This window comes from Homalodisca vitripennis, chromosome 6 (genome assembly GCF_021130785.1).
Source record: "Homalodisca vitripennis isolate AUS2020 chromosome 6, UT_GWSS_2.1, whole genome shotgun sequence".
NCBI lineage: Eukaryota > Metazoa > Arthropoda > Insecta > Hemiptera > Cicadellidae > Homalodisca > Homalodisca vitripennis.
The window spans coordinates 85,784,330-85,843,845 of NC_060212.1; the positions used below are offsets into that span (position 1 = coordinate 85,784,330).

General features: G+C 32.1%; 2 protein-coding genes across 4 annotated transcripts; one reads left to right on the forward strand and one right to left on the reverse strand.

The window, feature by feature from the left end:
* The first annotated feature begins 2,125 nt into the window (after nt 1-2,125).
* LOC124364503 (calpain-5-like) lies at nt 2,126-51,769 on the forward strand. 2 transcript variants are annotated; one of them, XM_046820043.1, is made up of 14 exons: nt 2,126-2,398; nt 7,847-8,077; nt 15,253-15,384; nt 21,814-22,010; nt 23,240-23,432; nt 35,220-35,341; nt 37,333-37,407; nt 41,367-41,513; nt 42,360-42,552; nt 44,012-44,131; nt 45,437-45,642; nt 46,702-46,826; nt 49,019-49,152; nt 51,456-51,769. In XM_046820043.1, the coding sequence occupies exons 2-14, from the start codon at nt 7,907-7,909 to the stop codon at nt 51,651-51,653; spliced, it is 2,013 nt and encodes a 670-aa protein (XP_046675999.1). In that variant the 5' UTR covers nt 2,126-2,398; nt 7,847-7,906; the 3' UTR covers nt 51,654-51,769. The 2 variants fall into 2 exon arrangements, with proteins under 2 accessions (XP_046675999.1, XP_046676000.1); XM_046820044.1 differs by having other exon boundaries at nt 2,384-2,499.
* LOC124364504 lies at nt 27,865-33,943 on the reverse strand. 2 transcript variants are annotated; one of them, XM_046820046.1, is made up of 6 exons: nt 33,321-33,929; nt 31,365-31,480; nt 29,717-29,991; nt 28,862-29,061; nt 28,419-28,648; nt 27,865-28,021 (listed from the first exon to the last, which is right to left on the reverse strand). In XM_046820046.1, exons 2-6 carry the CDS (start codon nt 31,434-31,436, stop codon nt 28,016-28,018), a joined length of 783 nt encoding a protein of 260 aa, XP_046676002.1. In that variant the 5' UTR covers nt 31,437-31,480; nt 33,321-33,929; the 3' UTR covers nt 27,865-28,015. The 2 variants fall into 2 exon arrangements, with proteins under 2 accessions (XP_046676002.1, XP_046676001.1); XM_046820045.1 differs by having other exon boundaries at nt 27,865-28,648; nt 33,321-33,943.
* Nucleotides 51,770-59,516: the final 7,747 nt, after the last annotated feature.

Sequence of the window (59,516 nt, forward strand, 5' to 3'; positions counted from 1 at the left end):
CTTAACGAAGGAACTTGACAACCACAGATGAAGAACACCTTTATGCACCAAAGTTCACGTACGAATGAAAATAGTATTTGGAAATGAATGGGAATTACTGTTACGAACGAAAATGACTGGTTAGTTAGGTTATAGGTTATATTAATTTAACCGATTAGTCGGTTATTTTGCTGCAACATGCAACCACTTAAATTTGTCTTAATTTTTGTACAAGTTAACTGATTGAGCAGAATCAGTCGATGCTTCTGATGGGTTATTTTAAATTAGTCTTAGGACTAAATTTTCTACAGACTAATTTTTCTATGAGTTCACTGATTTTACAGACTTAGTCATTACTTGAAATAGTCGGTGATTCTGATTGGCTATTTTAAATCTTATTTTAAATAATTAGTCTTAAGACTAAATTTGCTGTACGTTAACTGTGCAGACTTTTCTATACTTGAATTGGTAGTTTTTTCTAATCAGTTTTAGTTATACCAGTCTCGTACTTTAGCTATTTATTAAAGTAACATTTGTGATTCGTAATTAATATAAATTATAATATTACTATTTAAACGGTCATTATATTATAGCCTATTAGGTATTACATGATAATATAACGTTTCAAATTTATATAACTAAAATGAATAAAGAGAACTAATAATACGATTACAGCATTTCGTTTTCAAATCCGGTTTAGCCGGTTTGGGCCAGTTTGTTGTTAGTTTTAATTTCTTGACCACTATATTGCCCGCGCTGCGTTCCGTCTCAAGTTATATTTTTGTTCTATAAAAAATATAATAAGAAGTAAACCCTATCACTGTGCATTGTTTGCAACATGCCAGTGTAATTCAAATTGCTTTCTTCTGTGTATATTTATTTTCTAATCCAACCATTGTTTGTTCTTGAAGTCCGAAGTAATTTTATACCAATAATGAATCTATTATTATTTGTATAAATAATGGGTGTTTTATATTTATGACTTACTAATTTTATTTATACTAAATTAACTTGTACTATTATATTACCATTTTCTTTATATTTTATTTATAACATACTCATGTTGTTTTCTTCTAAGGTACTCTTGGTTGTGATTTGATTTGAAAATGTTAAAATCACATGAAATAAATATCAAGAATAATAATTTTATGGCCAGTTTTGATTTTCACTAATTTATTTATGCTCTATTGCAAACATTACCTACTTAACTCTAAATCGAAGGTCTTCCGTATCAAAGTATGACTTTCTTATAAGACATAAATAAAAAACTATGTAGGTGTTATATGATCAAGGTGTCTCGTGAATGGTAAGGTTCTGTTTAAATATAAAACAGGAAAATTCATTATATTAAAAATAAGTTAAGCAGAGCAGTAGCCAATTATTTAAGTGTAATGTTAATGTGTAAATTAAATCTGAAACCAGAATCAAAATGTATAATATTACTAAATAAATTCGGGTGGGGTAATTCAATTAATTCTTCAGATTAATTTGAAGTCTGCACAATTAAGTAAACCAGTCAATCTGGATTTAATTAAAAAACTAATCGGTTATTCATTTGACTAAATTGACCGATTGATGATAGAAATAACTGACTGGTTAGTAGGTTATAAAACCCGTTCGTTTATTCCATCACTACAAAATAGAAACTAGATTAAAGAGCTAATAGCAGAAAGCACACGGTCCTATTGTATGTATAGTAGCTGTTTATAAAATGTCTTTCCAACAACCAATAAAAAGAATTACCACTAGTTCTGCAGCAAACTTTAACTATAAAAAAGTAGTAATTGAAAATAATTACATAAAATGAGTGATTGAAAATAATATATATTATGTAACAATTGCTTGCTGTTATGATAATAAAATAAAAGTAACTATTTAATTGAACTTCGCGTACTTATGTATGTGGTCTTATACTGTGAAGCGGGTTTGACAGAGGTAGTGGTGGGGTGTAGAAACTATACATATAATATTTATATCTTCTGGTTAAAATTCTATCATGCTAATCATAAGTAATGAATATATGTCTACCATTCTTTATAATACATTAACATAATAATAAACTGTTAATTATTATGGCCCATTTTTGTGTTCGTTACTGTACTTTACACCTGTAATAATCTTTTACCAGACTGTACTTCTTCAGAACAGCTGATTTTGTTGGAACAATGAAAGCAGAAAAGTGGCAAAGCTGAAACTGTTTTGTAAACAAATAACAGCTGGACTTTAAAAGGTTGACTCACACCTAGGGCCAGGCCAACACAAATCAAATCACCACAACAAAGACGATGCTGCTAAGGTGCCAAGCTACGGGATCAAGTGAATGGCCTTCAGAGAAAATTTAAAGTGATCTTCTCGTGAGTCCAGAGGAAGAGTGGGAGCAAGTGAATTGTGATGATCTCATAGTCGGCAAACAAAGAAGGTATTTAATTTCTAAGAGTGCGTACAGTACTACTCGTCTTCATTTAATGTTTTTAATATAATACCACGGAAATTCGTCAAGGAGCTATTTTTGTGAACTAGGTAGGGGACATTGGGTATAATATTACTTTGCTTTTATTTTATTATTTGTAATGCTTGTGAGTTGTAAAGGAATTACTTCTGGATATTTTGTTTGTGTAGTTAATGACAATGTAATAAGCACCTTGCTAAATATTTTATTTGTAAATGAGATTATATTTGTAAATACGTCCTCTTTAATTAATACCTTTTTAAATAAGGCCATTTACTGAATAAATTTCTTTTAAAATAATTTCATGTACTAACTAAATATCTTTAGGTATTAAGTGATAAGGTTTAATCCTCTTAGGACCAAACAATTTTTCTGTAAGACTTTTTATGAGTGATTTTTAAGAAAATTTTATATGTGCGAAAACTACCAGACCAAAACACTAAAATACGTATCACTTAAAGATTAAGATTTTAGATGAAATTTTAAGGATTCTTTTAGAGATTATGTGGGTAGGGTACGATAAGCGGACCCGTTTTTTTATATCGAAGAACATAGTCATCGATACCTAATATTCGCATCTCAAATCCTAGACTATCAATCGATATAAAAGTACCTATAGTACTCAATAACAATCATATGTTTTTAAAAATAAAAATATGAACTTAATATTTACAGTGATCAAACAAATTATGATAACCAAAATTAAGAAAACTGAAGACGACCATATTTACTCCTCTCACAGTTACAGTTGTTTCTTTCCCACAAATTTCACATAATGGGTTTTTCGGTACGAGTCCAACTTGTTGAAGACACGAAAAAGCAACGTCGCAGCGTTGTATAGTTTTCTAAAATAGACTGGGTTTTTAATAATCAAAATTACTTATGTAAAATTGAAATATTATCCTATGTGTTTTATTTTAGAGTGTTTACAGGCTGTTGATATAGATTATTTAAGTTAATAGTTCAAAATAATTAATCAGTATCGATTGATTGTATCTATGGTTATGATTAAGTAATATCGTTTGCCAATTTCAATATAAAAAGCCGGATCTGCTTATCGTACCCTACCCCTAGTAGGCGTACCCTACCCCTAGTAGGCGTACCCTACCCCTAGTAGGGAGTATGTTATTAAGCACAAAAATGATATTTATACTAGGTATTTCATTTCATTTGATTTATTTTTACGGGCAAAACAACTTTTTACAGAGCGTAACAAATTTAGAACAAATACAGATATGAACAATAATAATATCAAAATAAATGACAATAAGTATAACAAAAATAAACCAATTGCAATAATAATAATAACCATAAATAACAAAGCATTAACTGTGAAAACAATAACAATAAATAAAAAGATAACAATAGACTTTATTTACACAATTCATAGGTTACGTTTCAAGGAAGGAAAAGTAGAGTAGAAGAAGTTGAGGTTAGAGGGTATGGTGTTCCCATGATGCTGGACTTGGACATCCAAAATAAGGGATGAAGTAAACGTCACTCACAGGTCTTTGACAGAGGACTCTCTGGAAATTTCACTACCTTATAATGAGTAGTCAAACAGGAGTGGAGTATGTTCTGGTATGTTCAAAAATAAAAACAGGTCAGTCAATGAGAACACCACTTCATCTAGATTACACTGGATGGCTCCTGGGTGAACCAGACAGAGCTATGTATAGGTGTTTCTGATGTCAGAAAGATTCAAAAATGTATTTTTTTTAACATCTTTGTCACTAACTTTTTTGGATGTCTTCAGATAGACGTTATCTCCACATTCCGGGCGTCGGGGTCTGTGATAGTGTCAGATTACAGGTGCTGCTCTAAGAAGATGGTGAAGTGGAGCTAATTTCAATATTCAAGCGGACAAGGTTTTTTTACCAATTCTGACAAACAATATAACAATTATAACTATTGAATTTTCCGGTTTGAATTTGACGGTAACTGGTGACCACGCTGCACTCCGAGTATGCTGCTATGTATAGCGCTAGTGCCATAGCATAATCCTGACCACAATCTGTCACTATTCTTGTAACTGTTCCTAGTATTCACTGAACTAATGTATATGCTCCACAAGACTTAGTTTATTAAAAGTTTTACTTATATAAACTATTTACACACTTTGTTTCTTACTCATGATATTTTTCGAAGCATGCACCAAAGCACATGCCAGGCTGACCTAGGCAAGTTGCACAGCACTACAGTGTTTTCTTGTTTCACTTGGTTTGGCAACAGGTGCGACAATTTTTTTGGTATTCTGTTAGCTGAAGTTCAGCCTTCACTTTTTTTGGGATTTTGTGAATGTCAAGTCATGCCCTATTCTTAGCTGGGCTCTAAACAGACCCATATAGGTGGCAAGAGTGATCGAATTAATTCAAGTTTAAATTCATTTTCCTGTGGTATTTGATGTGCAGATTATGCGCGTTTAGTAAATCATTTAAAGAATGTCAATGAAAACTTTTTTGTACCAGCGCACCACTATTTCATTCTGAAATTCGGTGCTTATATAGGTCACAACATGCCTGTCACACGACTTTCCTATCGTGATGCTATTCCCATACATCGCCACGGTCTCACCTTTCTATAGTTTGGCAGTCTGTATCTCATTTGGGACATTTTTTCTGTCGAGCTGCAAAGTCCCGGTGCAATACATATTCTGTGCAAGGAGCTTTGAGGCCAGTGAATAACTGTTGTAAAAGTTATCCATTAAAATGGAGTGGCCATTATGCAATTTTTCTTTTACCAAATGAAGTACAACCTTTTCCATATGATTTTTTCTCCCTACATCAGAATCTGAAGAACCAGCATACACATGAAATTTGAGTATCAATCCAGATTGTTCTGTAAGTGATTACAATTTCACACTGTACTTGTGACGTTTTCCTTTTATGTACTGGCGGAAATGTAGACGGCCTCGCCAGAGAATCATCACCTCATTTAATGAAAGCTCCCTATGTGGGTGGATAATACACATAATTCATTTTGTTATTGAAGTGGGTGACAACAAACTAGATTTTACCCATACTAGACTTTTCCTGGTGGTTTGGATTATGAAAGTGGAAACATTTTAAAATATTAAAAATCTATCCCTATATGTAAATCATGCATGTAAATTAAATAATTTATCAGTCTTCCAATAATCCTGGAGACGATTCAATCTAATAGTTCCAGTGTGACAAAATACAACAACTCAGCCATTGTTATATCTTTCCATTTGTTAATTCGAGAATGTGGGATCAGTTCTAGTATACTGAATACTTAATATACAACAACTGTATACTTGAATACAGCAACTAATTTAATTTTTTGTAAGTGTTCTCTAAGAACCTCAGCTGTTTTAATATTAGCACCTGTAGAGGAAGAGATTAGATTCACAGACTGTGGTAATTGCTAACATAATAATTAACCATGATTGGGAAGGTTGAATTATTATCCATTCTACACATCTGTTACAACTGTTGTTCCATACTTATATGCATTAAAATTAGTGGTGTGGTAGTTTCAGTAACTATTTTGTTTTTCGATTGTCTTAAAAATAATTTTGAATAGTCAATGTTTAACATAATACAAAAAATTCTACCCCGTCCCAGTTTTTAATTCTATACATTTTGGCTGTGCTTCCATAAGAAACTGGAAAAATAGTTTGTTACAAATATGTATATTGACACTGCAAAACAGTTGTAAACATCAATATTATTATACAAGTATTCCCTCTATAGTCTGTGTCTCCAGTAATCTGGCCAGTAGACAAAGGTAGTGTAAGAATGCCTGTGTCGTCTTTCAAGTCACTGCGTTTTGATGTGTGAGAGAGTGGGGAATAGCTATCTGTCATCATAGCAGTCAATTTGCGATCCCAGCTCATAACGACAGTGACTTTAACAGCATTGTTTTCCCGTTTTTGACTAGTGTACATACAATATAAGAAGTTTGTGAGATAATTTGGTGATAATTTTATTTTTTTTTTGCTTATTGTACCATTCATAATTTATGGTGGTTAGTATTTGTAGTGTGTTAAGTTGATAAATTTTGTACTATATAGTTAATGGTAGTGACACAGTGAGGTTCTACTGTACTGTGACTTTATTTGTGGTTTGAAATATTATCTGATACAGTAATTAGCATTTTTATTAGTTTACTTTAAAAATGCTGAAAAGTGAAAAACATAAAACTCTAAATTTAATTAAAAATGCAACTAGCGACAGAGTATGGCGTGGAACAGGAAAATATACACGATATCAAGAAAAACAAAGAAAAAGTTAAAGCGTTTTTGAAAGAAAATTATCTTTCGGTTAAATGGAAACTTTAAAAACTGGTGAGAATCCACATGTAGAAGAGTGTCTTTTTTGCCTGGGTTTTATAAGAAAGAAACATACACGCACCATTGTCAGGAGAGATGATACAAGAAAAAGCTAAATATTTTTATAAATAAATAACAAAAAAGATCATTTTCGAGCTAAATAATGTTGGTTAGAAAAATTCCAATAACATTATGGAATTCACCTGCTTACTTTTAGTGGTGAAAAACTATGTTATGATGAATCTGCAGTTGAACCTTAAAAACAAAAGTTTCTAAAAGTTGTCAGTGATTCGAAGCTTGGTAACCAAACCCGGTGTATAATGTCAATGAAAGTGGAGTTTTTTTGAAACTTTTACCTAAAAAACCACTTTTGCATGAAGCTGAAGCTAGTGCTCCAGGCTGGAAAGTTCCAAAAGAATTTTAAACCTTCTTGAACTCCTAAATTTTAAACCTAAATTGAAAACTTCAGTAGTTTATGTTTTACTATTACACATTTTGATAACTATATTTATTAATTCTAATTTCAAGTTGTTTCATCTAAACTTTAAGTTTGAATATTTTTATATTCATTCATAATTTTATTTTTTATGCAGCCTCAACTTTTGGTCAAGTTTAAATGTGATATTTTTCTTTTCTGATGTTGTTACATGTTACTTAATATGTGCATTATTATTTAAAACTGTAATAAGGTGACATCCAATTTAAAAACTATATTATTATGTATAGAAGATTTCACAATTATAAATATACTATTATGTAATTTTACCTAGAACTAAACAAGTGTGAATGGAAAAATGTTCATTTATAATGAATTTATACAGTCTAAAAGTTCTATGTTATGAATTAAGTAAGGTATGGTAAAAGTTTAAAGTGCATATAAGTTATAGTTTATATTTAATCATGTAACAGATCTTTATTGATTGGCTTGTTTGTCTGCTTGTTTGGAGACTGTTAAGGCCCACTTGGGGTCATCAGCTTACAAGAGTTGACAGATGCGTGTATGTTTAACAATGAACAAGCAGGTGTCTGCAGAAGTGTGAGGTGTTTGAGTATGAATAAGTGAGGAGTGTCGAGCGGCAGCCTGCTAAGTGGGTTATTGATCCTGAGTCTTTGTCCTGTTACAGATGGGGACAATGTGAGTACAACACTGCCTTCCTCGCCTTCTCCGGCCCAGTCCCCTCAACATGGGCAGAGTCAAGGATAGAGAATCGGCCTTCAAAAAACAGAACTACCAAGAGTTGCGGAAACATCACCTCGAGGAGAAAACGCTCTTCATTGATCCTACTTTTCCAGCTGTTGATTCGATAATTGGGACATCAAGTATTCCGCCGAACATACAATGGAAGAGGCCGTCTGTAAGTTTTAATATGTAACTCTTTGTAATCGAATTTGGCCAGCCAATACTTGAGTGGAGTGATAAATTGATAATCTAGAATCAGTTATAGTTACACTAATCTTGTTTTAGTTTTAGAATAATCATTAACCGTAGAACTACGGTTGCTATATGGTAATGTAGGAAAAATATGAGATTTTAGCTGACAAGTTTCATGGGATAATAGAATCTGAGAGTGACCTCCAGAAAACATATAAAACAATGTCAGGTTAGTTGTACCATTTATAACTCAAGAATGGCTGTACCAATGTATAGTGATCTCTGATTTGTTGGATACCTCTCCACTCCGAATAGCAGAACTGTTATAATATTATAAAAGTTCACTGGAAAAATCACTGGTAAATAGAAAAAGAAAAAAAGATTCTTATAAAATAGAAAAGATTGAAAGATCCTGCTAAATGCAATAACTGTTCTGTGTTAACATTGTTTTATGACAGCTCAACCATAATGTTTAATTATTTTAACCACTATTTTCAATTATTTTGTTTACATTTATAGTCTTGAAAGCATGGAGTAAACTTGATAATAACAACACTTCTTATATCAGCCTTTTCTGTAACCACTGTTGACAACAGAGAAAGAAAATGTCCAGATAATATACTTAAAAGTTTTAGTAAGAATATACTTTTAACTGTACATTTTAACAAGTATTAAGTATGCAGTGCTTGGTCAGTACTGTAATGCAGGTTCTAACATTTACTATAAATTTAAAGACTATTATAAAACCCATCTTAGTTGTCTTTTGACAGAAGTAGGCTTCTTAGACCAATGTATGCAACAATGGCACAAAAAATACTAAGACCTGAATAAATTACAATGACATAAATATACACTTTTTGATATATTTTCTTGATTGTGGTAACAAGGCAAACTCAACTTTGGCCTTGAAAATATAATTCACTCGAACCAGAAGTGCTCATATTTCTGCAAAGTCTATTGTCTTAAATTGTGTATGAAACAATGGTAAACTGCTAGTTCAATTGTAAAATCAAATAATTTGATAATATTATGCATATATTCCCCAAGTATTTTGTAGGACTTTCCCTTATTTGTTTTTATATTTCAATATTGCAAAGCACACCAAAACTATGTAAAAAGAGTAAAAACTAATAATTGGGCCCTTATAATTGGGCTTTATGTCTGTAAGGGCTACCTTTTGCGGGAATTTACATATTTAAAGTATATATTTTAGTAGTAATTATTGTTAGTTGTAAGTAATTATTGTTTATTTATGAACTGTTTTAATCATGTGTTATTTGTTTGATTTCATTTGAAATTGAGTTTGTATATTCCTGCAATAAAGAGAGTTTTCTATTCTATTCTATTCTAATATTTATAAAACAAAATTCTTGTTATGATTTTTATTTACTAAACTATAGAGACTATGGATAAAATAAATAAGCCTTTACAATACTTCTTATTCAAGTAAAAAGTTAAAAACAACCATATTGTTAACATCAACTGTTTGATAAAATTAACTTAATTTCCTTGTAAATTGTAAAGGGTAGAAAAAAATTGAATTAAAAAATAATTTTTTAATTGTTATGAAATGAAATCAATCCTAAACTGAACTGAGATGACTTGTTTACGTTTTGTCTGGAAACATAATAAACAAGTTGAATCTTCTCAATTTCTGCCGTGGGAAACTGTCCCACGGGCTTATCATTTCCAAGAAGACAACTGGTTTATCCAGCAGCCAAACCAACCGGGGCTGAACCAGAAAGAGTCTGTAATGTCATAGTGAAACATAAGTTGATTTTGCGTTGATGCCCCAATCAATGAGATATATATATTGTGGAGATATATATATTGTGGAGATATATATATATATATATATATATATATATATATATATATACACACACGTAAGCAAGCAGGTCTGAGAAGCTTATTTCGGTCAAAAAGTAAATAACTATGGCCATTGAAGTTTATTCCAGTATTGAGGTATTTCTGATGCCACTTTTGAGTTTATCTAAAAGGTTTACTTCAGTAAAAAGAAACAACTAATATGTGTTTTGAAAAATGTCTTTAAAGTCTGTAGCAACAGTTAGATAGTAACTTTGTCTTTAATATCTGCATTACACTAATGGTCAAGCACTGTACACTTGATATTTGTTAAAATTTACAGTTAAAAGTATAGTTTTACTAAAATTTCCTATTTAATAAATTATCTTGATAACCTCTATGCTCACCAGTGATTACATAGAAGGTTAAAATAAGAACTTTTACTTTTAAGCTTACTCAATGCTTTCATTACTATAAGCATAGAGACATTTAAAATGGAACTTAAGTTAATTTGACATATGATTGTGTTGTCACATTATAATGCTTTTTTTTGTTCTCTTAGGACAAGAAGCTTATAAATTGCACTTAGTCCTGTAAAAACCTTTGCTTTTTTATTTATTTATTTATTTACATTCTGTTGTACATTATCATAGAGATAAGAACAAGGGTCATGGAAGGCTAGTATCATAACTATTTTACGAGAAATAGGAATGATCTGTTGCTGATGAAGTGTAAATACACAAGCACGCAAAGTAGCTTTAGGTATCTGGGAATCAAATTGTACAATGCTTTACCTGAACATATAAAAATATTATCTACGGCCTAGGTTTGAAACCTCCATAAAAAACATGTTGCTTAAGAAGTTGTATATATAGTGTAAATGAATTTTACAATGCTAGTAATAGTATGCTTCTTTAACTAGTTTCACATTTATAACTTGTTGATGTTTGTTATACACTTTTGTAGTGTCCTGACAATAAATGATTTGATTTGATTTGATTAGTATGGAATATTTTGTCAAGTTAATATAAAAACTGTTTCACTGCTGACATTCATTGTTATTAGTCCACTCATAAAATTCTTTCAGTTGGTAAAACGGATGCTCCAGTAACCAGTTCTTCAGTCTTTGTACAAACTGCTGTTTTTTCAGTCTTTCTAAGGTGTTCTGGGAGGGCGTTCCATAACTTTGCTCCTGCGTAGGTAGGTTTCTTCTCTGTCATAGTGAGTCGGGTGTACTGGGAGTTGGTAGTTGGTGGCATGCCTAGTATTGTAATTGTGCACCGGTTCTTGCTGCTTCAGGTGACTTAATATGGAGAAAGGTGATAGTTTCAAGATGTAGAGATTGGACAACAGTGAGAAATTCTTAGATCTTTAAATGGATGCCTGCAGGATTCCCTTTGCTGGAGGTTGCTAAGAATTCTGATTGCTCTCTTCTGATGGACTACGAGACGTTGCATGTTATTCGCTGAGGTGCCTCCCCAGGCCAGCAATCCCATATCGAAGGTGACTTTCGTATAGGGCGTGGTAAGCAGTCTTGGCTGTTGCTGTGTCACATGTACTTTTTTATCCTGCGAATTACATATAATGCTGTGCTCAACTTTTTGCACAGAGAGTCTATGTGGTCTGTCCATGTAAGGCGGTTGTCAATTATTATGCCCAGGTACTTTGAAGTGTCTGTTAACTCCAGCACTGGTAGTCTCCCTGCAATTTCCTTGTGTCCTTCCTAGAACCAGCTGTTTAGTTTTATTTTCATTTACGACAAGGTCATTTCCATGACTATATTGAAAAGCCATATTCAGAGCAGTGTAAGCAGCTATTTCAAGTTGATCTGGTTCTTTTTTACCTAGTAGGAGCACTGTATCGTCTGCATACATCAGCGTTTGTCCGAGATTTTGCATGAAGCTAGGTAGGTCATTTGTGTATAAAGACCGGTCCTAATACAGAGCCTTGAGGTACACCACCGTGATGGGCTGTGGTACTGACTTTATTTGACGTGTTAAATTGTTTGAGGTGTGGTTTATTTCTACCATTTGGTTTCGTCCTGTCAGGTAACTTTTTATCCAGTCATGTGATTTTCCATTTATTCCAAAAGTCGTCAGTTTTTCTAAGAGATGTCCATGACTAAGGCAGTCAAATGCCTTACTGTAGTCAATTAGAATGGCAGTGGCTGTGTTACCTTCTTCCAATTGGTCTGTTAAAAAATTCCCACCAGGCTAATAAGAGCTGTTGTTGTTGATCTTCCAGTCAAAAACCCATGTTGGTGGGGTGTCAGAAGTTGATTAGTTATTATGTGATGGAGCAATCTGTTTAGTACCAATTTTTCAATAACTTTGGAGAAGGTGGGTATTAATGAAAATAGGGCGGTAGTTAGCTGCTTGTGTAGTGCATCCTTGCTTATATTTAGGGTACACTTTGGCTAGTTTAAGTGCTGTCGGGAATATTCCAGAATTAAAAGATTTATTTATTATGTTAATTAAAGGTCCAATTAGTTCTTCTTTACAAACTTTCAAAAGTTTTGTTGAGACATTATCATATCCAGCTGAGGTTTAGTTTTCAATGATTGGATAATTTGATCTATTTCTTTTCGGGTTGTGTGGTGCAGAGTGAAATTTGGTATGTCTGGGTTTGGGGCTGGTAGGATTTTGTGGTTTCTTGGCTGTTTACTGTTTAGTATAGTATCTTCAGCTACGTTTATGAAAAATTTATTGTAATCTGCAATTTTTGTGGGATCTCTTATGAGTTTTCCCTGTACGTCTAGTGCTGCGGGAAGGTGCTTTTTCCTCTTTTGGCTTTCTCTCTGAGTTTATAAACCTACCAGACTGCACTGGATTATATTATCTGCTGATGAAAATTGTTTTTATGTTATCTTGGCGTCTAAGATGTTTTAGTCGTAGGTCGTACTCTTTTTTTTAGAAGGGCTACATTTCTTTTGTCAGTTTCATCTCCTGTAGTGTTGTACAAATCTTGGGCTTCAGTGAATTGCCTCCTCAGATGAACTGCTATGGGGTCAGTTAAAGTTTGTATGGCCCGCTTGGTCCTCTTTTTCAATTTTATTATGGGACAAGTTGAATTTGATGGTAAAAGAAAGGGTACTGTTAAAGTTATTTGTATGATTCTTCTACATCATTCGTATGGAAGACTGATGTCCAGTCTTGCTGACGGAGCAAAGTTTTCAAGTTAAGCAGATTTCTGTTGCTCATGTTTCTGCGCTCAGTAGCAGGTGGGGGTAGGTATGTGTTTGTTTCCATTTAATGGTGCAGAGTTGACCAGTGTGATCCGAGATGGCCGTATTTATGACTTCAACGTGAATCTTTTCTGGTTCGAGGTTAGTACAAACACAGTCAATGGATGTCCTTGAAGTCGGCGTTATCCTTGTTGGTGGTATAAGTCAAGACAATGGATGTTGTGACTAGTCAGGATTTCATTCATTAAAGTGTAGTCATTCTTTTTGGTCAGGCTGTCAATGTTAATGTCACCCATTATTAATACTGGTTGGTTTCGTTGGTATGCTTTCCAGTACTTCAGCTAGAATTTCCAGGCTGGCTTCCAGGTTTCCATTTGTTCTGTAAACTCCAACAAGAAAGAGATGGGACCTACCAAGGGTAATCTTAGCAATAGCTATTTCGCATACCAATTCTGTACTGCAATTGTATGTGTTAATTATGTCAACATGACGGTTTTTAAAGATTCTTTTTGCAAATATAGCAGCTCCTCCCCTTTTGGTGGTGTTTCCTACAGTATTCGGCAGTGAGTATATACCCAATAAGTCTTGTATTTTGCAGTGATTCAATTTTTTGTCCATGTTCTGTTTAGGATCACGAAGTCTGGTTTTAATTCAAAAAGAAGGGTGTTTAGGGCGCTCTATTTTGTTGGATATCCTGTCGGTGTTTTGGTGTAGGAAAGTGGAGGGTTCTTTTCTTTTGTCTGTTCTTGTGCAGGTTGTACATTTTGTTGTAATGTCCAAACATGTTTGTGATTAATGGTTTGTTCAAGGAGATAATTTGGATTGTTTATGGGTTCTTTGATGCAATGAGGCATTTTTCTGAAAACTCTTGATTTGTATTTGAGATTCCCATTTTTCCCGGTGAGCAGGGGCTAAAAAAGAGTTGTTTACTTGATGTTCGTTGTTTGAATTGGATTCTTCCATTCTAGTTTCAGGAATAGATCTTTTGGTTGTAGATAAAGAGTATGATGGTGAAAAGTATACTTGGTCTTTGTAAATTTTGTCTATTATCTTATAATATTCAATATTTTCAGCAAAAAATCCCTCAAATGTTTCATTTTGTGCTTTAACTCTAGATGTGCAGGGTGGTGTCTTTATAGGTTGCTGAGGGGGTTTGTTCAGATTTTCAGCTTCATTTATTGAAGAGTTTTTGTTCTCTATGTACCATCACTTTCACTTGGATCATTTGAGAGTCTTCGTTATCACTTGCTGGAAGTGATGAGTGTGGTATTTAGTTTAGTCAGGTTCTGGTCATTTTTAGCTGCTCCTGTGAAGGTTGAAATGTTTTTTACATTTTTTTACTTGCATGGAGATGCTGAATTTATTTTTTAGTTTTCTTATTTTGACATTTCAGCCTGTTTATGACGTTGAGTGGAGTTGTATTTTCTTTCCTGTTTACTTAAATGCTCAGAAACAGTTTTTGTGTTTGTTTTTGGGGGGATTTCACCTCTTGTTTAAGTAGGTTGTACTTTTCCTTGAGTTGGACTATCTCTATCACCAGCGGGTGGACTGTGCTGTTGAAAATTGTGAAGAATCTGTTTGAGTAGCACTTTCCTTAAGATTTTTTTCTTCATTGTGGAAATATTCGTGTGAGTTTATTTTCCTTTTTAACATCAGTATTTCTGCTTCCGAAGTGACAGGATTGGGTTAAGGATGGGTTAGGTTAGGGAGTAGGGGCCACCTCCTATTGAGATCCACGAGGAAGAATTAGGGCACTACATCTCAAAGTCATGTCTCCCCGGAAGAAGGGAAGGCCAGCTCTGAACCAGCCTCTCCAGTCAAAGTAGGCAGGGGGTGGCACACCCTTGTTGAGACTAGCAAGAACCTCTGAGGTTACGGAACAAACTCCACCAACTCCAACAGTCATCTCCCACAGTTGACTAAACCTATTGAATTGCCCATGAACCCCAGAATCTCAACATTTGTGGTTAGTGATGTGCCGCTACTGGACATCCATAAGGTTGCCCAGATTCAAATTACACATCGGTTTTTGCTGTGTCCAGTGGTGGGTTCAACTGGAAGGTATAAACCAGCCAGAAGTGATCCCTGCTGGGTTAGAATAAATTCTTTAAAGATAGTTTTAAATTAAAAGATTTTCAAGTGCTACAGCTTACCACATTATTGTGCAGGAAATCTGTTCCGACCCACGGCTGTTTGTGGACATAGAGACATCACGCGTGGTTCGGCCAGGAGAGCTCAGCTGTAATTGGGTTGTATCAGCATGCGCAGTGTTGGCCGGCGTACGCGAACTGTGTAACAGGGTGAGTTTCTATGACCAAACACCACCTCTTATACACTGTTTCTGAATTTTGAGTCGCAAGCCTGAATTTGTAATTTTGTGAAGAAGCTTAAAGTCTGCATCTCTTCTCCACTTTTGACTGTTCACTTTACACCTATTTCTGAATATAATTACAGTTGGATTGAATTTTATTAATAGAGTTTTAAGATTTTGACCTGACAAATAAACAGTTTAATGAGTACAAAATAAAACCTTGAAAGTTATTTAAAATAGAGTACTTACATTTCGTATGAATTATGCAAGGTCAGTATACAGCAAATACTGTATTTATTTAGGAATAAAATACAAAACAAAACTGGAGAATTCACAGAACTGACAAGGAGAAATTATTGGAATGTAATATGTCATCTCTTTTGCTTGAATAAACAGGTTTGCTTAAATTAGTTCTACGTTTTATATCTTGGTATAAAAATTAATTAATCAGCTGTGACTTCTGACTTTTAAAATAGACACATTTAATTTGGCTGGGTATTGATTATTACACAGGCTTCTGGTTGTAGAGACTCTGTAAGGTGCTTACTCCTCATCTTGAAAATATTGTTTCTATTTCCAATTATTGCTTTAGTTACAAAAATGTAACTTTTTATGCTTTTTACAATAGTATAAATTCTTGGAATAAAAAAATTAAATCAATTTGTATCTGCATTAATTCTTAAAACTGATTATAAAATGTGTTAGAATGTTAACTGAAATAGAACTTAAGCAAACTAACATAAATTTTGTAAAGCTAATTACATGCTTAGGGAAAGTAAAGAAAGTTATGTTCACTGCTCTAGGGGTTAATATTTGTCAGCTGAACTGCCTCGAGTTGTGGGTTCTGGATCCTATTACTATTACACATGACATAACCTAATGGTGAACCATGAGATATATGAGGATATCTATAACCACAAAATAATATTTTTTATTCATTCAACAATAAAAGAGCCTGTTATGTATTTTTGAATTATTGCAAAAAGCATATGTGTTATATTTTAATGACCCATTCTTTGTTGACAATAGTGAAACATGTTTTAAAAAGTGCTATACATCAATTGATACTTGCAATTTTTTTACATTTTTTTGGGGCTATTATTTTATAAGATTAAGATGTCTTTTTTACACACAAGGTATTTGTTGCCTTTATTTTGTGTTCTTATTCACCATGAATAAAATCCTATAATATTGAAATACAGATTTATTCCTTTAATCTTTTTATAACTGACAGGACAAGAAGTTAGTTATTAGCCAATAGAACTTTTGATTCCACTTGCAGGAACTGTCTGAGAGTAGAAAAAAAATAGGAAATGACTGTTTAAATGGAGCAATCAGAGCAATCCAATTTGTTTGCGAGATTATCAGATGCGTTTAGGGTTATTTGAGAATTGAAGATCAAGACTTATTAGAGTCGTAGTTTGAAGGGTAACCTCCCACTTCATACATTCAGTGTAAAACAGAAGTATGATATCATGAATTGAAGTACAAATCAAAGGTTATGCTTTATTATTTCAAGTTCAATACTGACCGTCTGTCATCTGACCTGTTGAAATAAAAATTCTGAATAGAAATGAGTCTCTTAAAGAAATGCACACCAAAAATGAAATCGTGTTTTGTGTTATTCAAATTTTTAGTAATTTAATATTGTGTTAGTACTATTACCTCAATTTATGAAAATAATTTTTTTAGCCTCTCGCATATGGGTCCAGTTTTATAAATTCCAGTAGACCTTGGCTTAAGCCATTCCAATATAAAAATAATATTTAATTTTATTATTTTATGTTTGAAGGGACTATCTAGGTATCTCAAGTAAATGGAACATGTAGATGGATTCAAAAGTTGGCAAAAATTAAGTGTATTATTAATTATAAATTATTAATAATTATCCTTGGACAGATAAATATAGTAACAGGCAACAATATAGCCGTAATAGTTCATTCCTGGGGTTGTCATGTCACCGGCAATTCTTATATAGCCTTCAAATAACTAATATTAATAACGATTTAATAAGTGATATGAAATTATTATCCCCAAACTTTTAAAGTTATTATTTAAAATTATAGATTAAGTAAAAATATTCCAACATAGAAAATTAAAGCAATATAACTTACTAAACAAAAATTAATATGAGATATCAAATTTAGTGTATTATAAAATGCAAATCACTCAGTGGCATATATAGAAAATTGTTGTTGACCTTCTGGGTGGTTGGTTGTGAAGGTATAAAACAGCCTCAAAAAAGTGGGCTTGGGAATCTTTCCTCAGAAAATCATTGACCTTTGATATCTCATATGTGTTCTAGCTGAAAAGAAACTATTAGGTTTAAATTTAATGTTTATATTGCAAATTTTCAGTAGGGAGGCTAGGGTGCTCAAATATTAAGAATTAATGAGTCTACATTTATAATCTTTAATATATCAACTGTTTTGTTATAGTAATATCATAATTTTTCATCAGTCAATTATTCAGGACAATCCAGAAAGTACTTATTTTTTGTGATTTGTCTTTTTAAATGGGCATTAAAAAAAATTGTCATATTTTCTTCAAATTTCCATGATTAATGTTGTGTATATTGTCACACCCACATTGACTGTCATATCTCTTATCAATGTTGTAATGGATCTTTTCGAAGTAATATATCTTATCAGCTGCTACTCTAGAATAAAGTGTTCATAGTTCTGATTGTAGGATAATAGTTTTGGCATTTTCTAATTGTTTTGATTCATAAAATCCAATTGAAGAGAGAATATAGTTTACTTTCTGTTTATTAATGTCCATGATGGACATTTACAATATTTAAACTACCTAATAATATAAAAACAATTCAAAATTACATCAAATAAATTTGTACTTGTTCCTTTTTGTAAAATCTTTTTTATGAAATGGAATAGACAGTTTATTTTTGACATTGTCTTGTTTTGAGATGAAATAAATACTATACAAGGGTATAATAATAATATAGTTTATTATGCTAGTTGGCTGAGCATTAACTAAGCCTATTGCTCAGGGGGATGGCAACATTTCTTTTCTTTCTGTCTGTTAAGATAAAGTTGACCTAATGGCCTGAAATTTGACTCAGAACTTTTTTCTCTATTGGCAACATTGAGTTTGATGATGATGTATGTTCCTTCATGAGATGAGATTGAGTGTTAGCGAAATTTTAACTTTCAGCAGGATATCTCAAGAACAAATTGGTCTATAGACTTGAAATATTGTATAGTTTGCAATCATTAAGAGGACTATTCTTCTTATGACCTATAGAATTTCAATTTTGCATGAAACTTTATTTCTTCATAAGAAAGATTGAATTGATATTGTGCTTGTTCGTCCATGTTACCTGGCTGATCGTTAGTGAAGCCTGTAATGCAGAGATATCTCAAAGAAATTAATGGGATTGGTCTAATTCTTCTTCAGAATGTCTACCTGTCTATCTATCTGTCGGTTTGTCTTTTTTTTTGCAGGATGTCTTGAGAACGAATTGAGCCATGGACTTGGCATTTTGCATGTAACTTCATTTCCGCACAGGCTACATTGTATACCATGTATAATACTTGTATCTGTATGAGATTTTGCCAAGCATGAGCATAGTCTAACTGTCCGCAGGTTATCTTGAAAATTAGTTCATCTCTAGATGTTAAATTTTGCATAAATCTTAATTTCTACATAAACATGATTGAATTCGATGATGGTGCATGTCTTTCAATGGTATTTGACTAAACATCGTTCAAACCTACCTCTCAGTGGGCTGCTAAATTTATCTTTTGTTGATGTGGGGATTTGAAAGATTTCTTTTCTGTCTTATTGCCTGTCTGGCCATAGGATATGTTGAGAATTAAATGAGCTATAGATTTGAAACTTTGTTTTGCACTTTTCAAGCTTAAAAGTCTGTTACTCATTTTAATACGAGGGAAAATTTCGCAATTAAATTATAAAGAAAATATATCCTTATAAAAATTTATAATATTTATTACAAAATACATGAAACCATATAGTATCATGTCTATAAGATAGCAGAACTTAATTCTACTGTTTTAATTTTTTTCTTAATTTTCTTTTATACCAAAAATAAGTTATATCCCTAATTGATGTGTACTTTTATTTAATGCATTCTTATTTAAAAAAAAGAGATAAATGAATTATGTATATTAAAAGGTACACTATTTAGTTGCTGGCCACGCATATGAGACTCAATTTTTAATATGGGACAAAAATTAAAAACTATTTTATAAATAGGAACTAGTCTCAAATCCATAAAAATTTCACCTCAAAAACATTTTTGAAAAGATTTTTAGTATCTCAATGCTGATGAGTTGTAAAAAAATTACGATTAATTATCTGTCAATACTGATGGTGTGTAATTTATATTCCAAATGGAATTTATATACTGAATTTAATTGATAAACCATTAGTATTAACAGATAATTATAATTTTTAACAATTAATTAGTATTGAAACACTAACAATCTAAGTTTCTGAAGTGAAAAATGTATGAATTTAAGTTGAGTTCCTATTTATAATGGAGTATTAAACTTAAACTCCATTTTAGAAGCAAAGCATCAAATGTGTGGCTGGCAACTGATAGTGTTCCATCTTGAAATTACAAGTTGGGTTTGTTGAGTTATTAATACCCAGTAACCCAATCTGACTAGCTGTGCAATAATTTTGAAGAGTAACTGTACCCTTTTTAATTGTCATTGAACATCATCAAAATTTAAGTAGATGTGTACAATGTTGGATTTGCATAATGTCAAATTAGTGAAAAAAATAGAATTTGAACCTGATATAAATTTATTTCTTGAAATTGGGTTTATCATCAAGGGACTAGTGTCAGTGAGGAGTCTGCAAGGAGACATTGGCCTTCAGTGAGAGCAGAGACAAGTAGTGATAAACTTTATCGCTTGGGAACAATTTATGAAATGGTTTTTCAATTGAATAAAGTCTATAGTTCATAATTTCTTAAATAATGCGTTTTTGTTTCAATTATGGTACAATACATCTTAAAGATATAAAATAAAAAAGGTGAAATAATATTTACTACAATATAGCTAAAAACACAATTTACATGCTACAACTTTATTTTTATTTATTATTTGTTTTTAATATTGTTGTTTACTAATATAACAATTAAAACTATGAGAGTGTCTAGAACAAATGAAGAATTATAGAATATTAGGAATTAATGCTAACCTAACAATTTTGAACCATATTAAACCTACTGGTTTCCTTACCCAAATTGGTAAAATGTCTTTTTGTGGGTGTCTGTTCATCTCTTTGCTGACTTGTTAGTCCACTAGGAGACATTCTATCTAAAGTTTAGTCTCAGGCAGTCGGCTATTTTGGACAAATAACTGTGATAAGGATACCTAACTTGGTATACTCCAATTGTTGTGTATAATAGTATAGGAAGCAGTTTCTTCTTGTAAGTTAGTCATAAAGTGGGTGGATAAAATATAAGATTAAATGCTTCATTCCATATGGTTGTATAATAAATGGTTCATTCCTTATAGTTGTATAACATTCAAATTGAACGAGAGAGTAGACAATAGCAGTTAAGACATTGTAAGATTGGTTAATAATGTACAATGAGTAATTATAAAAGAATTAAGATCAATAGAGAACAGTTTAGATCATTAAAAGATATTTACTGGGTAATGATTAAAATTATTAATATTTATTATTTGGCGGTTTGTACAGAACAACGTTTATGACATAGAAAGTTCTAGAAGATAAAAACAAGAATCTAAATGCAATGTTTTGATAGATAGTATTTAATAGAAAGGAATTATAATAAATTGAAATAAGATTAGTTTTTAATGACTCAACATTTTAAATACGGTAAGGATCATTACTGAAAATGTATTATTTAAAATTATAAAATTCAGATGTGACACTTCCAGCTTCTGGCAGTGTAAAATATTTGCTATAGTAGAGTAGGTTTTAGTTTATATTATTTAGTACAAGACTATTTAATAGCAGTTGAAATAGTTTAGGGCATTCCTATGTCAAATCAATAAACTGGCCAGTTTATCCGGCGACCTTTTGGACCTATCTTCCGATTTAACGGCCGTCTCTCGTTGGTAAACAAATCACGTGGTCCCGTCTGTTTGTCTGCCATCCAGGTGTCTCCCTTAGATGCCTGAACATTTAGTTACACTGTAGAAGCCGTTCTGGATATAACGTCCAGCCGCTCATATTAGAACTCCATTTTAATTTAAAATTTTCTAAATAGATTTCTTATAAATGTAATTATATGTAATATATATATATATAATTTTTAGTGAAATTTGTAATAAATTTAAAACTGTTAGTAAACTTGTATGTTTTCAATTATGCTCTGATGTTCCAAATTGACCTTGAGGTTGAATTAATGGTATATTATAATTGTATCCGAGCTGAAGTGTGTTACCATTGCCAGGTGATACCAGACTACTGGGAACAGGAATGGTCAGACCGCTACTGTGGGATGTTCCACTTCCAGTTCTGGCGGTTTGGCGTGTGGACCGACGTTGTGGTCGATGATCTACTCCCCACCGTGGACAATGTACTGCTGACCACACAAGCAGGTGCACCTAATGAATTCTGGGCTGCATTGCTGGAGAAAGCCTATGCCAAGTATGTCACTGTACACCACAGAGTCAAATCTAACTGTTATTGCAATGTAAATAGAATTACACTTTCATAGTGAAACAAGTTTTTGGAGTAGGAAGCATCTTACTTTTCATTTATAAGTAAAAATTATGTCAAATCGCGGACCAGCACATTGAGTTATTAAAAGCGAGTACCGTTGCATTGGTTCTAACACTTGTAAATTGCTTCCTTTGTTTTGAAGACAGAGGTGAATGAAAGTTTCCAACCCTTTTTCAACATAAAAATGACATTAGGTTATATTAAAATTGGCTAGAGAATTACAAATATTAAATATCCATCTCTTTTACATGATGGTAAAGAGTAATTTTATAAATGTCATCAGTTATATATTTATTTATATGCCTTAGTTTGTGCTCAGATTTGAGAATTTTCTCTGACTCATGTTGAAGAAATTAACTATTTGTGATCGCTGAAATTGTTAAATTTAAAAAAGTGCTTGTGTTAGATTTTAATTGGATGTATAACATTTTACTGTTATTCGAGTAATGTGTTATTGTCTCAGGCTGTCACTTGCAGGTACCCAGCCCTTGCAAAATGTAGCAGTGTATAGATAAAATCACAAAAAATTACTAAGCCTGTTAAAATTATGTAATACTCTGAATATTTGCATTTTTCTACTAAAGTTGTACTACTGCTACTGATTGACCTGCCAAAGTGCCTGAAATAATATTACTTATATAATTTGAGTAAAATGTAAAATTCCTTATTTTTAAACAAAGTTGATGAATTTTTTGTTTAGGTCAGACATATTCACAAAGTATCTCAAAACATAAAACATTAATTAGAATTAATTATACTTATTGAACAAATGTTAAAATATTGAAAAATGCAATGTGCCTTGCAGTTGCTAAACACCACAACTCAGACATCTGTAACAATGAGATAGGAGAGAAAATAAATACAAAAAGGATACTTTACATAACAAAGCAAAACAATGGTTCAAAATTAGTACTTAAGTATGTTGAATATGTTTGTATAGAATATTATTAACATGACTAAACAAAAGCCACTAAACATATAATTCCAGATGTCAGACGTATTGTGTGTGGACATTTAAGCAAAAGGACCTTTGTCCAATGTATCGGATATCAGGTATTTAAGAACACTAATAAAATCTGATGTATGAAATATTAGAGTTAAGAGTGTTAAAAATATAATGCTTGATTAAGTTGATTTGAAAGTTTTTTGACCAGGTTACATGGGTCTTATGATGCCCTAAGGGAGGGGCACCTATGTGATGCACTGGTCGACTTCACCGGGGGCGTGTCAGAGGTGGTGGACCTTCAGGCTGAGGAGTTCTCAGAGAATGAGGACAAGCGCGCGACACTGCTGGAGACCCTACTACAAGAAGTTTCTGACCATTCCGTAATGTGCTTCACTGTCGTGGTGAGGGAACATTCTTATTGCTCTGTTTTCCAACTACAGTCTTATAGTAATGAATTAACCCTCTCCTGGTCGAATTACCGCAACACGCTTTTGGCGCTACTGGGCTGAATTAAATCGGCCGCTCTGCCGTGAGGGGACACTTATTCGCGTTTTTACTAAGTTAAGAACTTTATTTTAATAAAACTATTATGTATTGTACATCGTTACAAAGATGATTAAATCCTCTATATTAACGTTGTATTTGTTGTTGAATGCACAAATGCTTATATTTGCATAAGCATTTGTGCATTTAACAATATGATCAAAGAACGGATCCCCACCGACGAGTAAACTAAAATACTCAAGCTTAGACGCGCAAGGAGGGAGAAAGTGTGTCACGCCACTATCATCAGAGAAAATATTTGGTTCTATATAGTTTATTTGTGTAGACCAGACAGGCGGGACCCGAGTGGCGGTACCAGAGGCGCGAGGCAATAGCGGGACACGGGTGGCAGTGCCGGCGGCGCGAGGCAGCGCCGGAGCACATGGCGAGTCATCAGTGTCACTATCTTCTTGTTTAGAATGGTGAATTTCCTCATCACTAAATACATCGCTATTCGTGGAACTTTCATTGTCACTGAAACCATACCTTCATCATCCACTTCACTGTCAAAAACGCGATCAATTTCGCTATCACGCAAACACCTTGAACCTGCCATCTATGAAGTACAGAACCAAGTGTAAAGACTGCGAAAACAACTAACGAAATGATTTCAGTAAATAAGTGGTTATAAAAAGTCCCAAATAGTTCATCAAATTACGTAAGATAGCAGCACAAGTCAGAAAGAATTATACTACTAAACAACTAGATCACTGTCAATGAAGTAATCAATGAACCGTTTCGAACTATTAATCCTAGTTAGCATCCCTAGTCATACAACTATGAATAAACAAGGCAACAATGACACTGCCAATAGATATTTCCAGTATTAGTTCACCAAACAATCGTATGACAGCAGCACAAAGCAGAGGGCATTGATAAGGCAGTTGGAGGCGTTTGGACTTTAGCGCCAGGCACCCTGCCGAGGCATTTCGAGGCGTTTGCCCGGGAGAGGGTTAACTTCATGTTTTTTACAACATTTAAAGTAATTATTTTTTAATGGAAAAAAATCATTTATTTGGCCAGAATTGTGGAAGTAGGGACATTGTATAACTCTCAAATACACAGTTTATTTCATTATTGCCAGGATCTTAAGTGGATGGTGATCTATTTGTAACTGGAAGATTAGTTATAAATAAACAACAGTGGAAACACATATGTAATAACATATGAAGCAGGATGCTGTGACTCACTAACTGAGCAGATCATAGCGAATTTCTGGTGGCAATCTCGGAAGGATCCCTCCTCTACTCCATAACCGATCTGAGGTAGTCTTTCAGTATAATCAGGGAGCTTGCATAGTTTTCAGACATACTTAATATATTATGTCAATACAGGCCTCTAATTCATTACAACTTGACTATGTTTATATAGGTTCTGCGATGGTGTATATTCCCATATCTTGTATTACACATTCAAACCATGAAAAATGAACTTATCTTAATTGGTCACCCCCTCTTTTTATAGTTTTTCATTTGACAAAACGAACTGATTCTTTTCGGTTCATTACAAAAAATGTTAACTTAGAAGTTCTATTTTTAAAAGCTCGTACTTATGCAAACCAAGATACTCAACAAATCCAGAAATGTGTATACTTGAGAATAGGTGCATTTAGATGTATTAGCATTGATTAGCTGTTGATTGTCAAGCAATGGGAAATTATCTTTATAAGTTTAAATAAATTTGTAATTGTAGCAATGTTTTATCGCAGAAAATGTACATAAACAAAGTGTACCAACATATGCAAATGTAGATGTGCTCATTTTTATATTCAAGAAACCAGTAATATTATTAAGAAATAACAGCCTTCAGAACTTCTCCTCTGATATTCTGTAATGCAGTCCGTAATGGTATTAAAATTATTATTTATTAATGCAAACTATTTTCTACCTTCACAGAAGGACTTCAGCCATGGTAGCACCACATTACCTGAACCTAAACTTGCTTATCAGAATATTCAAATCCTAGACGTCAAATGCTGTCTTAAGCTAGAGCATAATGCTTCTTAAAGCTAAATATAATGCCAGTTTAATTCAGTGTATCAATAGAATAGAACCTTTTGTGTTTTTGTGTATGTATTTCCGAACATAAATCTGTTCTTCTCTGGAACAAAAAATAAAGTTGATTACTAGAAAACAATGATCTTTCCATAATGTATGCAACTAACTTGAATCTAATAATAAAGATTATGCCAGAGATTTTAAAATGAGGACTAACTATAATAATAGTATGATGTGATAAAAGTTGTCTGCAATGTCCTGATTTATAAACTAGTACTGCAAAGTATGTATTCATTTGCACAATCTTAATTCAATGCCACTTTTACATCCCTTCAGAACTTCTCATCTGTATAAAATATTCATATAGTTAACCCTTTGCACGCCAACGTACCTATATTACGGCCGTCGGCTACTCAACCGAAAATCGCCAACGGCCGTAATATAGGTACGTCACGTTTTTCGCCTGTAATTTTCTTATAGTTCATCTGATTGCCACAAAATTTTGACTAATCGATAGTTGATTAGTTGCTTTGCAACCACAAAGTAGTTAATTCCTTTATGGACTGTTTGTTTGGTCGTATTTGAGCTTCGCAGCTGTTGGATTGTTTGGTCGAGAGTGAGGTTACGTTCGTGTTGCTGTGCGTTGTTTACGTTTGTAGTTCTCTCATTACTTTTGTTGTTAGGGCATTTTTATTATGCCCCTTTCATTAGTTTCATTGATACTTTGGGATTATACCGACCACACCCAGACATGAATCGTTATTTGACATTTAGCTTCAACTGATTATAGATAAGTGTAGAACAATATTTCGTCGATATAAAACAGGAATTGTCTTATCGCAAACTCCTCCCCATCCTCAGACAGTTGACATTTAGCTTCTACTGATTACTAGATTAGCGTAGAACAATATTTCGTCAGTATAAAACAGGAATTGTCTTATCGCAAACCCCTCCCCATCCTCAGACAGAGGTCAAAGTCGAGCGGTCTAGTCGATAACGTGATTGCAGAGTCTCGCCGCCCGTTCGCTTTGTTGTACTTTCGTATTTTACCCCTACATTTCTCCAAACACAAAAATTCAACAAAAACAAACATTACCAAACAAAAACTAAACTCTTTATTGAAAAAACACACAAAACTTGTTTTTATTCTTGATCAAACTCCGCCACCCAAAATGCGAGTGCCTCCGGCCGAAGGTGCTTCCAAAGCTCGCGCTGATGTCAACGAAAGAAAAACATCCCTCGAGATAGTACCTATCAGTAAAATATAATTCTAGAGGGGCTGATCAGAAATATAAATTGAATTGTAATGGAAAGGCAATTATGTACCTTGCAAAAACTTAAATAATCATGTGATGCCGCGCGGCCTGCCGTAATCGGGATTCTCGAGAAAGATAAGATAACAGCAACCACAATACCGATCACAATACCTGGAAATGCTTGTTGATTGATGTAATGTTAGTTCTGTTACTCAAATACATCGTTTTAAAACGTTCTAAGTTCATTTAAAAAAGTTTAAGCGAATCTGACCTCATTAACAATTGATAATCTTTGTAAGTTTGTAATTTTGTAATTAAAGAGTTGCTTTTTCGTTCTATAACGTTTGTTTATGATATATCTATAAATTTAAATTTTTGTGTTCCTCATACTGGTGTGGTTGGTATAATCCCAAAGTACCGATTTGTATAGTGTCAAATATTGATTTGTGAATATAGTGTAACATTACATACAACGTCTATGCAACTTACAAAAACTGTGCCCGTGTCACATTTAGTGAAAAAAATCACAACTGGACTTCTATATAAGGTAGGCTTTTGAAATTTTGTAATTCGGTTAAGAGGTAGATATAGATTACTGGGATATAACAGGAAATCAGCCTAAATGTTTTTGGAAACCATTTATTTGTGCTAAAAAACATTTTTTTTTTAATTTTAATTTTCTTTTTTCTAAATTTTTATTTTTTTTATAAGTTTAAATTGCATTTATGCAACTACAATTTACCAACTGAACAAGGGAATTTTATACGCAAAACAATGGTAAAGAAATCATCAATATCTGTTAAAAAATAAGAAAGTTATGATAAATTTTGTGAAAGCTTGCAAAACTGCTGAAAATGCCCTTGGCGTTTCTGGGTAGTACTTTTGGAAAATAGGCTGGCGTGCAAAGGGTTAAAACAGTTTGAAACTGACTAGTCACCAATCACAAATTAGTCACAAATTCTAAGCTACTACTACAAGTGTGAGAATTATAAGCTACTATATAAGCGGGTTGTCGTAACAAATAATCAACATGCACATTTAACAAGAATCTTATACTTTATTAACAATTAGGAACTTTGTTTACATAAGTATGTAGTATTTAAATGGGCACTAGGTTTTCTGCTGGAGGCATCGAGACCACTGACTTCCTTTGAGGTCGAAGTCGAGCCAGGTAAAATCCAAACATAATTATTCCTAAGACATGGGAATTTATAATTAAATAGGCGTAAATCCCAAATGAGTCACAGTCAAAACCGCGGTCAGAACACAAGTGTTTGCTATAGACATAAAATAAAATCAACAGGTAAGTATCTTCTACAAATATACAAATAAAAAATAGAAAATACAATAGTGGAACTTTGTGAAATCTCACAGAGACTTCGACAAGTGCTACAATTGAAAAGATAGCATTGATAAGCCGAGATGGTATGTCAAAGAGTGTAGTTGTTTGTGAAGAAAACATATAAAGCAGTATCAAACAAATGTGGACAAATAAAGTAATCATTGTAGCTTTTTCATGCATTTTCTCTGATATAACTAGACACAGTAATCTGCCAGATATTAACAGCAGCCAAGACAAAAATAGAACCACCTTTCCCTCCAAGGAGTCCAACTGTAGTGCGATGATCTTGCTACGGAGGCAAAAGCGAATGGGTAGCAGAGGCAGTGCAGTGTCGTGAGTACCCGAGGTCAGCTCTGGAGGGTTCAGGAGCAGCACAGAGGGTCGGCCACCCACAACCTGGGCCTCGTAGCGGTGGTATGATGCTATGCAGTAGGCCAAGGTGACCAGTGACACGACCACACTTGTGGCTTGGAGATAATCTGCAACAAAACAATGTATAGTTAAACTCAGTGTGAAGATTGCTAGGAGCAGAAATAAAAAAACTGTTTTACCTAAAAGCATTCAAATGAAATAAATGTATTTCATAATTGAGCAAGCATTGTAGGTCATTGTCCACAAAAAAATTCAAATAACAACCTAGAATCAATCCTTGTAGTGGTCCAATGAAGTGTGTATGAATATTTATGTCACACCTGTTCTTAAGTCGGTTGGTATTTTAAGAAGCATGAAATGTATTTGTAGAATAGCTTGAGGAGCACACTGCAGAAAAGCTTGAAGGAAGATATAGCTGTGTTCATCTTTAGACAAAACTGTATCGTACTCCATAAGGATTTCTTTTGAAGGTTTTTGGGCTTGAAGTGCTTGTACGATCCAGAAGAGGCGCTTCAGCAAACTAGAAAAAGAACAACAATTATTATAAATTCAGTTCAGTATGCATTTCATTTATCAGATATCAAGTAGTGTCAAATAATGTTTTTAAACTTATAAAGTAACAATATAAACTTAATTTAAAATTTTTGTTTGTTTTTTAATGCTATAAACATAAAGTATTTCAATGTAAACAATGATTAGTTTTTCCCACTGTGAGCATATATTATTTAAGCCAGTCATACTTACACTCTTGCAGTGTTTTTATAACATACATAATATAAACACCTCAGTGAAAATTGTTCTGAACCATAGTTACTCTCAGGTGATGAGAAACTCTCATATCTATGTTTTTCTACCTTCAAATTTAAATTATCTGATCTTTAGAGACCAATGAAAAATCCATACTGAATTTAATTGTTTTGGTATTTATTTTACCGAATTATAATAATAAATCTTGCTTTTAAACTTTTTATGTCTTTAAATTGTATTACAATACTATTGTAATACTATGGAAGTAACTTTAATTAATAAGGTTCATGTGTGTTTTACTATAAAATGATCAATGATCGTTTGTACTTTACTAGGTCTATTCCATGTTTTCCTTATTAAATATACTGTTTAGTATAGGAAGTTAAACAGTAAGTATACTGTTGATACAGTAGGTTATGTTACTGTACCTGAGTGAGATAAGTAGTGGGTAGAACACAAAGTAGATGGCAAGCCTGAGTGTCCACCAGGCTAGAGAGCCACACGAGATAGTCTGCGGGAACGGGAGGGGTTGGAGCACCAGGGTGAACACGACGGGAACATAGAGAAAGGCAAAGGTGAGGATGGCGAGTTGTTGTAGATCCTCAACAAAGGCCAACTGGAGAGCCAGAGAGCTATCGACCAGGAGAGATGCAAGATGCAGGAGGAAACTGAGAACACTGGGAACTAACGTGTACAGCCACACCTGCATAGTCAATAGAACAAGATTTACAAATGCTTCAAAACAATTTGATAACTGTAATGAAAAGTGTTAATCCTTCATTTTAGTTTTTTTTTTTTAAGAAGCAACAAATATTGCCTTGATTTTCCTAAGCTGCTATTTACACTTGTTGGATTGTTGCCCTAGATAATCTGTTGGGCACATTTTGTTTATAAGGGTTTATGCACTCACCCCTCCAGCTTGTGAACCATAGCTATTGCTGGGTAGATAGGAAATCGTTTGCTAAAAATTCAGTTAATGTAGGTCATTAAACTAATAGACTAACAAGACAGGCTGACAGAATTGTGCCAGCCTACTGAGTGACAGGCTTCAATTACCTAAATGGACATATGGCTCATTTGTGTCTGGACATATGGACATAACTATCATTGAACTCATCCTCGTCTATCTAGAAATGAATTTTCATTTACAAGTTTTGTGTTGAAATTTTTTTAAAGATATCCTGCGGATACTTATGTGTTACTATATCACATGTTAAAATATTGTGTGAATTTCTTTAGTGTGTTAACAAACTGATCCATATTACAATTTTCTGGTTGCTATGATAACCCATAAATCCCGTGTAAAAGTGTTTGTTAACGCTCAGCCAAATCCCGAGCACCATCTGCTAGTGCACCTATCGATGGTGCATTAATAGGAATGAAGCTTCATGCAAAATTTCAAGTCTTATCGAGATATTGTGCTGATAGACATACAATTTTTCCAGCCCCTCTAATGATAGGCTTCGCTACCACTCTGCCAATAAGAAACAATGGTTTATCCTTATAAAAGTGAATTATATAGAAATGGTTGATGAGCGAACAATCTTAAACCTATGTAAGAATAAATGTACAAGGTACCTCGCTAAAACCGAACCTAAATGGTACCATCGATTTTAGAGCAGTACGCGCACTAATGTAGGTCAACACATGCCAAAAGAAAAATTAAATCATTTTGTTTTGTTATTTTTTATTGCCTATATTTACTGAATAAAATTATTTAATTACAAAACCTTTGGCTTTGGTACATTTTGGATAACAAAATCCTAATTATCCATAAAATACGTAATAATAATACTCTGTCCTTAATTTTTATGCCTTAGTAATATACCTTAAAATGGAATTTTCTTAATTTTCCAACACCTTTTAAGAATAAGTAATTAACATTTCACTCTTTATAGTGTCATGCACACTCTGTCCTTGGTTGTTATAGTTAAATTTGAATAAACTTCCCAGTTTTAACATCTATTAGTGCATATAGTGTTTGCCTCCAAGACAGATAACCACCAACCAGGATTCCACTGCAAGAAACAATACTATTGATAGACATAAAGTCAAAAAGTAATAATGATATATTACCCATTGCTTTTTCCTAGGGAGGTCACAACAAAATATCTTATTAGCTCCTCTGTCTTCTAGTTCTTCTTCCATTGCAGGTTATCAGGAGTAGTGTGTGGAGTTTCAGCACTAGAGTCCTAAGTATAAAATAAAAAAAAATTATGGTTGCCTGTAAAGTCGGTTTTACGGGCGAAGATTTTACGTGACAACGTCTTTTTCTCGGTAGAATATTTATTGATATGAATATTATTAAATTGCACAATAGGAACAAGGAATTGAATGAAAATAAGAATTGCACAAATTTTAACTATAGAAATATATTTTGTTTACTAAAACATTGTACATAATTTGAAATTAATTAAAATTTGTTATTGTAAATGGTAAAGTTGAATAAAACATTTACTAAAATTGGAATTTGAAATTCTTGCTAAACACAGTTAAATTCTAACTCCGCGCGTGGTGATTGGTCGGTTTAGTTCGTTTGTTTGGTCGCACTGTTATGACAGGTTAGAGGTTATAATTTGTTATTTTAAATGTTTGACTAGCAATACGCGCTGTTTCTTCTCAATCGACTGAATTACGATTGATTGCAGAGTGATTTAAACTAATAATTTACTTAACACTATCAACATTTGTCAATAGTATGACATAAACTATAAACTCAGTTTCTCAACTTTTGTGTCAATCTAACAATTAATCAATCAATCATAGTTTACGATAATGAAATATCAGTGTACAATTATTTACCTTTATTGTTGTAGTTGTTGTAAATGACGAATCTAAGCACTCCACATTTTCACGAATAAACATAGTTATCTGCTTTATCCCGTGCGGCGGACCCACAGTTATCTGCTTTATCCCGTGCGGATCCCGTGCGGCGGACCCACTGGACGGCATCGTAACGTTACCGGGCGTTACACTTTTTCATGAGTGACTCCGAGCCGCAACCTAATTTAAGACGTTGTCACGTCAATAATTGAGGTGTTATTTAAAATAATTCAGTATAGTGAAAGTTATGTGCTATATATATATTTTATCATAGAAAGTCTATTCAGATAGTTCTGAGATTAGATTTTTGGTGACATACTAAAAATAGTAAAAATCACCTTTACATAATGATTTTGTCCATACGTAATCTTATTATTATGTGTATATGTATGGATCCATTCAATGGCATAATACTTTTGATATTAAAATATACAAAATTAAAACTTATTGCACATGTTCTTTGTAGGATTTATACATTCTAATTAAAAATGTAATGTTAATCATATAGTTGAAAACAGATGCTGGTATAAAATTGTGCTAATTACATCGTTTATGAATTTTGCAGCTATAACCTTTTTTGAATGACTGAATATTGTGACATTATATAGAATTGTTTCTTTCAAATTATTTCTGTGAATTGTGGTCAAAAACATTAATGTTATTTTTTTATAATTTCTTAGTTTTAGCCATAACTTTTGTAAAATGTATGCAATTGTAAAATTTCCTGCACAGACCATTGTGGTTTTAATCCAGTGGATATACCATTTATGGGTACTTTTTTGGTATAAAAGTTTGTTGTGTATTTATGGTTGTGTGTATATATAAAAATTATTATAAATCTTGCTAATTAATCCTCAGTTTTTCATTGAAATTTACAAAACCGGCAGTAATAAATTACGTTATATTTGGGTTAATTGTCCTGATTAATCATACATTTTAAATAATTTGTAAAAGCTTTTAATTGATAGTATAATATGTAAATGGTAAAAGATTTCAGTACAAGAACAATGTAAAATGTATCTTGACAGTCCCATTCACTCACTGCAAGGAACTTGTTAGCAATGGTAATAGAACAGTGCAATGGGACAATGGTTATAACTGTAATTTATCGTTTCTATTTCAAATATGTCAAAAGTTGTGACAAAATAGCCAAGTAATATATAATTAAAATGGAGTGAAAATGATGAGTAGCACAAATATTTAACTTACCCATTATAAGATATCCATTGTGGAGTCTAATGATAAGTTTACAGCCAGGCTGTCGTTAAAAGATATGGAAGCCAATGTCACTCTGTTATCTCATGTTTGCTTCTGTGATAACGGCCTTACCTATCAATCTGACTTGTAAGCCAAGTGGGCTTACCAGTCAGCTACTATATAACGTCAGGTCAGTTGTTGCTGGTGTATGTCTGTTACTTTAGGAAATTAAAGTAACAGACAGGCTTGTACAAACACTTTACAAAAACCTGATCAGAGTTTAAGTCTTTTACTGTTTAAAATCAATGACTTTTTTCAGAGGAATAGAGGTGGGGATACTTGATATAAATAAATAATAAACTATATAATTATATTTATACATTTGTTATGGCCTTGGCTAAAAGCATTGTTATGTTAAATAACTTCTCCACATTGACATGTACTAGTTACTATAAAACTGGTTTTTATCATTTTGCATAGTGTTTATAAATACAAAAAGTTTATATATGAAGCGTTTATAAATGAAAAGAAAATAAATTTGAATAAACATTTATGGAAATCTGAATAAAGTACTTAATGGATTTCATTTATTTATACATAATTAATGTTTCCAAATATTATATATGACATATAATATATTATATATGATATTATATGTTGTGTGTGTGTACACACACACACACACACACACGTTTCACTCTGTAGCTAGTTGCACAAGCCAGGAGCAACAAACAACTGACACCTCTGAACTGTGACATGTTTGGCGCTCCCTACTTTTGCAAGCTTATCTTTAAAGTGGTTGTGCTCTCTATTGTGTTGACGGATTTCATTAGAAAAAGTACTGTTGGACTTGCTATAATAATTGCAAAATAGTTTGTATCTTGTAAAATTTATTTGTATATCCTATGTAAAACAGCTTATGCCTATCAAAAGACAAAATTTTTGCTGTTACTGGCTTGTGCAAGCCTGCCATTAAAGTTGTCGTGTCTGCTTATGCATTGATGGATTTCATTTGAAAAAAGTACCGTTGGAATTGTAATGAAATTGTTCAGTTGGTGTCTAGTAAATGTTTTTATAACTATACTGTTTTTTTGTTATTTGACTTTAAAAATTATCAACACACTATTTTGTTAATATTAAAGAAAATAACTCAATTATTTAAAAACTTTATATTACCTATTAAGCATGCCAAATTTGCTTTCTTTAGATTATCTAGTTTTAAAAATAATAATATTATTATAAAAATACAAAATGGTAGCCTGCGGCTAAACGAGACATTTTTATATAACTTTTTTGTTTGACATGATGAGGTGTATTAGCCACAGAAGTTTGTGATATCCTTTTCTAAACACCCTGTGTGTTTGTGTTTAGTTTTTAAAATAAAAGTATATAATATCTGTTTAAGTATCTCTAAATTAATCTTAATCCTAGATTATTTTAAATCTGATGGAGAACCCCTGAAACTTCTTATTGTTTCGGGAATATTTTATTTACTCCAAAATATCCAGTCAGGTACTCAATAAAATATCAACACAAAAAAATTGTATTACAACATCCTGGTGTATAAAAATTACGTGATAAACCTAAATTTGAATAGTTTTTGTTGATTTATGACCTACAATATTACTAATATATTGTATGGGTTATATTTCACATGTGAAAATAAAATCACAGCTGCATGAACATTTTAAGCCATTATCACATATATTATATTTGATGTAGCAAGTCAGCAACTATAGCTGAAAAAAATATCTTTCTTATGTTTCAGGACAAAAATTTGAATTATTGAATTTCCAAACTATGACTACCAAACCTAGAGTCACGGATAAAAATATAAATTTTCCTCTTTTTTAAGGAAATTTATATTTTAATCCGAATTGTGTAAGACAAGGGCGGTGCAATGTGTTGCAGGCTCCAGTGTACACAGACATTGGCACCCGCACACCTCTAGGGCTCAACCGAGGCCACGCCTATCATGTGACGGCAGTCCGGCGCGTACCACTTGGCGAGACCAACCTCCGCACCCTCTTCAAGTAAGATACAATTTTGTTAGCTTATACAATGTCTGTGTTTCAAGCTTGTTCAGGTAGTCCCTTATCATGTAAACCAAAACAACAACTCATAATTTGTTTAGAATGAGTTACTTTTGTTTTTTGTTGTTTTTATCAGGGGTAATGACACTTAATGTTAGTAATGTTAGTTTTAATGAAATAAGTTTGCTTTTAACAACAAAACATTTAGACCTCTCTACGTTATAATTTACTTAAAACATAAATAGACTATAATTTGCTTTTTAAATTATTAATTTCAATTTACTTTAACTGCAAAATGTTAAATTAGCCAGAAAATTTGACAAAGTCAGAAGGTTGTTTGTTATGATTAAAAAGTGAAGAAAATCAAGAAAAACATTTCACTACAGTGAAAAACTATTCACATCCTTAAAGTAAATTAAGAAACAGATAAAAAAATCATAGCAAAAGCGTTAAATGTTTTATGATCATACCATATATGCAGTTTTTATGATCATACCATATATGCAGTTGGGCTAACCTTAATGCACACATTTGTTTATTATAGCAAAATATGGAAAGATGTGAAGGAAACAGGATTTTTCCAAGCATTTGCCATTGTTTATAGATAATTAACTCTATGTTTAGAAATTTGTAATCTGATCCATTCTTTATGTGAATAACTAATCTAACACATGAGTGCAATCTAGGTAAAAATAGACTAATTATACCAGAGTGTTGTGACACACTTAAGTCAGGAATCATAGCAACTATGTTGCGTGTCAACTCGTGCACATTACCTCCAAAATATTAATAAAAAAAAGCAAATTATTAATTATATGGAAAACTGACAGACCAGCCTCACAACACTGAGAAGTGAGAATTGGTGATTCCTTCCCTACATCTTTATTCTTAGAGATGAATTTAGACACAATTTTGTCTAGAGTTCTGTTGTTATTAGCTTAGTTTTTAGTATTTTTAATGAATTTTTAGTAAAGAGGTTTAGCTAACAAGTGTTTCTTATATCTATCTGAATGATAATAATTTCATCCAATTAAACCTTGACATCTTCAATAGTCTTAGTTGTCATTGACCAAATAGAATGGAGCTATTTTGTAACGAGCTCAATCCTAGAGTACAGGACAGTTGTAGGTCGCTCAAAACAGTTATCTGAGTCAAACAGTAAAAACATTGGGTATGATAGAAACTGCAGCAAAGTGGTTCAGGAAATTTCTGAACAACAAGAGACAACTAATGAAAGTTGCAGTTTACAACAACTTACTAATCTTATTCATGTAATGAGTAATCTCTATCTTTATTAGCCATTGACCTAACATGTCAAAATAAGCTTCATCAATTATTAAAATTGAATACAAATATATGTAAAAGAAGACCACAAATACATTATTTCCCAATTTTGTTTGTAAATAATGTAGAATAAAACAAGGTAGCCTTGAACCATTTTAGTTTTTTATTATACTGACATGTTTCAAGAGTAAGCCCATGATTACCATAACAGTAAATTAATCTAAAAATATAACAAAGAAATATAAATTAATATATACAAATTTAGAAAAGTTGGTAAAATATTCTTATACTTTCTATGAACTTTTCTTTTAATTTTTACACATCTTTCCAATATAGGATTTTTATTACTAGTTTGTGTAATATTCAATAAATTTTGAGGATCTTCCTTATAGTTTATTACAATTTGTAATTCTTCTTTAGCATTGATGTTTTCACCTTTTATTTCAAAATTTTAAATTTCCAAATTATTTTAAAGTTTTTTTTTATATAAATGATTTGATGCAATAAAATGTTCAGCAAAATTTGATATTGGTCCTATCTAATTCCAATATCCAATTATTTAAAACTAACCTATACAGTTCAATCCAATCCTATAGTAGAAAGTTCAATCCAAAAACTCAGTAATCCATCGAGTGTTTGGTCCTAATTAGTTCAGTTTAGCAGAACACTACTAATATTGTAAAGTACTGTATAATTATTGTTGACAGAGGCAGAGAGAAGGTGGCGATGGTACGACTGAGAGACCCGAGAGAGCAAGGGCGGCGGCCGGCAACAGCCCCAAGGTATGGAACAGTGTTAATTACATTAAATTTCTTTTGGAAATTAAGTGTTAAAGTTGATTTGACTTCAGAGTTTTTTAACACTTGCTATCGTTATGTAACAATTTTAGTAGTTTGTTAAATTTATTTTTGGTGCTTGTGTATACATTTATATACAAACATGTCTCTTGTTAAAATTTCAGTATGTATTTAAAGCTTACTATTTGTGATTTTTGTCTGAAGTATATTTAAAGAAACAGAAGTATTAAAAATTGTACCAGTTCCGGGTATTGGTATTTTCTTAAAGTTTTAACATTATTAAATTTCATTGAGAGGTGCATTTTAATGTTTGTATTGTAGTCCAAAAAAAAAAAAAATAGTAAATGATTTATAACTTTTCATGCAAATAGAAAATTACATAAAGAAACCATTTTAACCCTTAAAGCGCAGCATAGTAATATCTCCGAACCATCAAAATTGAGCTAACGGCAGCATACAGAAATATCAGTATTGTCGTATTTTAATTTATTTTGTACATTGAAATTCACGAAAGTGCCGCAAATGTGTAGGAATGCATATATTTATTGATTAATGACTGTTAGGAAGCAAACTGGAATGCATGTCAAACCAAAAATAAATCAATAACCAGTGCTATTATTTTGTTGTCATTTTGTATGACAATGCTTGGTGCGGCATGTTGGTTTTAGCCGTCCATGTGCCAAAAACAGCCATCAGTACCAGTAGAGCTTTTTTCAAAAATTATTTCTTCTTCCAAGAAAAAGAAAATGAATTAAACAATGGCAAAAACAGAACTTTTAAAAAATCTCTAAAAAATGTTTTCAGCACTTAGAGGTTTACATTTATATCCAGAAAAATAACAATTTTGAATGTGAAAACCACATATAGTGATTATTACCAGCGAGTAGTAACTGAATGTGGAAATTACTTCACACCAATTATTGGCAACATTTTACATGGGTGAAAATTCCTCCCTTTTGTTACTGCTTTCTTCTACAAGATGCAAGGGAACTAGTGCTATCAGAAAAGCAACATTTTGTATTCTGTTTCAATTATCAGTACCTCTGTCCACAGCTGTCTCAAAGTTGTTCAATAACTCAATTTCCAATGGAATTTTCCCATTGGCTTTAAAACTTTTAAAAATAGGCTCTATCTTTAAGAAAAGTCACAGAAAATCTCCATGAAAATGTTCATGAATTACTCGTTGGTTATTTTAATAAAAACTTAATTATTTTAAAATCTCAGTTTATATATCTTAAAGAATAGTTCAAATTTGGATGTAGTTGATGCTTTTCATGTACTTATCCATTGTAGTGATTCAAGAAGATAAAATGACTTTCTCTTTAATATTAGTAGAGCCTTTCACACCAATAGTTACCAACACTTTTTTAATAAGCTGGAGGAACTTGAGTACCGCTTAGAACACTGTAATCAATCAGTTCTTTTTATCACCTATGTTAATGATCACTTAAGTTACTGACCACAGTTTTTAGTTTACTAATGAAAATTATCTCTATAAATGCTGATTGTCTAAACCAAAAGCTTTTCTCAGTTTTAAATAATCTCAAAATTTGATTCCAAAACAATTCTTTATTTTTGATTCTAGCTAAAGTAAAGACAATGAATTCTAGTGTACAGAGGCCACATCTGGAGCTGCAGTTGTTTTGCTTAAAATTTCCATATTGAAATAAAATGTCTTCAATTTTCTTGGTTTTCATAACAATTTCATTTTTATTTGGATGTATCACATTGATATTTTGTGCATATCAGGGGATGCATATTTTTAAGGGTATTGATCAAGTTTCCTTGAAGAAAGTATGTTGCTAGTTTTATACTTTAGATATTTTTACACTCTTGTTGTTTATTGGCTGTTAGTTGTTTTGGCACTGCAATGGGTCTACATGGTTTAATTAAAATTCAAACCATTTATTGCTCGTAGACAAATTAATGTTTAGTACACATAGAAATAGACATGTATAGAACAAAACTTGATACATATTAGAGATGTAGTCTCGAAAAGTGTTTGATATAAATATACAATAATAAATCTTTTAACACTTTTTAATATATTTTATTTTGTACAATATACATTTTGAATTCAACGAATTCATCATCAGATACTTGTAGGTTAAGGTAAATGAAGTAAATAAATAATTGAAACCAAATTGTCATATGTTTTTAACTACCTTGGTGGTTAAATGTTTGTATTTAATTTTATATGTGATGTAAATTTATATAGTTTAAAAGTCTATCCAATAATGAATTTTTTGTTAGAAAATCTTTGTCATTTAATAATACATTAGAATTAATTTTGGCACTTTCGTAAATTTCAAAATTTTCTAAAGTTGACGATAGATGACTTTTTTTGCATGTGTGTAAAATTTTAAGATTGTTTTCGGTATTTGGTTTGTGTATGTATGGCTGGTGTTATTTAAATGGTCAGCATATTTTGAATTTGATGATGTCTTCATTGCTTTTATATGTTTATTAAATTTAATTTTGAAGGATCGGTTGGTTTGTCCAATAAAGTGGTTTTGACAATCATTGCAATATAATTTGTATAATCCACTATTCTTAAATTTTGATTTTGGTTTGTTGAATTACTTTTGTTTTTGAAAATAAGGCCAAGGTTGTTAGAAGTTTTGAAAGCCAGTTCATGTCCTTGTTTAATTGATAAATCCAAAGGACTAATTAAAATATTTTAAATCACAGCAGTGAAATCTAAGACGTCTACTTAAAAACATTGTATTTATAATTCATATGTACAGTAAAAGAAATAATCAGTGCTAGCAATAATCTCTTAAATATTCCTCTATTCGGTAATATATTTTGATGCTTACACATGTTTTAGTAAATTTTGAAAGCTGTTATTCGCTTGATGTTTCACGGAGACAAATAAACAACTTGGGTCCAAGGTATCAAATGGATTTTTAATGTTTAATCTGAACGAAGGTATTAAAAGATTACTTAAGTGCCTAGCCTCTAAACTGTCATTATGAACTGAAAAACTAGGCAGATAATTAAAAGTATAGTTGCATACTGACTATATAAAATAGAAAGTTAAGTCAGGTGCCTTTCAGCAGGAATACACTGCTGGAAACTATCACAACAACACAAACCACAAATTATTTAAACTCAACGTTTCTGTAATTTAAAGACCCTCTCCACTAAAAACTTTGAGGTGGTTCCTCAAAACAACCAACAGCCAATAAACAAGAGTGTAAAAATATCTAAAGTATAAAAGAATAATAATGCTAAATTTACCTCTATATATCAAAGGTTTAACATAAATGACCTCAATATATCAAATTTTAGCCCTTAATTTTACATACTCTACATAACGAAGTTTCAGTTTATTAGTGCAGCAAACCTAAGTATAGTACCGTTTTTTCATGTGAAATCTTGAAACCTCTACCATCTCCTTTGGTTTCTTTTGTCGCCAGTGGTTAATCACCAATTCACCTTCAGTTTGATTTGGATGTTACCATGATTGGAGCGGATTTAAGTTAACTAAGAGAACTGTGTGCGTTATTTTCAACTGTGATAGTATTTCATGTAAAAGTGCGATGGCATACAAATTGTATTTATTTAACTTTTTCAACTATTATTTTATGTTCTAATTTATACTGTAATATTGTATGTTTTCGTTAAAATTAATAAATTTTAATTTATCTACAATACTTGTTATAATTTCATACTAAACATTTCCTGTTAAAGTATTCATAATCAACCCTACATTATTAGTGTACTTGTGGACCTCTTTATATTAAAGATTGCCTAAACAGCATTGATAATATATCGAACCTCACTATAGTGAAATTCTTGATATATCAAAGTTTTATATTTCCCCTTGAGGTTTGATATATCGAGGTTCATTATGAAAAGAAAAACATAAATGTTTATAGTTTCTCAGTTGGCATGAGTGCTTGTCTAGTGGTCATAGTTAAAGTGTTACTGTGTTACAGTGAGGATGGCACAGAGAGTGAGGGTCAGTTCGCTTACTCCACAGCTACACTCATTCGTCTACTGTCGGCCAACTCGGATTGGGCTCGGGTCTCAGAGACAGAGCGTCAGCGACTGGGGCTCTGCTTTAATGACAAGTCTGAGTTTTGGTAAAGGTCTGCTCCACTAAATATATTAGTTGTTATGTTCGGTGTGCATGAAGTCACTCAAGTGATCTCTGCTTCTTCATTCTCATCCTCGACGTTCATTATTGGTGATCTAAGTGATTGGGAAATTATCATGTTGTAAAATTACTAATATTTACTTACCCTAGTTATTTGAAGTAAAAATGTAATACACATTGCATTATTTACATGCTGACTAAACTATGTGTCATGATAATGTGTTAAACTCGGTTGTAATAATCTGTGATTAAATGTACAAGGAATGGTTTACTGTTGCACAAATATGTGAAATAGAATAAATAGTTTAAATAAACTATACTTGAAAAATTGAACATAAAGCAGTATCGTTGATGTTTAGAAACTTTTGTTTTTGATTTTAAGTAGTATTTAATAAAAATGTAAGAAAATCAGAAAAATCATGCAATAAGACAATAGTTATAAATTTCCTTGTCCATCAATGTTTACTCATGATTGCTGAGTTAAGCCTTATTTCAGTCCTTTTATGTGAATATATTACGTGTTCGTAATAATTATAAAAGTTTTCATGTTGTTGCCTCCAATTTTATTTCTTAAGTGTGAGGGGATAATTTGAAAATATAAAACTCTTCAAATACAACAGTTAATTTTATCTCTTTGCTAAAACTAAACTAGCAAATACATGATGGAAATATTTTGCGGTTTTTTTTCATAGCATTGTTTGCATAACATTAATTATTTTATGACAATGTGTTAATTTTTCCTGAAGTCTTATTATGATGTATTTTGGATGGGTTAGTTATTTTTTAATAAAATTTTTTCTCATAGTTTTTTATGGTGTGTGTATACTTGCAGGATTCCACTGGAGGATGTTGTGACACAGTTCACAGAGCTTGTTATCTGTCGGTTGTTGAACCGGAACCCATTTGCGTTGGCTCGACGACGCTGGAACGAATCGGCGTGGGTGGACAGCTGGCGCAGCGGTGCTCGTGGTACAACTGGAGATCGGTCTGGCGGTGCAGAAGAATTTATGTTGCGTAATCCTCAGGTAAATACTTGAACAATTAGCAAGTTTTAAAAGAATAGCAGGATTTTGTGCTTTTGCCATAATTATATTTTAGAAAAAAAGAATCATCATATGTTTCTATATTTCAAGGATTAGAATCTATTCTCTTCTTTAGTTTTAAAGAACAAACTTGAGAAAAGGTTAACCAAGCACAAATTGATATATGGTGGTGAAATCGCTAAGTTCAAACTTGACAACAAGTTACTTGTCAAGTAGTTCTCTGGTATGTACAGCATATTTTTTATACTACTGAATGATGTGATTACGGAAGGTGGAGTGCGTCAATGGTACAATAGGTTTAAAAATGGACTAATGTGCATGATAACAAACGAAGTGGAAGGCCAAGCTGTAATCGATGAAATTGTCTGTAAAGTCGATGAGAAGATTAAAAGAAGACTGCCAATTCACAATAAAAACTCTCTCTTAGTTGTCCTCAAATTTCAAGAAGTTTATTATATGAAATAGTTAAGCAGACATTAATTTATCATAAATTTTGTAAGGTGAGTACTGAAAATCCCAACAGAAACCCATAAAAATCAGTGTATGGCTGCTTTATTGACATTTTTGGACACTTACGAAACAGAAGGTAACTCGCTGCTCGATTAAATCATTACAGGAGACAAGATTTGGTTAAAACACGTGAATCGCAAAACCAAATTACAGTCTATTTAGTGGAAGCACACACACTCCCCCCAAAAAACCAACAAAATGCATGCCAGCATGGAAGATTATGGCAATTGTTTTTTGGGACAGGAAAGGAGTTCTTGTTATTTCTTAGAACATGGCACAACCATAAATTCTGCGAGATGTGAAACCTTGCAAAAGTTAAGAAGAGCAATACCAAACAAGTGCATAGGAAAGTTAAGTTAAGACATTTTGTTTTTGCACAACAACGCTCGACCACACACAGCAACTCGGACTCGAGAAATCCTGGATTCTTTTAAGTGGGAAGTGTTTCCACATCCGTCTTACAGTCTGGACCTTGCACCCAGCGTGTACCAACTGTTTCCAACAATGAAGACAGAACTGCGAGAGTGTGACTACCTGGTCGAAGTCTCAGACGACAGAATTTTGTAACGCTGGAATTTAAAAACTAGTTCACCGTTATGATAAGTGCTTAAATTTTTATTGTGCCTGACTATGTTGTACAATAGTATTTTAGTGTCACTTTCAAATGTATATAATAACATTTTTTCTTATACTTTGTTTTTGGTTTATATCAAAACGTAATCCACTTTCTGGATACACATCGTACATTCCAATCCTTGAAATTTAGTGTTCTTTTTTGTAACATAAACCAATGGCAAATGTCCAAAATCATGTTATCCTTCAAATCATCCTTTCAAGTTTTATATTTTAATACTAGGATTGATTCAGAGAGCCAATTTTTCAAAATCTATGTACAAAGGAATATCTGTAAAGAAAAATCTTGATTTTTCAGTACATCTGTGATATCAAGAAGCAAGAAGAGGAGTTGTTAGTGCAACTGATGCAGTATCATGAATTCAACAGCGAGTCAAATGGTTTCACAAACTTTCTTATTGGCTTCTTTATTATTAAGGTAAGTTTAATCAGTCATTTTCAAGTGCGTCATTGTTCTGGTAGTGTCAAGTATTGTCACAATCATCTTGCTTCAATTTAGATACTGTAGTTCACTTCTAATCTAAACAAATTTTTACCCTTTGATGAGAGTATTGTATTATGTACAGGCTGTGAAGGTAGACAAGAAATTGATAGAATAGTCAATTTATGTGCAATGCTGATGCAGTTGTAAACAGTCAGTTTTATTTGTTACCGTCAGAAAGTAAACTATCCTATCATAAAATCAGTGGGATATACGATCCTAGATTGTCCAAGCTCCTTCGGAAATATAAAATATGTACTTAGTACTATTTTTTAAAATCTTAAAAAGTCTGTCTTCTTTTAGGGCAGTAAAACTCAAGTGGTGTTAAAACATGTAGTTTAAAACATAGTCAGTGCATGCAACAAGCAACACTTCCCTCTCCAGTCCACACAAGAACACGAGGAACATCCCAAACCAAAAGTAGTGCTGTCACAGATAGGGATGACTTGTATTGCTAGTGTTGCATGATTTTGGAGCGGACTGTACTTGGTTGAACCATGAGAAGTAAGCTATTTGCGGGAAGTGATATACAATGTCATTCTCCCCATGCTGCACTTCCTGCTACAAATTGTAACATTATAAAGTTTTTCAACTCTGAGAAAAGGAACATGGACACAATCTGTTGCTGCAGCTTTCCATCGTATGTATCTTTTAGCAGTGCTGAGGGAAAGGGGGTTATGTCTTTACACTGATGAGTTTATGCTGCTAGGTTTGATAATGCAGTTTGTAGAATTTATTTAAGGATTTGACAGATAACTAGATGGCAGTGTAGTTTACACACATGGTCTTGTTATAAGTCTATTATTCATAAGAGATAATTCCAGTTAATTTACACATAGGATTAATATAATATAGAACATGCATTTAAGGAAAAAAAAGTTAAATATTATTCAAAACAGAATTTTTTTTTGCAGACACTTTTTAAAAGGCAAAATAAAAGAATTAGTACAATATGCTGTATTACACTGAACTGGAGTTAAACTCAACATTCACGTACTGTTTTATCTGTAGTAACAATTCTGTTTTCTTCACAATGTTGGCAAAAAGACAAGAGGAAACCATTACAAAAATAAATTCTTTAAAGTCACAATTTCCTTAAAAATTATAAAACCGCTAAATTTCTGATTATAACTTAATTTTTCACATTTATATCCAAATTAAATTAAAATCGTATAAATATTTGTTGTACCACTTTTGAAATTTGAATGGTTTTTTTAATATGCCAACATGGCTTTCATTCAGGTAGAGGAGAATAGAGAGACAAGGCTGCACAAACAGTGGGAGCATACTCCGACTGTAGTGAGTTTGGATCATAAACGGCGGCGGGAGGTCAACTACCGAGGGTGTCTAGCGGCTGGCCGCTACATCATCGTACCCACCACCTTCCGGCCTGGAGACAAGGCTCACTACATGCTGCGGGTCTTCTCCCAGAATGATCTCAATCTGAGGTATCTTAGACTGATCTGCAGCTGATATATTTGTTACTTTTACATACTAGTAATAAACACGATCTAGTTATTAATTTATAAATAGAATATAGACAGAAAAATAAACAAATCTGTGCAATACCTAGCAAACAACAAATTAAAAAAAAAACAATAGAATAGTATTTCTTACATTATCATAAATAGAGCAGTGCAGCTAAATTGGATTGGAGATTTGAAAATTCTGGATTTGTCTATCACTATTTTATATAATGCATTAATAAAAGTCTTCATGAGATATAACTGACAATGCCAATTAATATTTTAATCGATCCTGTCTAAATAGCCATATTATTATCAAAAATAAGTTAATAGTTTTTCCATATAATGCTTGTGGCTGTCATTACGGAAAGGTTAGCTGAAAATAGATTATCCTAGAAAATTTCAAAGACCGTTTCATAGAATTACATGATATGTAATTCAATTGAAAGAATTTTGGAAATCATAATTAATTTTCAGCATTCCAGAAGTGAAGGAAACAGGATTTTTCCGGACATTTGCCATCGTTCAGTGAAACAAGAAAACAGTAACACTACGTTTCGAGATCTGCAATCTGATCTCTTCTTCAGGTAAAGAACTAACCTAATACATAATTACAAACTAGGTTAAAATAAACAAATCTTACTAAAGCGTTGTGGCACGCCTAAGTCAGGAATCACAACCTACATGTTGTTGTCAACTTCACTAACACTAAAGACATGCACTTAATACAAAACTATACAAAACACTAATCATTAAAACTAAACTACGGAACTTAGGCGTGCCACAACGCTTTAGTAAGATTTGTTTATTTTAACCTAGTTTGTAATTATGTATTAGGTTAGTTCTTTACCTGAAGAAGAGATCAGATTGCAGATCTCGAAACGTAGTGTTACTGTTTTCTTGTTTCACTGAACGATGGCAAATGTCCGGAAAAAATCCTGTTTCCTTCACAATCCTTCCATCGTCAAACATAACCTTTAAACAAAGAATTCCAGAAGTGCCAGTTTTCACAATGGACTCCAGCAGTGTTTGTGTTTATAGGGAGTTGCAGAATGACCTGCCTAAGAGTCTGTTGTGTTCGTGTATCTCCGGCAATGCTGAGTGGGTTACAGTGGTTACAATACACAGGGCAGAACTCACAGCCCAGCCGGGCAAGTGGTCTTCCAGTAAGTCACCATTTCTTACATCTACATTTATTGTTCTGGTTCCATATTTCCTTAACCAGTCTAAAACAAGTATAATATTTCAAAACTAGAAATAGCCCATAACAGTATTTAGTAAAACTATTTGGATTACATTTGGTTGGTTATCATAAATTTTTAGGAATGAATATTGAAAAAATCCTAACTGAAAATATTATTTAAATATAGTTACTTCTTTTGGATTTGCAATAAATGTCTTAGTAAATTCAGTGACCATAATAGATTGTAAAATAGTACATTTTGCATACATACATTTAGTTATTAAATATGTATTGTTCTTTACCTGATTTCATAAAAGTATTTATAGTACAAAAATCTTTAACACCCATGCCAGGGACTAGCTTTATAGCAAACTGCTGCATTCTTTGAAGAACTCAAATACTTACACCGCCATGTTGAACTACCTTGGTTGTACTGTCATACAATGTATTGAACAAAACTATTGACTTTGAATCTTGCCACAAGAGAACAGAAAATCTGTCTTCCTTCCTGAAGCTTGTAATGTCTCCTTTTTTGATTTAATTGCACCATCTTTGTTTTTTCCTGTTTCCTTTCTTAACTTATTTTACGTTATTAATTCTTTATTTTATGTTTATGTTCTTTCCTTTTTTACCTTATTCACTCTGTTTTTTCCTATTAGTCATAATAGTGCCTGTGGTATGAATTTTCATATGAAAGAGTGCTTTCATCGGTATCAGAATCAGAATCCGTGTATAGTATAAATCCGTGAATACACATAATTCTTCTAGATCTCTAAAGGAATCTTTTAGTTTAATCGCCAGATGTATAACCATAGGACTATTCCACTTATGTATCCTGAACATGAATCGGATGTGACTAAAACCTTTATCTCCAATTTTGTGAGCTTGTTATCTTTTTATATACTTTAAATACTACTCTTCCTTTGTAGTCAATAGTGCTTTCATCAACACTTACCTTTCTTGTGGCACAGAGTACTCATGTCAGTATACCAGCAACAGGTGTACAGGGGAGTGAACTTATGTGGAGATTCCTAACAATTGTAAAAACCTTGCTGAATATGTCCTTAAAGAAAGGATGTTAGTCAACCCAATCAGTTGAAAAATAATAATCTAGTTCAGACTTTTCATTGATTCCCATATTTTAAAGGACACCCAGAAAGGTTTTGATTCAGATAATGACACTTTTTTCTATGGCCACCATGTAGATTGCTTTTAAAGTGGTGTTTTCATTTTGATTCGTTCTTCAGCATATTGGTTTGTTTCTTTAACGATTTCCAATGTAGGTTACCATAAAAAAAAATAAAAAAAAAATAAAAAAAAAAAATAAACAGTTGGACAAATTCTAAAGGAGTAATGGGTGTTCTTGAGGTGATTTATATCCACTATGAAATGTCCATATAAATTAATTAAATTTAGTGTCATCTGTTTTCTATTCTGGCCAAGATGATTCATCAGCATCCATTTCTTCATCTTTCCCATTAATTGATTCATGTAATGACTCAGCAGTGCTCTGTTCCACATTTCTTTCATCTCCTATATCTGTAACAGCCTCTAGTTCACCTGTGTATTTTAATAATCGCCATCTAGTTCTTCATGAAGTTCATTCTCTAATTGCTCGCCTACATTGGACCCTATGTCACTGTTGTGGTCGGATCACAATCCTCATCATTGTCACACCCACTTAACAATATCTCCTTTAGATCATCAGATTGTAAGTAATCATGTATGGCTTATAACTTATCTGCCAAAGAAATGTCCTAAAAAAATGTTAATTAACAGTACTTGTTAATTAAACTGACTGGCCATTTGAGCAATAAACTTATTCTATCTTGGCCAGTACAGCTGGCCATCTTAGCGCGGAAGACAAACTATAAACTATAACGATGGCACTGAAATTTTAAACCTGAAAATTACTGAAATCCTTTCAAACCTTCCATCGTTAGTTCTTGAAACTTTTTGCTTTACACTTCTTGAGGTCTTCTGGTAAGTGGTTTCACAGCTTTATTTCCTTGTATGAGGCTTCTTCTCAAACAAAGTTAGTCGGTGCATAGGAAGATGGAAGTTTGCTGCACCTTGAGTGTTGTAGTTACGGGTGCTGGAACCTCTAGGTAGTAATGTGTACCCATCTTTATGTGTATGTAACTTTTTATCAAGTATAGAATGGTGTTGTTACAGAACTGAACCCCTACTGTGTGGTCACCTGCGAGGGTGTTAAGGAAAGAACACAGGTGGCGAGCGATTCTGAGCCTGTGTGGGAAAGTTCATTTGTCTTCTACAGGAAGAACTCAGAAAAGCCTTTGCGTGTTCAGGTTTGTAGTTTTTACAATATAGGATCAAAATAATGATTTTTAGAAGAGTCTTTAAGTTGGAACTTATGTATATAAAGGAATCCAAGTGTCTTAAATTTTAACGTTAGTTATGGACTGCTGCTGTGGTTTCTCTAAATTGTCCCAGACACATGATATTTTTATGATCATTAAAAATCTGACAGAATTTCTGTAAAAAATTACTTAAAGTAATTTCATACTGATAAACTAAGTAACACTTAATAATACAAAAAATGCCAAAATAACTGACTCTAACATAACAAGTTGCTTATTGGCTGTGTTATATAATGTTATGGCTCTGAAGTAAATAAGTAAATGTCACCTGTATTAACCCACTAGCCACTCAATGTTCTTGCGCCTAACCTCCTTGTACAAATTCAATTAAATTTAGCTAATGAAGCAGGCTATAATGTACTGTAATTTATTAACATCTGAAGTGTATAAGATTTTATTCGTTCCCAGAAAAACTTTTAAAAATTTAATTTGTTTCTTAAATTTTGAAGCAAGAAATTTTTTTTGAACAAAACAGTTATAATCTTTTTTATAGAAAATGTAATTCTTTATTTGGAAAATTTTATTTTATTCACTTAACTTAATTTGTTCAATTTTACGTAAATTGTTGTGAAACATGACGTTTGTGTTCTTACACAAATCCTAGCAAATACACAAAAAGGATAAAGGTTTGATAAAACCCATAGAAAATTCAATTTTATTGATATTTGGTTGACTGAGCTATTGTTTTTGGCTAATGAAACAAGCTATAATATAATGTAATGTTGTAAGCATCTGATGTATATACAATTTTTGTTATTTCTAGAAAATGTTTAAAAATTTTAATTTTTTTGAACATTTTTAAACAAGAAATTTGTTTTAGTGCAAAACACAGTTGTAGTCTGTGATATTTGGTGTAGTTGTATAGAAAATTTAATTATTTACATGGACAATTTTATTTAATTCATTTATCTTAATTTTTTTACACAAGTTGTAGCAAACACACAAAAAGCGAAAGGTTTATAAAAACTAATAAATGTTTCAATTTTATTGGGATTTGGTTGACTTTTTTTAGCAAATGAAACAGGTTAGAATATAATCTAATTTATGAGAAAACACAAACAAACTCATTAGAAGGCTGTGCAAAATTCAAATTACACCACCAATACAACAAAAAAAAAAAAAAAACAAAACAAAAAACGGAAAGGTTATCAACCAATACCATATTTTTGTTTACTAAAACCATAGATTAATGGTTTATTGACTGCAGAAACAACTGTGTCAGAAACATCAAAAATAGAATACAAAGTTTTACAAAATAAGAGACCGATCAATCATTTTACCAAAATATAACATTGCAGACAATTAAATTACGCAACTGGTTAGAAAAGTCCAAAAATATAGTATTATACCTTGAATAATATGGTTTTTCTGGGATTAATACATATTTATATGCATAGTTTATGTTTTTTTGTTTAATTTTAATACATATACATTATTATTTGAGCCTATACTAATGTTTAAATAAATATTTAATAACGTGTGTTGTCATCATGGTACAGTCTCGTAATCTCTGTTTTAGTACTGCGTCGGCCGTTACAAGACTACTGTGATAAGTAATTAATGGGTTAAAGCTGGCTGCTAACAGCCAGCAATTTTCCTGCCTTATCAACTTACTTTGTGTTGACCAAAATCATGGTAGAGATAACTTATGAGATACAAAATTATGAACATTGTAAATAATACAGAGTATTTTAAAACCACTTACATAACACATTTATTTAGTTTTACAGATAAACATAACTAAAGGCACAGATATATACTTCATTGCTATTGTGATACAACCAAGTGGTGAAAATTAATATTGTATTAGTATTGTAAAAGGACCTTTTTATAACATAAAATAAAATCAATGGGATGTTTAAAATTAGATTTTTTTTACAATAAAACAACGGGAGTTTTTAAAAACATTAAGATTTTTCTTAAGATACTTTTATTTGATATTTTCTTAAGCGTTTGAGGAAAAGAAAGGGGGAGGTTTTTCTAAATTCTTAATAGTCTACGAGATAATACATGTATTCTCTAATAAACTCCTAATCAAAAGCATCAATGTTTTTCTCTTTAAATATTCCTCATAAGTGGGAAGGATTCATTTACTCATTTGTTCAAGTGATACTAAGAATCCTGGTCTATGTAACACATATTACGTAAAATGTTCGGTAACTCCGTTTATCAAAGTGACTGTCTAAGTTTAATGCATGTAGGTCTGTTTGTTTAACAAGGTGACTGTGCAGGTTTATAACTACAACATGATCCTGCCCAACGATCTGCTGGGAGAGAACGAACTGCCTGCGCTTGTCACCCACTCACCCACAGCGCTCACCACAGTGCTCAACTCCCCGGAGAAACCAAAGGATGGTGACAGCTCAGTACCCTCTTCTGGTACTCTCTACCTCAGCATCCTCACAGAGGACAACCTCATGGCGGTCTAGCTTTCTTCCTATTTGAAATAGATATTCTGTCCAAAATTATTATAACCACCCCAATATGATGTTTGCAGCCTAAGAAAACCACAAAAGGCCTAAATAATAATTGATAATGTGTTAAAGGTGGTAAGAGTGTTATTTTTAATTATTTAATTAAGGTGCTCAGAAACCAGTTACAGTATTTGTAAAAAAGTAAGTTGTTGGTGTGCAAACTTAAGTATTTTATTATGATACAAAATAGATTTAAGATTGTCAGTATTTACTTAAATTGTCTATTTTATGGTTTTGTACACCTTATTAGTCAGAGAGCAAAGAAGAATAACAATAGATGATTCATTGCAGCTTTCACTTGTAAAACAAATTCTATAAGCCTCTCCAGTCACCAATGAAATATTCTGAACAGATGATGCAAGCTATAACAAGGCCTTCTAGATCAAATGGTTCAAATATTTGAATCATCTAATCTATTTAAATGAGAAAAAGTTCACAGTTAACCAAACTAAATGGATCAATTATAATGTTGATAATATATAAAACAACACACTTATAAATACTGTATAATTGGACTTTTGTACTGTAATTTTGAATCCCACGGGACTGCTCAGAGGTTATGGTCAGAATATGAGAAGGTTGGATTATTCAAACCACACAAGTTGTATTGTTTTTATCAAATAAGTACAGGATAAATAGCAAATTTGTATAGGCTGTATAAAATTTGAACACCCAGATCCCAAACCACAAAACCCAGCACAAGAACAGATTCTTGGTATGCTTGTAGTGGTTAGATTTGGACTAATCTCTAGTGGTTGGTGGGTTATTAAATCAAATAACAGATTTTTATTGGTGAAACAATCTTTTTGTTTAATCATTCCACCCTTTCTTTGCTGCAAAATGAATCTAGATTAATTTTTGAAATCCTTTAATAACTTCATCCAAATATAATCTTAACTTTTTATCTGTTTGCACACCCTAGCTGTGAATAAATTTTTGAAGTACCATCATTGAAAAAATGTAACAATTTTACTTAGTATTCTCGATGGTTTCAAGTGATGTTTTTTAAACTATTGTAAAAATTCACAAGATTTCAAACTAGTCTTCTCTTTTAAACTAGACCAACGGGACATAGGCTCAGATGTTCCTATGACTGTGATGAAATCAACACTATTGCTGATTAACAATCAGGTATTTTGTGTGCTCTTGTATTTTCCTAACAGTGAAGACCATTTTGAAATCTTGTAATCTCTTAAACTTCTAATGTATTGTGTAAGACACGTACAGATTTTGCACTTAGTTTTAAATATATTTTTAAGGCATTGTTACTTTTAAAATTTGTCTTTCCATAAGTTTATGTATGGAATTGTTTTATGCTCACGAAGTTGCACAATATTTTTGTATAAACTATACAATATTATATATTTAGATTTGTTCATATTACTAGAATTGGGTCGATTTAAAAAAGGTTAATTCTAGTGTATTGATCTCAAATACTTTTCCAAATTCAGTATTGGAGATTGATATTGTTGAAGTTAGTAAAGTTTATTTTTTATTAAATATCAGTGTTTCCAAGCCCTTCCCAACGAGTTCTATGACTTGTAATCCCAGTCAATTTACACAATTCTCTAGTATTAAGGTTCTAAATTGTAACTTGGTTATGTGGCGTTCATAGCTGTAATTTCATATATAGTAAATAGACCAGAATCTAACTTAAACGATAATGTTGTACCGTATAACGATAACACATGGGGTGGTGACTTCTGAGGTCGAAGTAATAAATACTCGAATTGAAAAGTTTACTTATAAGCACATTTTAATTTGTGAAACTTACAAGCACCACTTTTGGATGGTAAATTAAATATATGCCTTGCCATGTTGCTGCCATTTAGAATACAAGAATACATACATTTTTATATATTTGGCATCAAAGGGCTAATTTAATAATACGAAAAGATAAATTTTACTTACGGACAAAGCGCGCGAGGTCTGCTCGGTCACATAGTTGGACTGCTACGAAGGGTTAGAAGAAAATATTCATACGCGTGCCAATTAGGTAGTTACTCCGCCCAATAATTTAGTTCCGGAACATTGGATAAAAATAATATTAAATTATACTGGCTGACTAGGTTGTGAAATTTACATTATATGAAATATAATTAACTAATTAACGGTACAATGTACATTGTGGGATAATGCATGTAGCTATCACAAATGTGTAGTCTTTTATTTCATGGTTACTTTGTATGTAGCATGATGATTTTCTTAGAGAAATTTTTACAATATTTATTGCAGAGTATTTAATGATTCCATTATCAAGAATCAACATCGACCCTTTTCTAGTGAATATTTACTATAAGTGTGGTTTAATCTTGGAAGCATCAATCGACTTGTAATTGCATTGATTTGTAATTTATATTTTAGAAATATTATTACTAGTATTATATTTTTGCTGTTTTCTTGTGTTTTTTGGTTTACATTTACTCTTTGTTTTACACCTGTAAATTTAAATGAAAAAGAGAAAGTGTTAGATTGCATCAATTGCTTTTACTATTGTATTGCTTTACAATTAAAAACACTAAAAATTGTAATTTTCCAATGAATATAAATATTAACAGACCCATCTTAGAAAATAATAGAATTATGTACCTATGTGTTCATAAAACAAGTTTCTTTAATTAATTAGGCTATTCTGAAGTCTCTATTATATGAGTACAGTAGATATTCGATTAACCAAGCTAAACAGAATCGAGATTACTTTGGATATGGAAAAAACTTCAATATCGATTAATACAAGTGATTTATTAATACTTAGCACTCTCACTTTGATGTTCCACTCATTTCTCAATATCGCTTCTCTTACTTTTCTAGTCGTTTCCCCCACACCCAACTCAATGATACTGTAACTAATAATGTATATAATAACAACTAAAGTATAAAACAAATAACTAAACGATACACACCTGAAACACTGTAAGGCTATTCAGCCATTGCAGAACATCACAGACTGACATGACTCAATCTGCCGACTGCTGACTGAAGGGAAACATAACTTACAACTCTGCTGTAACCAATAGGTATGTTCTAACCGTGTACCTTACAACGGCAAACACTGTGTTCTGTGCACCCTCACAATAAATATGACTTCTTGGCATCTTCAGCAAAATTTTGTACATGCTGCTTCCTGAAAGGTTATTAAGCTTTTGGATAAGCCAGTAGATTAGTTAATCAGAACTTGGATTATCGAACTTCTTTTGTATTTCAATAAAATGAGGACACTTTATGCTATACTTTTATTTGTACTTTTAGTATATTTCAGATTGAAAAGTTACTGAAAATAGAAAAGTATTCTTATTCCAAACGTTTGTAGTTTGATTTTGTGATTCTTTACAAGAATAATAATGCAATACGCTTGACACATAAATTAAGTATAATATTACAAAGTAAATAGATTTACAAAGTCAGAATTTAAATCTATAATAACGGACACTTTAGAATTGGTGACGGATGCTTCCAGGATGAGAACAACTCTAATTATATAGCTTCAGAGATATGTTTATAGGGATTTTCTATGCACTGACTTTTGGAATGTTTTAATGCATTTAGTTAGTAATTTAGCATTTAATTAGTAATAATTTTAAAGACTTTTAATGTGGTATTGTAAATCTATATTATATGAAGCAAACTGCATGTGTTATTTTAATTTTTATATTAATTTATAAGGTAGCTTAAGTGAATATTTATATCTTATAGTAGTATGTAATATATTTGATGAAAAGGAAAATGAAATAAATGGGATCTTTCATTAGTGATTTTAGGAACATGTAGTAATACTTAGATTATGTGAGATCAGGAAAATAATTTACTATGGATAAACTTTGAATTGATTGCAAATAAAGGTAACTGAAATAAAAATGAATTCAGTTTAACTTTTAGTTTCTAACTATAGCCAAGCAAATTTAAGTAAACAAGTAAATTTCCTTTCCAAAATGTTTCTGCAACTCTTCCAGACAGTATAATCCAATTTCACAGATGTTTAATTGTAAGTTTTGTCAACAAGGTCTGCCTCTAGCTTCAATATCAAGAGCCTATTGAAAAATAAATATGGATTGAGTGGAGTTATGTGGAAATTTGATGGAACAAGACCATTATAAACTAGGTAGGGCAGTATTTAAAAATAATTCAAAACTCTTATAAATTCTCGTGGTAAATATAAGTATGGAAATTCGTTTTAATAGTACAATACCATTTAACATATGAAACCTATTGTTCCTAGTTCTAAGTCTCAACTAGAAAAATATTTTAATAGATTGTTGTTATTAATGGTGCATTGCAAAACGCTAAGTAGACGAACTGATCAGAAGCATTATTTTCTGTGTCCTAGTAAACACTAAACTGTGATAAATATTTTAACCCATGACAAATGCAGTTGTATTTTATTGTGATGATGACAAGTTATTGATAAAATAATAAGTTATAAAGTGAAACTTTCATGTTTATACCACTAAATTAGTGTATGTTGTGAGTTAAGTGTAGAAACTGTAGAAAGAGGTAATCACATAAAGTTACTTTCCTATGTAACCTGGCTGCATTATTTAGTTGAAGTATTTTTTCTTAGTTATCGAAAAAAATTTATGTTGAAACAGAAAGTTTAATAAAAGAAGTGGTTTGTCATATTGCCCTCCAAGTCTCCCTTTAATTCGTTAGCCCTGTTTGTGATGAAAACTTTATCATTCTGGAGTTGTCTTTTCAGGATCAACAAATATTCTGCCTTCAGGATCAACAAATATTCTCCCAACTTTTCCTAAAACGGCCACTGATTGCAGTCAATAGCATTGCAATCCAGGGTCTTTAGTACACCCCTCTAATTATCAGAGATTTTCCCACTTAATGTTCATAATAATCTATAGACTTGTGAGTCACTGAGTTTTAGGCTCCTGATTTTGAAGAGACCTTGGCCTTATAGTCCCGATGGACTATCAAGTTTTTGTATACATTAAAACCATTATCCAGGAGGATCTGTTTAAATTGTTTACTGCTTTGGCCCACATGTGTTTTTCTACAAAGAGTTTGTTTTCCACTTTGGTTGGTTTAGAAACTTTTTCTGAAGCAAGGGTTCATAAAATCAAGGTTCCAGACCTGTAAGTAGACGGCCACCCCTATCTTGCCTAATTAGTCTCGTTCTTCTGATCCCTTCATGGCCTGGCACACACATTAGCTCTACCCAGTTATGTTTTCCAGTAATTTCAGCATTTAGTGACAGCTTAACACCAGCTTTGAATCAAACTCGTGTATGTAAAGCCTTCGGAGCCAGTTGGCTGACACATAAGGTGAAGCAAAAACTTTTGTTTGTGTGATCTTTGCACCTTTTTGCTATCATTAGTTGTGCACAGATAATATGTGGCTTTAACTTCTGCCTAAAACACAGTGGTTCTTGAAACCAGGACCATAATGCATTTTGTAGCTGGTCCAAAGACTAATGATACCAGACCAATTCCTATTCATGAGTCGTCTCTCTGTAAAACTAATGGCTATTGTCCCAGGAAGTTTCTTAATTTTCCAGTCATTCTGTTATTATTTGCTGTCGTAATTAAGAATCTCAGTTACTATCACCTACACCATCCCATGACCGCTTTCATGATGGCTTCTTGAATTATCCAAGTCGATATAATTTAGAGTTTTAAACTCTATTCCTTGCAGTACTACCACCCTCCAGAGCAAATCTTAACAAGTCCAGTAAGCAATTCTGATTTTCATTGTTATAAACTCGTGTTCCAAACCTAGTGGAAGGCGTTTTAAGTATTACCAAAACACCATGGCTTTTTTTTTAACATTTATATTGAAATGCAATCCCAATGGTTTTAAATTTTTAATCTTGAGATGATCATTATAACATTGTAACTTACTGTAAAATATAACAACTAAAGGTTTTTTGATGAGTTCAATTTTCTAGTCTTTTAAAAGCAAAACACCACATGCGAAAGCCTCTTCTTCAGTTTTTTCACTTATCTCTAGTCTTTAATAATGTGATTCAGTGTTCTGTTGTAGTTATAAAGTACTTAATTCTACAATGAATACAAACAATACTGGTGCTGTAGTTGGTAAATATTACATGTTTTTTCACCCTATGTTACATGTTGTACAGGAGAAATTATTGTTGCTTATTTATTGATTTCATTTTACATTGAAAATTTCAACTTAGGTGTGTTCAGAAAAGTATGTTTTTTGCAATGTCATAAGGTGGGGAAATCTTACTAGACAACCTATGGTATTTGAAAATGAATATATGTAAGGCTGTTTGTATAGTATGTAGAAATTTCTTTAACCACATTAATGGTTGAATTATTTCATTAAATTGGGATCTCTGTCTTAAGTTCTTTTTTTTTAAATCACATAAATTTTAAAATCCAAATCTTTTCAAAAATAATGATTAAATAACAAATTAGATAGTTGTTAAGACAAATAAAATAAAATTTTCATTATAATTTTGGTGTTAAAATTTATGAAACATTGAATAATTTTATATTTTAGATCAAACTATTTTTGAAAAAATAAACATCTCCAAGCCATTGTAACGTGATACTCTTGAACAATTAGCTGTGGAACCCAAAATACCTAAAAGCCATATTCTAATTCAAGTATTTGTTTATAATTTCAAATACAACATTGTAAATTCATTTGTATTTACATATGCTCCTAAAAATACATAAGGGTGCTGTTATTGACTTAATTTGTTATTTCTATTCACCTTGTAATACCACATTTAATTATAAACTATATTGATAATAAAATAAACCTAGAAAATGTAGTGCCTTAACAAAAGGAAGCCTTCTGTGTTATGATTTATTTAGAAGAAACAATATTAGTATTAATTTGTAAATTTAGGTTAATACTCACTTTTATAAAGTGGTCTGCACGTTAAAGTGATATATTTACTATTACAATAGAGTGATCAAAGACAAAGTGAATACATTGTAATTTAAAATTTATGAACAGTGTTTCAAGATGTTCAAATGAATGTTTAGTTTTAAAGTGCGTGAGGAAAGAGATTATGATAATATTGTGTAAGTTATTAAAGATATAATTTCCGAGAGTGGTTATTTATTGCTAAATTTATAACCTATTTTGGCAGAATTCATAGAATTTTCATCTTGGTAATGTATTTGACATAAAAATATTATTTATGTGACTTCAGATGGAGCATTAAACAGAGGGTGAGCTGGAGCTAAACTCAACATTCACCTTTATTGATCATAGAAAAATACATTGCATGAATCATTGTCAAAATCAATTTTAAGGTAGTCTATCTATGTTTCTGCTTAGCCATTAGTGTTATAATTTTTTATGTATTTAACAAAAAGATTAAAAATGAAATTTATAGCGTTTCACAACTAGGACAAGTCTGCCAAATATTCCTCGATAGAGGTAGTGAAAGCACTTTCACACTGGGTGCTGCAGACATTTGTATGTAAGACTTTTATTGACGACATTTTTGCAGATAATATACTCTTACTTAAGCACTAAAAGTTTTCCTCCACTTTTGCTGATGACACAAAGATATGGAGAACATTCACAGTTGGTTGCATGAGTGTCCTCAGGATGAGCTTGCGGCAGCAGCCTGCTTAGTTGAACAAATGCAAGCAAATATTAGAGTGCAGAACTTTTTCCTTTTTTTCCCTGTAAAACTGCAAATTTAGATTTCTTACCTTATTTTGAACCACTGCCTTAACTACTCGTACTGTTAACTCTTCCCCAGTTTCAGTTCAAGCAGTATTTGTTTCGTATTCGTCCCTGAAATCGGGCAGATTTTGGTACCAGAGAACAGGTGTATCTCTGAAGAGTTCTATCAATGTTACCACCTGTTCTCTCTACCACTTC

Excerpts from the sequence above, each read along its gene's own strand:
- LOC124364503 (XM_046820043.1), top strand. The coding sequence starts at position 7,907 with ATGGGCAGAGTCAAGGATAGAGAATCGGCCTTCAAAAAACAGAACTAC. Across the intron at positions 42,553-44,011 it reads TTATGTTGCGTAATCCTCAG|TACATCTGTGATATCAAGAA; the intron begins GTAAATACTTGA and ends TTGATTTTTCAG. Across the intron at positions 46,827-49,018 it reads GCCGGGCAAGTGGTCTTCCA|AACTGAACCCCTACTGTGTG; the intron begins GTAAGTCACCAT and ends GTGTTGTTACAG.
- LOC124364504 (XM_046820045.1), bottom strand. The coding sequence starts at position 31,436 with ATGGAAGAAGAACTAGAAGACAGAGGAGCTAATAAGATATTTTGTTGT. Across the intron at positions 29,062-29,716 it reads CCACTACTTATCTCACTCAG|TTTGCTGAAGCGCCTCTTCT; the intron begins GTACAGTAACAT and ends TTCTTTTTCTAG. Across the intron at positions 28,649-28,861 it reads ACCAACCGACTTAAGAACAG|ATTATCTCCAAGCCACAAGT; the intron begins GTGTGACATAAA and ends GTTTTGTTGCAG.